Source organism: Notechis scutatus, chromosome 3, assembly GCF_049901735.1.
Source record: "Notechis scutatus isolate UNSWTSFEM ecotype Mainland chromosome 3, rNotScu1.2, whole genome shotgun sequence".
Taxonomy (NCBI): domain Eukaryota; kingdom Metazoa; phylum Chordata; class Lepidosauria; order Squamata; family Elapidae; genus Notechis; species Notechis scutatus.
Window position 1 is genome coordinate 180,426,931 of NC_142011.1, and position 72,089 is coordinate 180,499,019.

General features: G+C 38.3%; 1 protein-coding gene and 1 long non-coding RNA gene across 2 annotated transcripts; one reads left to right on the forward strand and one right to left on the reverse strand.

The window, feature by feature from the left end:
• Positions 1 to 1,577: 1,577 nt before the first annotated feature.
• Positions 1,578 to 3,932, reverse strand: LOC148131514 (uncharacterized). Its single transcript, XR_015748978.1, has 2 exons — positions 3,799 to 3,932; positions 1,578 to 2,803 (listed from the first exon to the last, which is right to left on the reverse strand). It is a non-coding gene; the product is annotated as an uncharacterized LOC148131514 (long non-coding RNA).
• A 561-nt stretch (positions 3,933 to 4,493) lies between these two features.
• LOC113428636 (carbonic anhydrase 2-like) lies at positions 4,494 to 23,295 on the forward strand. Its single transcript, XM_026691190.2, has 7 exons — positions 4,494 to 4,713; positions 7,006 to 7,203; positions 16,339 to 16,457; positions 18,150 to 18,242; positions 19,604 to 19,666; positions 20,085 to 20,240; positions 22,346 to 23,295. Exons 1-7 carry the CDS (start codon positions 4,686 to 4,688, stop codon positions 22,463 to 22,465), a joined length of 777 nt encoding a protein of 258 aa, XP_026546975.1. The 5' UTR covers positions 4,494 to 4,685; the 3' UTR covers positions 22,466 to 23,295.
• Positions 23,296 to 72,089: the final 48,794 nt, after the last annotated feature.

The following is a 72,089-nucleotide window of genomic DNA, read 5'->3' on the forward strand; positions in this document are numbered from 1 at the left end:
TCATCCATTCTTTGCCTCTTGAGTCCCAGCTGATTGGCTGGGTCTTCTTTTGTTGCCCTGCACAGGAGAATGGAGCTGGAAAGCAGGTTAGTGGGGTGGGGAGGAAATGGGGATTTCTCCTTTCCTAGGAGTGGGGAGGGAATGGAGATTTTGCAGCATCCTTCCCCTGCCACACCCACCAAACCACGCCCACAGAACCAGTAGTAAACAAAATTGAATCCCACCACCGAAAACAACCTATCTGTACAGTAGCACTAAAAATGTATAATAAAAGCAAAAGACCCAGTAGGCCAGCACTAGAACCCTAGTGTTGTTGCACTGCTACATCAGTAGAGGGGACTTCCAAACTAATAGTAGCTGCCAGTGACAGAATTAGCCATGCAAAATCAACATCCTTGTGTTGTCTTAAAAATATATGATATGCTTGTGGTGAACTGTAATAGGCATCACAAAAGATTTCCTACAGTTATCTTGGAGTTTTTATTTAAAGAACAAAGGACTGAAGTATTTATTTGCCCATTTTGTACCTTTATGGCAAAACTCTTGATTTCCTGACCATGGAAAAGCTTCAAGGAATTGAGTATTCAAACGAAGTGAGATCAGGCCAGGACTTGTATGTGCGGAAGAGGAGAATGCTAAAAAAGACACTTAGAAGTGGGAGTTCTAAATCAAACTTTTTTAAAAGTCAAGCTCAACTGTTGGTGACATTATAGAGGCATCCATGGAGTTTCCTTGACCATAGTGTAGAAATACTTGCTACAACCTTCTGAATTTTTGTTTCAGCTTCCTGGATTAGTTTATTCCTTGGAAATCTCTTTCCTAAGCATTAATCAGGCTCAAACTGCTTAGCAGCCTAGCTACACCTGAGCTGATTAATAACAAATAAACTTTAAAAGTCACATGACAGTGAAATATGGAACCCTGTTATAACAAGTTTTTTTAAAAAAACCTGAATGGTATGCAATTGAATATAATGCTGCTATATAATAAACTCACTCTTGTGAGCTCATTCATTCTGATTTCAACTCAAAGAAAGCCTCTTTATACACTATCACAATAGACCTTCTCTTTATGTGTGTTTATGAATATTTACTAAACTGTACCTGAAAGATTTTATCAGTCCTGAGAATGTTCACTAGAAAAGACAAAGCTCTTAGATGTGGCATGCATGAAAGTAGGAAAGAAGAACACAAAGCAAAGCCTTGTGGCTATTTATGCTACTTAAACCTGGCAGCATTTAATTTCAGCCCCCAGGAGCGTAGTGAACTTTAATTAGGGTAATAATATTTTCAGTGAATCTACTGAAGAGCTGTAAGGTATAATCTCCCAATGCTATCACCTGCATCAGCTAAAGCTCACATATATTGGTGGAATTTTCTTACGTTCTCCATCAAACTAAGTGTACCTCCTTGGATTGCAATGCAGACTTGAATGACTTCTCTAATTATACTTCAATTTGTGAATTACAGTCAATTGCTTATCAAATGTGACTCTCTGAAACATTTATCCTAATAAAGTTTGAAAGGCTTACTTTTTTATTTTAGTTATAAATCTCCTTAAGAGAACACAAAAAGGAATTTATTTAATATGCAACTTTATTATATGTGTGTCAGGCAGAAATACTGTATTTAACATAATAGTCTCAAATACAATAACACCATAAATACATCTTCTGTACATACATTTCATTGAAAGAACTGGTTTTTAGAGTTGGATTTTAATTGTTTTGTACAGTAGATTATGCTCTATAAAGCTGACTTTGCTAGCAAAACTATTTCATCACTTTTCCTCTCAAAGTATCTAATGCATCATCCTGGAATTTACTAAATAATGAATAATCAAACATTGGTCTGCTTGTTTATGAGACTAATCCACTACATTTACATCAGTGCTCCCACATTTCAACAGCCAATGCTAGAATATTAAATGAAAATCATCATGCAAAGACAATTCAGAAATTTAGCTTCCAATTTAGTGTATGTTGCCAAAGTGATCTAAACTTAAGAACTTGATGAAGCCTTCATGGCAACTGTAGTCTAAATATCTTCCAGATCTGCTATATCCTTGTTTTTTAAAGAAGAAAACTTCTTTAAGGATATTAAGCAAGGTGTTGAGTTGACATACAGTAACAGATCTGATTCTCATAATCATTATGCCCAGAGACTCCAATGATGAAACATCTGGAGCTTCATTATTTGAATATATGGAAGGCTTATACAGGTAGGTTAAAGTCAATTCATATGTTAGTCAACTCTTATACTCATTGCCTCCTGTGTCAACTTTCCAACTGTGCATTAAGGTCATTATTACATTTCCGAATGGCATAATTGAATTGTGAAAGAACTCAGCTAACTAGGTTAATCAGTAATCTTTGAAGCATTTTCTGGAAATCCCCAAGGAACTTCTTTTCCAGTAGTTTTGGTAGATTCATTTGCATTTTTTGCTATTGGGATTAATAAACAAATGATACAATCTTACTTTCAGTAAATATGTATTTTTTTTAAAAAAAAAGTTCCTGTGAAGCAGTTATTTATTTAAACAGCTGACATTAGACTTGTAAATACAGATGATATGATTTATTTAATTTGGTCAAATAAACACTCAGTTGGTTTCAATTTGTAGAAGATTCATCAATCGCAATATATTTCCTTCCATATTTGCAGGACCTGAGGGTTGTTTATCTTTATTGTCTGTTACAATAAGGCACAAAGGTAAAGAGAGGCTCATAGCTCCACGTTCTTTTGTTCTAGTGATTTCTCTTTTAATTCCTCATTCCGTTCTTTTAAAAGTTTAGCCATTTCAGCTGAAACAAAATTTAAAATAACATTTAAAAGAACAATTTAGGGGTCTTAGCTGCCTTTCAAGTATACATGGTTCAAAACAATGTAGTCTAGAGTGAATATCAAAAGGTACATGTGCACTTTTTATTAACACAGCATTGTGTTAATATTGCCTTTCAATTAAAAATATTGAATGAATCTTCCTTATCCATATCTCTGTGTAGTTTGCTCTTAAACTAGAAGCAATTCTTTTACCCTTTTTGCATACAATAATGTATTTATTAGAAACAAAACAACTGAAATTGTGAGTCTACAAGTACAGTATTATACACGGTTAAACTAGTAATACTCCTGAGCTAACAGAAATATCTAGTTTCTATCAAGAATGTATGTGTTGATGTGTGTGGGTGTATATAAATGCTTAAGAGAGATTTTCTACTGTCATACAGTTTTGATGAGCCACATGGACTCATGCATGAAACATGAATAAGACTTCCCGTGGAGTTAAACAAGAATACAGATAGATTTCTAATACGCTGGTGTGAAAAAGTAGAACAGGAAATAATGCTGATAGTTTGTATTACTAATACTTACCTGAAACAGTTCCTAAACTACTTTGCAATACTGGCAGCCATCCAATGCCTCAACCAACAGGTCTGGCTTATCTTTCCATTTTCATTAATGGCTCAACCACACACACACACACATTCCTTGTTAGCTGCCTGAGTTATTTCCTCAAGCAGTCCAAAGTATATCCAGGACACTTAGCTACATTAAGGGGATGGGACATTGATTTTTTTTGTTTGTTTCTACACTGTGGATTAGAATACTGTACAAGTTGCAATGCTCTTCAGCAAATGGGATTCATTCCTGCCTCTAAAACAGAGGAGGCACCTGCAGTTTTCCTATACAAGGATTCACCCGGGGATGCATGTGTGTGTTTCCATACCCCCACTCGCCACCACGACATGACAAGACACTCCATCCGATTCAAAGACCGCGGGAAATTTTTACCAACCTCCGCTCTCTCATTGCGACCTCCCAGGCAACTCCAGGGCGCCGTTTCTAGACCACAAATGAGATCCTCCCTGATCCGCGGGAAGCCTCCGGCGCTCTCGTAACCCCTAGAGCTCCCGCGTTTCCCGTCATGTCCTAAGCCGAAGCGCAAAAGCCGCCACCGCATCGCGACGACATTGCCCGCAAACCCGCCGGGCCGGCTCTGCTTCGCCCGCGCGCGAGCACGTCGTCTCAAGGTCACACCCGCGAGTGATTGATTTTTTTTCCCGCCTCCCGGAGGAAGGAGACTCCAGCGCGTGGGATGGGGAACTGCGCGGTGGGGCTGGCGGCCAGAGCCGGCGCCAAGGCCCTGAAGAGCCGGACTTAAGCAACAGCTTCCCTGCCGCCAACCGACCTCCCCCCCACCCCACCACCACCTCTGCGCGCTCGCCCGCCCGCCCGGCAGAGAGAAGTGAAACTGCTCCATCTTCTCGGCGGGCCGGAGCCAAGAAGCTCCTTTACGCGGCGCCCCTCTCGAGGCGGCAGCGCTTGGCTGTGCCAGGCTCCGGCTTGAAGTGACGCGGTGCAGCGGCAGCGATTCCCACGACAGTGACGGAACAGGAGCCCAGCCACGAAAGCGGCTCCGGGAAGCGCAGAAGACACAGCCACACGTACCGCCGCCTTGCAGCCCGTCCTGCTCTCCCCGCCCCCGCGGCCGGTGGCGCTCGCTTGGGTGCCGCCCCCTTCTCCTCCCCTTCGCTCCCCCTCCCGTCGGCGAGGTCCGCGAGGGTCATGGAGTTGGTCGGGACCTATAAAAACCCCTGAGAAAGAACCCCGGGTCTGTCACCCTCGGGCAAGGGAGAGCAAGGCGGAGCGCGAAGTACCCGGCACAGCTGACCCATCACCACCATGTCCTGGGGCTACGGCAAAGACAACGGTGAGTAGTTCCTCTGCGGAAGGTGAGGGTCATCCTCGGTCCAGGCACGATCTCAGATTGGCAGGTCTCTGGCGGAGGCCCCCTCGATCACCGAGGCGCTCGGGGCTCGTGTTGCTGGGGCTAAGCCAAAGGAGAGCGCTAACCCCGATGTCGCTTGCAGTACCTGACAGGCAGAGCTTGCAGTACCTCCCGGGCAGAGCTCAAAGGAAGCCTGACCTTCAAAGAGACGCGGCTCTGGGCGAAGCGGAGCTTTTTGCCCCGCGCCAGCTAAACTACCTGCTGCTCCATACTGATTGCTGAGAAGTAAAGGTGGGATTATGGAGCGAGTGGTGGGAGATGGAGGAGGGGGGGATGTGCTTGGGTCTTTTTAGCATTTGAGCTGCACTGAGAATGAATATGGGAACTAATAAGATTTCCAAGTAGGAGAGTTCTGAGTAGAAGAAAGTAATCCTACAATGATCCCATCAAAGGTATCAGGTGCAATAGATGAGGCACTTGGGAGGCCATCCTTCTCCAGCCATTTGACCTTCAGATGGACCCAACTACAGTAGGGGCTGTGCCTACTAGGGATGATGGGGAGCTGTGGATACCTGAAAGGCAACAGGTTGGGAAAGGCTGCTATAGAGGCTTCTCACCTGAACTTCCACCTGCTGTATCCTCCTTCCAAGCAGAACTCACAAAGAGTTTTGGAACACACACTATGTTGCAATTGCAGTGACACTTGTAAGGCAAATTAATCTCTCTTCATCCGGTTTCTGCTAGGTAACTGAAATTCCCAGAAGGGGCATTTTGTTGTATCCTCAGGAACTCCATTAGAATCTGGGTTTAACATTCCAAGACATTGCTATTTCCAAGCACAGTGATTGTTTGAGGTGGGAATTTTATTTCCAAACTTGAGAAACAAGTTTGCTTGCCTAGAATTGGGTAAGCAACTGTAATACACTGGGAAATGGAAAGTTGTTGTTTTGTACAACCAAACCATGGAAGGATGTGCCATCCTCTGTTTTGCTTTGCAAAGAAGGGGCGACCTGTGGATTTTGGTTACTATGTGTTAAATTCCTAGAATCTCCTTGAACTTGATGCACCAATTTAAATAAGATAGGTGGGCTTCCAGTTTGCCAATGCTCAAATCATAAGCATCCTTCGCTTTTAATTCCCAACAATACCTTAGTGGAGAAATCTGAGTGATGCTGTTTCATTCATCTCACAAACCCCTCAGGCCCTGTGCCCCAGTTTGCTACACCTGTGCAAGAATAGATTTAAGTTTAACACCCCCCACCTCTTCCCTGCCCCCATTAGGTTTCTTGTCATTTTCCATCTGTTTATGTGATTTTTCTATAATTTCAGCTTCAAATTCTATTTGGCCAAAATAACTTCATTCTTTCAAAAATGTTTAAAACCTTTTTAGAATAGAATAGAATACTTTTATTGGCCAAGTGTGGTTGGACACACAAGGAATTTGTCTTGGTGCAAATACTCTCAGTACACATAAAAGAAAAGATACATTCGTCAAGAATCATAAGGTACAACACTTAATGATAGTTATAGGGTACAATAAGCAATCAAATCATACTAGGAAACAGGTATCTTTATGTTAGGAGAAGAGTCAATAGCAGCAAAATCAAGAGTCTGTAGCATCTTTTGCAGCTAATAAATTTTATTAAAAGGCACACTTCAGCTTCAGCTCACTTCCTCAGATGCATAGAGGGACTAATGTCAGCTCTGTGCGGTAGAGCAAATCAGGTAACTGGCTCCAGAAGAAAGTTAGAACTATACTTTATTGATATTGGATGTAATAGTAAATGTCTGCTCCTCCCCCCCCCCCATTTCCCTGTTATAACCCAGAGAATTCAGGGAGCCAGTCTGAGTCTTTTCTAATATTTTCCCACCTCCCTGGACTTAATGCATGCTTATGCACCTGTTGTTGTCTTAACAGCTTCTAGACTTCTCCAAGGTCATCTCTCTACAGCTAGACTGATGAAGTGTATTGCAGCTTTTGCCTTTTAATTAAAAAAAAATAGTCATAAAAGGTGCTTTAATCTTTTAACTTTTTCTTCCTGATCTTTTATCTTTATTCAGGACCCATATTGTTGGGGACAATATGTTGATTCTGTAAACCACTTAGGGCTGTAAAAGCACTGTGAATCAGTATATAAGTCTAAGTGTTATTGCTATCTTCCTAATTTTCAACTGCCTTAAGACATTAATCCTTTCACCCTCTTTGTTTTCCTTTTGTGCTGCTATTTCATGCTGTGGAGGTTTCATTCTTGTACTTTTCTTTCTCTGTTTTAGGACCTACTTTTTGGCATAAGAACTTCCCTGTTGCCAATGGAGAACGACAGTCACCCATTGCAATCCAACATAAATCTGCCAAGTTTGACCCTGCACTGAAGAGCTTGAACATCACATACGATGCATCTGCAGCAAGGAAGATAGTCAACAATGGGCACTCCTTCAATGTGGTCTTTGATGATTCTGGAGACACATGTGGTTAGTAATTGATCAGTTTTCTTAGGCTTAAAGCTTTGTGGGAGAGATGGAAGCAGCCGCAAAGGGGGAGGGAAGGGCTGAGTAGAGCAGTGGTTGCCAACCAGTGGGCCAGGGACCACTGGTGGGCTGCAAGAAAATTTTGGCAGAGAAATGTCCCCCTCAAAGCAGTCCCCAAAAGCAATTAATCCAGGCTGCACGGGAACACATGGCCCGCGTGGCCCCTACCCTTCAGCCAAGCGCAAACCTTACCTTGAGTAGAGCCATGCGAGCTGGAACTAGAAAGTAAGACCAACAGTGGGGGAGAGAAATCCGCCCCGGGGTAGCTTGCTGACGTTGGTGGGAAAGTCGGTCCCATATTCCAAAGCTGCAGTAGTCACAAGACTGGCCCTTTGCTCATCCCAGAGCAGCAGCTCCTCCAGTCCATGGCAAGCTGGTGCACTCGGGTGGAGGAGCAGCTGTTCTGGGATGACCAAAGGGCCAGTCCTGTGACTACTGCAGCTCTGGAATATGGGACCGACTTTCCCACCAATGTCAGCCAGCCACCATCAGTCAAATAATATGACTGATATTAGTGGTCCACGGGATTTAAAATTATGAGTTTGGTGGTTCCTGAGGTCCAAAAATTTGGCGACCCTTGGACTACAGAGAACTTAATTGATGTATGGCAGAGGGATATTTTTGTTTCCTTTGTTTTAACCAGAGTTGCATATAACCAGAAAATGATAAAGACAATTTTTATGGATGATTTTCCCCCCAATAGCAATAAGCCTTCTAAAACCAGTGAATCATCTTGTGTTAATAGAACAGCAATGGGGGCAGGCTATATATCACTCCAGTGATGATTCAAGTACAGTAATATTAAAAAGTTCAAGAAGTTACCACTAGAGAAGCAGTCTAGAGAGACAACTATTCTTTTCCCCATTTAACACTTTCTGGATATGTTGCGCTATAACTTCTATTAGCCACTGTGAATAGTGATGAAAGGGGCATTGGGAGTTATTAGCCCAGCCTGTAATCTATTGTCCTTGCCACCTGGAGATCAAATACCAGTGTAACATTGCAATCCTATATTGATTCCAAAGATAATCCATCAGAGACTTCTTTCCCAGATACATTTGCACAGTGTTTGCAAACATATCCGAAATATTGGATTTTTATAGTCCAACAAGAGATATATTTTACATATATGGTTATGCCATGCAGTGGGTCTGAAGTCAAAAAGATGGTTTGGGAGAGAAGTATGGCCACATGTACTTCCTTAAAGAAGCTGCCTGTTTTCTTGGTTTCACACTGATAATGTGTGGTCCCAGTAAAATACACATTTGAGCTAAGGAGGCACTGACAATGTACAAGAAAGGGCTTTAGAGAGGTCTTGGATGTGCTATTACTGCCTCTGACTCAAACATCCCTGGGAATTTCTGGGATTATGCAATTATTGTGCAAATCCAGAAAAGGATGCATTGTATTTTTTTTTTAATGTAAATTTTTGTTAATCATATTTCCACCATAACACCACATTTCCACTCCTTACAGCGTTCTGGTATCTGTATTCACTCATATTAACATAGTTTCTAATTATATAGGTTACTATTCTATGCATTGTATTTAAACAGCTGTGGAGAATTATAGCATGCCCCAAAGTATCTTTTCAGCTTCATACCCAAAGCATCCAGAACCAGTTTAGTTTAGTGGCTAAGGTACCAGGATAGAAACCAGGTGACCATAAATTCTGGTCCTACCTTAAACGTCAAAAACAGCTGGGTGACTTTGGGCCTGTGACTCTCTCTCTCAGCCCAATTCTCTTCAGAGTTGTTGTGAGGAAAATAGGAGGAGGAAGGAGCATTAGATATGTTTGCCAACTTGAGTTATTTATTTTTTAAAAGGTAAGATAAAATAACCAAATAAATTACATCTGCTTATACAGCTAGTCTTTGACTTACAAATATTTGTTTAGTGACTGTTCAGAGTTACAAAGTAGCATTGACAAACATTTTTCACACTTACAACCGTTGCAGCATTCCCATGGTCAAAATTTGGATGCTTGGCAACTGGTTCGTATTTATGACAGTTGCAGTGTCCTGGGGTAATGTGATCATCTTATGTGACCTTCTGACAAGCAAAGTCAATGGGGAAGCCAGATTCACTTAAAAATGGAGTTACTAACTTAATGATTCACTTAACAACTTTTGCAAGAAAGGTCAAAAAACGGGGGGAAATTCACTTAACTAATGTCTCATTTAACAATAAATTGTGGTTGTAAGTTGAGGACTACCTGTATTTCATCATACATGTTGACTTTCTTATATTCAGCCTGAGTTCTATGAGTATATATTGTTTTCCAAGTAATCTAGAAATTGTCTGGTAATATCTGTGTGAACAAAAGCCATTTATGAAACTTGGATGTTTTGTACTGTAACATTCCTGTATTTTTTATGTGGGGAAAAAAAAATAAGATAGACAATAAGTATAGCTGGGGGGTTGGATTTAAAAAAAGGGGGATAAAAGGGGAAAATAAAATATTCATTTGATAGTTTCCAGATCAGTGGAACTAACACTAAAACTCAACAGACTGTTTTGGGAGAGTTTTAATCAATGTTGATATATGAAATATGCCATAAGTATAATGTCTTTTTGAATCAACATTAACTGGAAGCTCATTTTATGACAAGGATCATCCATTATTCAGGAATATATATGTCATGATTATCCCAAGATAAGTGATTCTAATTGCCATTAGGTTCCAATCTCTCCATTTAATTTTCTTTGATTTAAAAAAAACCCATGACATTTCCCCCACATTTCCATATGTCTCAGTTAGTCATCCTTTGCTGGAGGATGTTCTGTTCACAATAATTCTAAATTAACTCCCTCTTTTTAGAATTTTGTAAGTTCTCTGTTCTTTATGGTGATTCTGCAATTGCTGACTATGCAAAGCTGAGGAAGGAACAGGAACAGGAGTTGGAATGTTTGCCTTTTAATATCCTGATTTGCCAATGCAATCTTTTCCCCCTTTCAGTATCCATGAATGAGTGTTCTAATCTGAGACAGGATGACGCTAAAAACAAACGGGCTGCTTTGTCTCTTAGCGCTACCTGGTTTGATTTGCTTAAGCAAATGTTCTGTATTTTCTCCCCATGTTGGCAGCTTCATTGAGGGGACACCTTCAAAGGACCTGGAACAGCTTGGATTTGTAAGCTTTCCAAGCAGTATTGAAAATAGCCATGCAGCAGCTACAGTCCAAAGCTTGCTTCTTTTAATATTTAAATGAACTGCTCTGGAAGAAAATAGGTTGTGCAGTGTAGCCAAAGTGTGTGTACAATCCATTTTATTCTTAGCATTCCCTGTAATAAAAAGAAAAATACCCCTAAATACAGGCCTCAGTGCAGAAAGTCTTTTCTGACTGGAATAGGTTTTAAGTTCTCACCCACAATTACCTGCTCCGTCTGTGGTTACTGCAGACAGAAGAAGTCAACTATCTTGCATTCAGACCCTTTAATGAAATTCAGTGTCTGAAATATGACAAGAAAACTACATGCAAAACATAAATAGTAAGGAGGGCCATTTTATGTTTCTTCTTGGATTTTTTGCATCCTTTTTATTATTTCAGCCTCTTGTGGGTTTGCATGCATGAGTAGTCAACAGTATAAAATGTATATATTTACATATTTTATTCTGATTGTAAAATTAGCAATTATTGAGGAAGATACACTTTTTACTTTGGTTGTTTTGGATAGAAAAACAGAGAGGGAGGAAAAGGTAGCAGTGGAAATATAGGTGTAAGTATGATTCTTGAGGAATAGGCAGGAATTTGAGATTTTTGTTCACAGTTCTGCTGGAAAGAGAGGAAGTCAGCTAATCCTTAAAAAACAGAGATGCAAGAATTATAATGTTTTGTATTAGGAAATATACCAGGTAATCTACAGCATGTCTGTGGCATAATTTTATAACTGTTCCTTCCCTTCTAGTTATTTTCCATGTCCTTAAGTCTCCCTCTCTTTGGGTGGAGAAAGGCAATGGGGCCAGGGATAGGCAGAAAACTGCTGAAAATCCAGAAATTCAGTATTCTAAGGAAGACAGAGAGATCTCTGTTGTTATCCTTCCATTTGAGACTCTAGGGTAAACTAGCTGGAGAGGAGTAACAATGTGACAAAAATAGTTTTAAATATTTTTAAAGCTTTCACATATAGTCAATCCTGTCTCATGGCCCACTTTCTCTTTTCTGCAGATTTTTTTTAAAAAAGTATAAATATAGGAAGGAGAAGTATATCAATATTTTTCCAGTCTCCCATATCTTGTGCATAGATCCCACATATATTGGAATTAGACTGTTCTGTTCTCAAAATGACTGGTTTAAAATCCATTTTCTTCTTGAAACATCAAGATGCTACACACAGCATTACAAATTTAAGACTGTAATGCATTACTTAGAATGTTCTCTTGTCTTTCAAGACTGTTCTATTATTTATACTAGAACATATGTTGATAATATTTACATTTTTTATCCTAACTACCAAAGTTTATAATTGTTGTAGGAATCAAGAAACTATTGAAGGATAATATAATGAAATTTAGAAATGTTTATCTGTGCTGTTTTATCACAGATGTTCACCTTGTAATTATTTTACAATTAGCCTGATGATAGGCAGGTCTTGGCACAGGGTCCTTTAAAGTCCTTTTATAACATTTAGCAATCTCTTTATCGTATCAGAAGCATTGCAAATCCTCAAATGGTAAAAATAAAAGATATAGATTATTCATTAATTAAACAGTCACCTTACAGAATGCTGATAATATTCACTGTCTTCCTGGGGTTAATTTTGCCAATATTTTGATTGATCTGCTGTTTTTGCAAAATGTGTGTGCAAGGTAACATTTGAATAATGTTTAAGGCTTCTTCAATTTCTCCCCTCCCCAACTTTGCTGTGGTCTCTTTAAATATATCTGGTAGTTGCTATTTTACCAGGCAGGATAATAAACTGCATCGGAAATTAAAGAGTCCTTTGCAATATGTGTTATATTACAGTGCTTAAGCATGGTATCTACATAATGTTAATATTTTTTATTTATTTCTGTCCTGACTTTATTATTTTTATAAATAACTTATATAGTTTATTAAAATAAATTTATTAAAATATAAATTTCTCTCATTGTTTATTGCCAATAGATCAATTAAATGATTTTTTTAAAATCATCATTACAATCTTTTAGGATTGTTCAAAGTTTTGATGGGCTGATTTGATTAAAAAATTTGTAGAGCATATCCTCAAAATCCAGATTCAGATCCACTGGAACAGAGCCTTATAGTATTGCAACATTGTATGGAATGGATCAGAGCATATAAATCTCTTTCCTTTAGTTGCTTCTCTGGTCCTTTAGTTAGTGAACATGCTATTTTGTGCACTTGCAGAAGCCAGAGCAGGACTGGCTCTGCCTTGAAACTGCAAGGTGGCATTTTTTTTTCCTGATGCTTGGCTTTGACCAAAGTCCCAAGACAAATAACCCCTGCATTGCCCAAGCAACTTAACCAACCTGGTGCCATTCAGTTTATGTTGGATTTAAATTCATAGAATTCTCAACCAACATAGCTAGCCCCTACTTCTACTTTTATTTTCAGGGAAAGAAAATTTAAATTTTATGGAAGTTTGTAGTTGTATGCTATACCATTCTGTAATTCTATACGTACTATACCATACTGCCGTGGTGGCGCAGTGGTTAGAATGCAGTACTGCAGACTACTTTTGCTGACTGCCGGCTGCCGGCAGTTCAACTGTTCGATTCTCACCAATTCAAGGTTGATTCATTCTTCTATCCTTCTGAGGTCGGTAAAATGAGGACCCAGATTGTTGGGGGCAATATGCTGACTCTGTAAACCGCTTAAAGAGGGCTGTAAACCACTGTGAAGCGGTATATAAATCTAAGTGCTATTGCTATTCATCTGAGTAATTTTTAAAATCCAAGCATTGTTAGAATCAGCTTTGTGTCCCAAGTTGTACTTTATTCTTCTATGTTGTTTGATGGCTGGTCTATATTTGTTCCTATGATCACACAGTGTGAATTCTGCTTTCTTGAGGTTATGATAAAACTAGTTTATTTGTACATATGAATAGTAATCCATTGTAGATAGTCAATAAAATTAAGCTTTTCAATTATGCACACGCACATACGTACTGGAAAAGATCAAAAGTTCACGTATGGCTGTTGTTATCACTTTAGTCTTATACAAGTAGGTCATTAAGGTCTAATTAGTATTTAATTATCTAATTGATTTGAACTTGTATTGCTCTAGGTAAATTACTCTCTACATAATTAATACTTTATGAAAAATGTTTTTATAATATATTTTTATTAACAATTCAGTGCATAGCCGAACCATACAAGGATGCAGAAAAAAATAACTTACTAAAGATACCTCTTTTACTTTGGCAGTTGTAAACTTTGATAAAACAGATGTTTTGGAGGGATTACTCATGCAACTCCCTTATAAAACTACTCCCAAAATATCCTACAGAACCACACTTAACAGTTAAACCTCACCCAGGCTGAACTTTCTGATATAGTCAGTGGCTATCAACCAAGGAGAGCCTACTCCATTATAAGACCCTTTTTCAGCATGATTTTGGAAGTTCTCTTCATGCCATAAGTAACATAGGCATAGAGTATCTATAGAGTTTTATGGCTATTAAGACATAATTGTCCAGAAGAAGAAGACCCAACCTTGTTCACTCAAGGGCAAGGCAATCCTTGCCCCAGACAGTTTTCTTCAATTTCTTCATCATAGTTTTTGTTGGGCGAAATAACATAAATTCATTGTTTGAATTGTATTGATTTTTATCCTAAATGTAATAGTAGTAGTAATAATTTCTTTTCCATGTGTAATTGTTTTCAAACATCAAATAGTACAATATTTTAGTTTAGATATATTGCCATATTTTATAAACTACATCCACTGAAATCAATATAACTTACTCATGAGAAAGAATATTTAGGCTTGGGAGAATGATTAAATGTATCAAATAGGACAAGTCTAGTTTCCCACACCATACAACGTAAGTCTGTTTGACAATCTTCTCTCTATTCTTAAACAGCTATTGACTTTCATCTAATTTCTAAGATTTTATATGACAGTTGTGAAACTCCATGGCTACTGGCCCTAATGGCAATATGGCTGCCTCTGAAGCAGAGGTGGTATTCAGCAGGTTCCGACCAGTTCTGGAGAACCAGTAGCGGAAATTTTGAGTAGTTTGGAGAACCGGCAAATCCCACCTCTGACTGGAAATTTTACAGTATCCTTCCCCTGCCATACTGCCAAGCCCCGCCCACAGAACCAGTAGTAAAAAAATTTGAATCTCACCACTGCTCTGAAGGCCACTGATTAAAGGGCTTCCCTGTACAGTTAGTTGGTTCCTGTGTGAATAGACTGCTGGACTAGATGGACCAGGGGTCTGATCCAGCAGTGGTCTGTTTATATACTTGTATAGGAATTATATCACTTTATTACATTAATCAGGCAGCATTGATGGGATGTCCCCTCATTTGATCTTCCTACTAACAAATATGTGAAGCAGGCTGCATTGAAAGGGGGGATCATTAATAATAACTAAAGACACCCAATCAGTGGCCAACTATTCAGTAAACAGTTTAAGTATGTTGTATGAATACTATCATAGCTTACTTATATGACGGATATCCTTTTTTATGCAGGCAATCAAAAACTGTGATTCAGTATGACTTTTTAACACATACTCAAGCAGTCAAATAATAATTTATAAATTTCTACCTGCAAGCAATATCATTCTAGGAGATAGTTCTCTATGAAATTAGCCTAGGTCTCCTATGTCATATGAGGACTTAAGATATGGGTATTTTTGTATCTTTAAATAGAACTTCCCCAAGGTACATTTAGGGTAATTGTTGACAAACAGCCAGTAAGTAATATCTATAAATACCATTTAGGGAAGGTTTTCCCCCCAAATTATCTCTTAAAATTAAACCTTGTGCTGCTATCAGTCTCCTGCTGACTTCTCTTAGATAACCAGCTGCTGTTTATCAGAATAAATTATTAAAAGTACATTTTTCAAACATGTGAACAGTTTTGCCTGACTGGTTCTAGAGGTTCTAAACTAGGAAATTAAGATAATCATCCTGCCATGTAAGTTTTTGCTTGTGCTAATTCAGAACCAAATATTGCCAAATATAGAAAGTATGCTTATGAGAGATAACATTAAAAAAAAAAAAAGCTCATGTCCCAAAATGACAATTTGCCCTGTCGGTAGGCTGTTAGATAATGATTAGAATTCACCCTGATTGAACTCAATAATGGCCTGTGGGTAAGTGAATGACAAAACAGCCTAATCCCTAATAATCCTTACTCGTTTAACTCAGATCAGCCATAATACAGAATTTTTAAACATGAAATATTTGGGGGAAATTTCTACTGCTGTATAATAATTTTTTTGCATGACCACATATATATCCAGGCCATCTGCCCTAGTTTTTGAGAAACTATAGGTGAACTGTGTTCTACAGAAATATCTTGGCTTGTATTTTTGTAGATTTCTGTCTCTTTTCTTATTCCATAATTGAAGAACACAGGTAGCAATTCAAGTTCTATTACTAGTAACCAATTGAGGGAAAATTATGTTTTTGAAAGCACTGAAATGCTCTAGTTATGCACGGCCAGCTGAGAATTAGACTTGTCAAATGTCAATAATGTAATTGCTTTCTTAGCATGCAGATGTTCCTATGAAATTAGCTCATATTAAGATTCAGGATCACAGAATGTGTTTTGCATGTGCAGATTATGATCTCTAAGAGATTTTTATCAGATTTTAAAATGCCTCCTCAACTGATATACCGGAGAAATTCAATTTATCACAGCAAGATCATACTTTATCATTGTGCTATTTTAAAGTCAGTGGGAAATTTGCTATGGGGCAAATTATTGTGTCTTCATAATTTTCATACTTTGTTCTTATCATGTTGTTTAACCTGGCAAAAACATTAGTGAAACTATATCCAAAAAAAATGACTCAATATAAGAAAGCAATCCAGACTTTTTGTTATAAGTCACAAGCTCTCTTTTAGTCAGGGACTAGTTTATGGATGAAGTCTAACAACAGCTATTTTTTATTTCAGTGCTGAACGGTGGCCCAGTTTCAGGAATTTACAAATTAAAGCAGTTCCATATTCATTGGGGATCCTGTGAAGGCCAGGGTTCTGAACACACTGTTGATGGGGTGAAATATGATGCCGAGGTGAGACCTTCATTATTTTCTAAGTGTTTATTTTTGTGTTTTATATGTTTATGTATTTACTATTGAAAAATATACTGAAATATATAAGAATTGGATATTAAATATATAAGTATATTGTATAATTACAGGCCAGTTTATACATTTTCGAGTAGGGGTCTTTCCAAATTTATGTATGATACTTATAGGGGCCATATTTTTGTCCTAAAGCAAAATTAGTAATAGAATAAAGAATTATGTCAATCAAATCCAATAAAATAAAATGCAATTAGTATTGAAAGCTAAAAATATTTTCTGTTTTTGGAATTTTAGAATTGTACAGTTGGAAGGAACATTTTATCAAGTCCAACTTTCTCTGAAGAAATCCAAATTAAAACAACCTGTAAATTGTGAATTTTTAGTAGGATTAAAGTGAAATAAATAAAAAGAAAGGCTTTTCAGAAAGTAACTGAGAAAATCTAGGCCTTCATTAAAATGTGGCCTTCATTAAAATGTGCCCAAATTTTTGCTGCTAAAATTTGGTGGCAAAATGAGCAATCATTAGTAATGCAACATTATTTTGACCGTGTTTATTAAAAATAGATTTATTTTTCAAGAATAAAAACTTGCACTGTCAGAATTCAGCCATTTTCCTGTCAAATTTTGTAGCACAATTTTGGACCATTTGGGAAGTTTTGAACGATTTTTAAAAGCACTTAAAAAAACCAGTTCCCCAAATAATTTGTTCCTTTTCTTATGATGTCACCATCATTTCACCAATGTCACTGGTAACACTTTAGATCAGAGCTGTCAAACTCCCGGCCTGCAGGCCAGATGCATCAAAGGGGAACGTCACATGATGTCACCGTGACAATGTGAATTTGACACCCCTGCTCTAGATGATGCAACAAGTTGTCATTTCTGATCCTCATAAAGTTGTCTATATTTGATCTAGTTAACATAGTTGTTCTACATTCATTTTTACAGTCTAGGATGTACTTATTCTACAGGCCTACCAGACACTACTCAAAAAAATGATACAGAGCTATTACTTTGATGATAAATGCAATGGATACATTACCATTTCTAAGAGAAAATGCCCTGGCTTAGACTCTTTAGGTCAGCCTTCTCCTGTCTGACCTAAGGAGTCTAAGAGTCTCCTGTTTGATACTCCTAGTTAGGTTGAGATCCCAATGTAGAGTAACAGCTAGAAGGCCAACAGGTAGAAAACAGTACTGTATAACACTGAATGCAGTAACTATCAGTTTGAATTGAGTCCAGAAGGAAATTAGCACCCAATGGACATGGTAGAAAACCAGTGAGTAGTAAAGGCTTTCAGAGATCATTCTTACTATTGCATTTTGCACTGTTTTTCATAGCTGTTGACATTTTTTTCCAATCTACCTGATCCTTCTCAAATTTATATAAAGTATAGCTCTTGCTTTCACAGTAATGTCTGAATAAAAGGATTGTCAGTCTGCTTACATATTAGTAATGGTCTGAATGACATGAGAAGACAGTGTGAGAAATATAGCTATATTTGAATATTTTATTGCATGGGAAAAGGAACTAACAAGCCTGTTCTTTCTTTTAACGTCTCTGAAATCAAGAGACTTTCAGACTAAAGATTAATATATAATTTATTGAATTCCTCTGTTTAAAGGAAAGACTATATTAATGGATGTTTTCTGTCTTCTGTATTTTTCTTGATTCCAGCTCCACTTAGTGCATTGGAATACAAAATATGGAACTTTTGATGAAGCTGTGAAGCAACCTGATGGCCTGGCAGTTGTGGGAGTGTTTTTGAAGGTTAATATTTCTTCTAGAAATAATCTATTTCTTTCTAATTTTTGTATTTTCAGAATATTTATCGAGAAAGGTGACTTTGCCCTTTACTCAGAAGTGAATTAATTGCCTACATTCATTCCAGATATTTCAATGATAACATTATTCCCTTTATATTAATTTCTACTGAAAAGTGAAGAGGTCAGTTAATTTTTAAAAAAAGAATCTTAAGTTTGAAAAGGGTCTAAAAGTCAGATGGGCACATTTTCTGGTCTGCTACAGGATTATCAGAAATTGACTTAATTTATATGCAACATGATTCCAAACAAGCTACAGGGTTTGCAGAGAAAATAAGCCTTTATGACATGTGAGTGAACAAACGCATTGCAGAAAAACAGATACTTGCCAATAAAACCTCTTACCTAAAAATCATGAAGACCTAGTCTTAGCCATATTTAACAGATTCTTGCAACATATTGTAATCAAATATGAGGTACAAATGCAAAATTCACATGCACATGTACCTAATGTAACAGTCATATGGATTTGGTGCATCTAACAGATTTTTTATTTTTCCTTTTAAATATATCAGAAGAGTTGAGTTTAAATGGTTCATCTGTGTAAAATAATAAGCAATAAAAATTACATATACAGTATTTGAACTATGCAGAGTTACATTCCATTGTAGTTGGCAAATTTGCTTTTCCAAATGTATTTCAGAAAAGTGGTAATATTTATTTTATTTATTTATTTATTTATTTATTTGTCAATTGCTTACAAGATAATAGGTATAAGTAAAACATAGTTATGAATACATGAAATGGGTACATATAAGAAAAATAAAAGAAACAATAGGACAGGGACTGTAGGCACATTGGTGCGCTTATGCACGCCCCCTACAGACCTCTTAGGAAAAGGTCAATAGTAGTCAGTCTAAGGTTAAAGTTTTTGGTTTGGGGAAGAAACCACAGAATCAGGTAGAGTATTCCAAACATTGACCAATCTGTTGCTGAAGTCGTATTTTCTGCAGTCAAGTTTGGTGCGGTTAACCTTGAGTTTGTATCTATTGTGTGCTCTTGTATTGTTATGATTGAAGCTGAAGTATTCATTTGCAGGTAGGACATTGCAATGTATGGTTTGATATACTATACTTAGATCAGACCGAAGGCGGCGTAGTTCTAGGTTTTCTAGGTCTAGAATTTCGAGTCTGGTGGCATAAGGTATTCTGCAACGAGTAGAGGAGCGGAGAACTCTTATTGTGATAAATAATAGAGGATAAACTGAGTCAATGTTGTTTTGGAAGCTGAGTATTGATTTCATTTTTGAACACATGCACATAGGCACAAGGCATAACTCAAATTTCTCTTTATCCTTTTATTTCACAGGTAGGAAGTCCCTGTCTTGGACTACAGAAAGTTGTTGATGCATTAGATTCCATTAAACACAAAGTAAGTGCTTCTTTTTCTTGGTAACCAGAAATATCTAGCTGTGAATTTTATTATTTTTTGAAAAAACATTAGTGTAGGGGGCAGCAGTTGAAATAAAATTGCTTTCAATCTGTATTTTAAGTGGCAATAGTTGCTTAACTATATCTTGTTGAAAAATGCTATATTTAATCATAGCAGAAATGTTTACTTTCCATTTCTACCTACATGTATTAAAAGGTTTTGTTTACTTGGTATCCCTCAGAGAGGAGGTGAAACAGCGTATACTACTCTTTATCGCTATAGTTGCATTAAACCATATTTTCAAAAAAATATCTTAGCATACATTTTATGATGGAATTGAGTTGAAATCTATACATCTTAAGTTGCCAAGGTTTAGAAACGCTTTACTAGATTGTTTTATCAAACTTCTGTCTTCTAGGAGAAAGAGGCTAACTTTACCAGCTTTGATCCCACTGTTCTTCTTCCTGCCTCTCGTGATTATTGGACTTACCCAGGATCATTGACAACACCACCATTGTTTGAATGTGTCATCTGGATTGTTCTGAAGGAGCCTGTATCTGTGAGCAAAGAACAGGTAAATGCATTTGCTTCAAACATTGCACTCCCCATCTTTTGCCACTAGGAGCTACTAATTTCCCCTCTAATATCTAATTAGAGAGCATGGGCAAATGACTTTTCTGATCGAATTTCACAGTGGTAGACATAGCAACATGAAGCTGCTTTCGCTCCTACCCCATATGGATATGGACATACACACAACACATACACATGCACAGTGTATGGCTATGTAGGCTTTCAATCTTGTGTATTTATGTTAGAAGTGCCTTCAGATGTAGTTGGCTCTGTGATTTTGCATGATGGCATGGATATTAAAGTTTTTTAATTGCGGAAATGTGTCAAGGTTACAAAAAAATGCAGACTTGTTAAGTGCATTTCCCCTGTTTTATGACCTTTTTTGCTACAGTTGTTAAGTGAACCACTGCAGTTGATAAGTTAGTAAACCGGTTGTTAAATGAATCTGGCTTTCCCATTGACCTGGCTTATCAAAAGGTTGCAAAAGGTGCTCACATGCCCGTGGGACGCAGCAATGGTCATAAGTATGAATCAGTTGCCAGGCATCTGAATTTTCATCACATGATTATGAGGATGCTACTAAGGTTGTAACTGTGAAAAATAGTCCTAAGTAACTTTTTTCAGTGCTGTTGTAACTTTAAATGATCACTAAATGAACTGTTATAAGTCAAGGACTACCTGTACTTAATTCTCCTGAAGGGCAGGTGGGGATGCTGATTGAGCAGCAGCTGAAGGTTGTGATCAGAACCTTTGCTCAGCTTTGACTAGTACATCAGTTGTGGACTTTTTTGGGAACAGAACACCCTTATGGCAGTGAAGAGAAGGAGACTACTGCAAAACGGTTTACATGATTCTTCCTTGTAGACTCAGAAACTGCAACTGGTCTTGCTTACTGTTTCTACCAGTCCTTTGGATATTTTGGGAAAAGAGTCATGTTAGTCTATGATGAGGGGAAAACTCAGGAGCCTTTTATTAAAAGGCATAAGCTTTCATATGAAGAAGCATTCTAGTTTGCTAGTATAAGCTGTTTTCATTCAGTTGGGGCAGTCCGGAGACACAATACCTCTAGTCAGTTAAATGATATGAAGGTTGTGTTGACCAGCATAGTTCACTTCATTGTGTGTGTGTCAACCATGTCACGTGTGAGTGCTTTGATATTGATGAATGTGCAGAATAACATCTATGTACACATCTATGCTCTGGCAAATTAAAATTAGACATAAATTGTCCTCTTCCCTTTATCATTTATTGGTCTGTATAATTCAGGCACATGCACATGAAAGAGCTGTTATGTTATATGTAAAGAACATAGGAATCCAGGATATTTTTAATTACATTTTTCTATAATTTAAACCCACATATCTGTCTTATATCAGATTGAACCTCTGAGGCCCAACCCATTAATTTACGCTCCAGATTTCCTCAATCTAGAACAGGAATGTCAAACTTGATTTCATTGAGGGCTGCATCAGGGTTGTGTTTGACCTCATGGTCTAGGGTGGGCATGGCCATTGTGGGTTGGCCAGCTTGACCTCACTTGAGTCGGGGACATCTGTGGTGGCCTGTGTGCTGTGCCAGTGAAAAGGGCTCCTGAGCTCCATTTTGTCCCCAAGCTAGAAGGGCAGCAGGCCTCCTGCCACCCTCTGTCAGTGAAAATGGAGCTCAAGGGTGCCGTGTTCCCCCCAAGCTCCATTTTTACTGGCAGAGGGCAGCAGGAGGCCATCACAGCCAAAAATGGAACCTGGGAGGGCCACATGCAGTCCTCTTGAGCTCTGTTTTCACTGGCAGAGGGCCAGTCCTTTGTTGTTTCTAGGGCGGGCCCATGGTCCAGATCTAAGTACCCCGTGGCCCGGATCCAGCCTCCAGACCTTGAGTTTGACACCCCTGATCTAGAACATTCATGACATGTTGCATTTCAACTTCTTCACTAGCCCAAAACAATTGAAGCCAATGCCAGACTGGGAAGGTAGGATGGGAGACTATTTGCTATTTTTTATTTGTGCCAACATACACACAGGAAAAATTGTGTTCCTAATAAGTGTTACGACACAACCTTAAGAATTCTGCTTGAGGTAGACGAATACTAATATCTTTTCTTTCCTCCAGATTGCCAAAATCCGCTGCCTTTGCTTCAATAAGGAAAATGAACCTCAATGCAGCATGGTTGACAACTGGCGCCCTTGTCAGCCTCTGAAGAGCAGAGAAGTTAGAGCCTCATTCCAATAAGTTACTGCTATTAGTTCTGCCTGCTGAGCACAAATCGAAATGCGATACATGATGCACTTGCCTCATTCCTCCCCCTCTCTTTTCGCATTGTTCTTTTTTTCTTCTCATCTTTGTTTATAGTGAAAAGGAAAAGGCCATCAGTAAAAAGGAAAAGCATAGTTGTAGCAGTGTGGGTGTGTATTTGCAGGATCTGATACTTGATAAGAATTGCTGTGATGTTCATATTGGCACTGCAACATGACATCATCTTTTGCAGATTGCTAAGGGGGTGGATAATAAGCCACAAAAATGAAGCCATTTCTTACAGAACATAACTGTATAGAATAAAATCTTACATGCACTAAATAACTTGAATCATTAATGGAAGCACATGAATGCACTCTGAAGTAGAAATTCTTCATCTGATTTAGGATATTTTGACTCAGCCTAGTCACTGAAATGCAGCTATTAGGACTGAAGAATAAATGTCTTAGCTTTTAAATAGTATATATTGTTTTGCATTTTAATCATGAATCTGGACCATAACTTAATGTTAGTATGATTTTATTTTTCTAATCACAAATGTTAATGAATCTAAATGAAATGCTATTATGTGTAAAGAAAAGAATGAAGGCAATATTTAAAAATAATGTCATAATTTAAATAAAAACATGGTATTTTAGCTATATTCTTAAATCAATAAATTTATTTTTGGTTCCTAAACTGCAGTACAGATAAAAATTACAATTGGACATATGTAACTCAGTATACTTTACTGCAGTATAAAAATATTTGTCAGTATCGAGCTTGAATATCCAAATAAAAGTCCAGGATCATTTCTGTTCTGAAAAGCTTACTGTTTATTGAATACATAGCATGGTAATGGTGAAGTAAAACTAACTGAATTTCTCAGGCAGCAGTTCACAGTATTAAACAATGAAGTTCCTAGCCCAGTCCGCAGGCTTCCATGTAGACCGTGTAAACAAGTTCTCTGTTGATACGTCCTTGAAAAGTTTCCAGACTCTCACAAGTTTCAGTGGAACTGTAGAAGTTTTGCTTCTCCAACTAACTCATTCATAATCAACACCTCTCCCCTTACTCTAATGGCAAGTTGAAATGAAGAGACATGTAGCTGCCAGTATTCACCCTTTACAATATTTAATTTTCTTAATTTTATAAATGTACACTATCCATATAATACATTAAAACAAAATATTGCTTTTGAATTCTATAGCTCCTTGAATATTTATTATTCATTCATTTATTAAAACCTTATACTGCTCAAGTCCCAGTAGCATCTAAGAGATACAGCACTGTTCCTTTTTCCTTCTCTGAATGAGGAGGAAGAGCTCTGAACTTGAAGAGAAAATTCAGCATTAGATCTACCTTCCAAATGAACTTGATATTCCCAAAGTGGGGGTGTAAGGAAGCAATTCTAATTTGTAGCAGGAAGCCATTGATTAAGCAGAATGGAATGCATAACTAGGTCACACCAGCTTAGTTATCCGTGAATTACACAGCGATGTTGCAAAGCCTGCTTTACTATTGGAAAAACATCAATAGTTTGTGGATCATAAATACCACACATTCCCTAGGAAGACCGGCATTTCCATGTGATTTTACAAGCAAATGTAGATAAGGTGAACAGTCGGCACCTTCCTAAGCATAAGAATGTACTACAAATACAATGATGATGTCCATTTTTCTCTACAAATGCATGGAGATCTAATATACACCCTAAGTGGATTCCCCCACCACAAAGAGATTTTCCCAAATATTTTAAGAGGGAACGTAAATAAGGCCAGCTCAAAAACTCAGGGCCCTCCTAAGCATAACGATGGGCTACAAATTTGTTAGTGATATCTATTTTACTGTCATGGAGATCTAATCATAACCCTAAGTAGATTTGCCCCGAAATGAGATTTTCCCATGTATTTTACCAAGAAATGTAGCTAACCCTTAGCTAATGTGATTAGTCTGCACCCTCCTAAATAAATCCATTGGCAATGTCTATTATACCTGGAAGAGAGAAATGTAATGAACAAACATGGAGTCCATGGCCATTTCTGGCAGTGGACATTGACATATTGTGAAAAATCTTTCTGATTCAGGAAATATTGTGTTATTAAAATACGAACATAACTCTAATTATTTTCTTGCTATTAAAGGGTGGTTCTTGATTGTCACATTTGGTTCATAAAAGAATGTTTCTTTGGCCACTTCGCTGCTTAGTTTCCTGGAGTGGTCACAGCAGTCTCCTGATTATTTTGCAACAATGTAGGAAAGCACTCTAATGGAGCTCCACTGCATGGCACCTTTTGAGAGTTAAAATGGCTTTGAAGTACAAAACAAACAGATGGCAAGCTCCTTTTGGGAATGATTGAGACTTTAGCATTTGTCATGTGGTGCATAAATGGGAAGCGAATTACTAAATTTACTAGATTCCAAATAAATTTGTTAATTAAAGGATTATTGAAATCAGTTAGGAGATAATTAAATATCTGTCTTTTTTGTATTCTCCACCCATAAAAGAACCATCATAATTTCCTGTTTTAAGGATGCTATGATTTAAAATTAACTATTTAAAAGTCAGTAGGATTTAAGAATAGAATAGAATAAAATTCTTTATTGGCCAAGTGTGATTGGACACACAAGGAATTTGTCTTGGTGCAAATGCTCTCAGTGTACATAAAAGAAAATATACATTCATCAAGAGTCAAGAATCGTAAGGCACAACACAATAATAGTCATAGGGTACTATAAGCAATCAAATCATACTAGGAATCATCATTTAATCATGAATAACAAATCCCATGGATCTTAATTTGAAAAAAAAAAAAGAGATCTGGATGAATTAGTGGTTGGTTTCACTATTAATGTACCCTTTGGTTCCTATGTACGGTGTGATTAGAAAGAAGAGGCAATTTTTATTTTTTGCAATGAACAGAAGCATGGATGCATTTTATTTCGATGAATTTCAAAATGGTATGACAAAAGGACTTTTTTCCTTTTTTTACAGTCCTAAAGTTACTATTCTGTGACCCCAGTAACACAACTGACTGAGAATATGACACTCAGGCTGTTTTCAAGGCTTGCTGTTTCTGTATTGACAATGTAGAAAGTGACATGAAAACCTGTGAAAAGATGGGTGACAACAAATACACCTAAATTCCAAAGTGAGAATCAGCAACTGATTTGGTTAAAATTAGAATTGAAAATGAAAATATGCAAGGCATTGTGACACTTTTTAAAGGCTTCCAATTAATAACAATCCTACGAGGCAGAATAAATCAACAACTGGAATGTCTTTCTGGCTGAGCACAAATCTGAACTTGTGTATCTCCAATCTAGCGATTCCATTGCCCATTCTTAAAACAGGAATGAACAGCCTGAGACTCAAAGGCTGCATAGACCCTGCCCAGTGGTGGGATTCAAATTTTTTATTACCAGTTCTGTGGGTGTGGATTGGTGGGTGTGGTATGGATTGGTGGGTGTGGCTTAGTGGGCGTGGCAGGGGAAGGATACTGTAAAATCTCCATTCCTAACCCACCCCACTAACCTGCTTTCCAGCTCCGTTCTCCTGTGTAGGGCAACAAAAGAAGATGCAGCCGATCAGCTGAGACTCAGGAAGCAGAGAATAGAAGGGGGAGGGGCCAGTCAGAGGTGGCATTTGCTGGTTCTCCAAACTACTCAAAATTTCAACTACCGGTTCTCCAGAACTGGTCAGAACCTGCTGAAGACCACCTCTGCCCTGCCCCCTTGAAGACTTTTTGGCTGTAAGTGCTAACATGAGGTGTTTTCCAGATGTTTTGATGATTGCAATATAAGCCCCCAAACAAGTTTAATTAAAATAGCGAAGGAAATTCAAGAAGAAACAGAAAAACCTAGCCAAACATTTCCTGCCCATTTTGCATCAAATCTTCTACTTTCCCCCTCCCCTTCACAAAAAAGTGTTAAGTGTAGTTCCTAAGCAGAAAAAGATTGGCCACCAGATTTAGATGCTTATTTCTCACTTGAGACTGTGATGTAAACAGTCAGGCAAAATAACTCCCTTGACAGCGTCATCCCAAGGCCCTGCTAATAGGAAGTGGAGGACATCTTTCCATTTCTTCCTCACAGGGACTACCCTGAACTGCACCCAAATTTTGTTTTTAATTTGCATGTTGTTGCAAAGAATAGTAACAAATATTTTTAAAATTTGGCCCAACTTTTATCTTGCAAAATTATTTTTCTGCATAATAGCTGAGGTGGCAATTTTATTTTTTGCAACTCAAGATTTTCTAACACAATTTTAAAGGCCTGGAGACTAAAACATATGAAGAATGGTTGGAGGATTTGGGTTTGGTTAGTCTACAGAAAAAAAAGGACTTGGGGTGGGGACATGATAGCAGTATTCCTAGTATTTGAGAGGCTGCCACAAAGAAGAGGGGGTCAAGTTATTTTCCAGAGCACCACAAGAAACAATGGATGGAAACTAATCAAGGAGAGAAACAACCTGGAATTGAGGAGAAATGTCTTAACAGTGAGGACAATTAACCAGTGGAACAACTTGCCTTCAGACATTGTGGTTGCTTCATCACTTGAGATTTTTAAGAAGAGACTGGACAGTCATTTATCTGAAATGGTATAGGGTCTCCTGCTTGAGCAGGGGGCTGGACTAGAAGACCTCCAAGGTCCCTTCCAGTTCTATTCTGATTCTGATTCTGGAAGTTAAAATGTTACAGGAAAAAATAACTCAAGTAAATTCTGATGCAACCCACCTGATCTAAAGGAACACCATATAGAAGAATTGCAGTGATTCTTGCTGTGTGTTGGAATAACAGACAACCCCCCAATATGAATCTCTTCTTGAAAAAATAAATTTAAAATAATAGCAAATGTGTAAGGGAAGTATTGATAAGGTTTTTTTTTATTATAACATCAATATTATTGCATAAGAACAAGTAAGAATATATAAAGGCTCCTGAATTTGAAAAATATAATGTGTCTGTATGTGCGTCTTTGTGTGTGTGTGTGTGTGTGTGTGCATGTGTGTGTTGTAGCTATTCCATCAAATTATTCTTTGTGTGATAGATTTATGCCCATAGCAAGCTCCCTTAACTCAACAATGCCAATACCCACTAAAGAAAACTTGTAGGACCAGCAGATATTCCTTAATAAACTTTGATATATACTCATGACAACTAAAGAATCAAAATAAAGTAGTTGAGGAAGCACAAGTGACAGCTTGGAAGGAAATGCTTTGCTGTAAAAAATTAATCTTGATAGAACATTAGAAGTGAAGGGTGGGCCAATTGGAAATGCATTTCGGAAGTAAATGAATATTTAGACACCAGGTCAAGATGGCAATTGGCCAGAAATTTGAAAACAATGCTGAAAATAAACAAAACGGATTTTTCAGTGTGAGCTGCTCTTTCTGAACTGGCAATAAAACCAAGGAGGACAGATGTCGGCATGGAAATGCTGATGGTAGCAAAATATTTAATTTGTTGCTTTAAGCACCCACTATTCCCACTATGGGGATACTTGCCGGCACTTCATGTTGCCATTTATTTTTTATTAAGTTCTCTGGAGAATTGGAGGACTCTTGGACAGCAACAGAGCAAACGATTTGCCAGTTGGCAATTTTTGTCATATCTCGAAGGAAATGCAGAATTAAAAGGAAAAAAAAAATCTATACTGCCTGATATTTCAAATCTGATACTGCCTGATATGCAGTGCAGTGGTGGGATTCAAAAATGTTTACTACCGGTTCTGTGGGCATGGTAGGGCAAGGATACTGTAAAATCTCCATTCCCACTCCATTCCAGGGAAAGAATAGTGTAAAATCTCCATTTCCTCCCCACTCCTGGGGGAAGGATACTGCAAAATCCCATTCCCTCCCCCGCCAATTAACCCACTTTCCAGCTCCGTTCTCCTTGCAGGGCAACAAAAGAAGACCCAGTCAGTCAGCTGGGACTCAGGAGGCAGAGAATAGATGGGGGCGGGACAGTCACAGGTGGTATTTGCCGGCACTCCAAACTCCTCAAAATTTTCACTACCGGTTCTCCAGAACTGGTTAGAACTTGCTGAATACCATCTCTGCTGACATGCCAGATTACAACCCAAAGCAGCTAACAACTTGACAACTTGGCAGTACCATTTTCCCCAGTGGTATCTATCCATCCCACATGCTCTAAAGAGGCACAATCTGGGCCCCCTTCTGGAAACAGTGTCACTTTGTGGGTCCAGGAGATATGCCTTCTTTGTGTTGGCACCTGCTTTTGGTTGGCTCCTGGTCATTAGAAAGGGGTCAAGACCTTACTCTTTCCTTGGGCATTTGGATCAGGATGAGTACAATTTCACCAGCTAGTGAAACAACTTGGGTTTCTGTTGGCCAATTATTTGTTCTTGCTTTTCCTTATTGGTTGCCACCCAGAACTGCATTGAGTTGGGTGCCCAAATCAATGTTTTAAATAAGCCACCAATTTTAAAAAAGAAAACAAGAGTAATAAGGCAGCAGCAAAAACTGAAGCCATGTATAAAATACAAAATGAAGCAGAAAAATAAATGAGATCTCAGAAAAGCTACCTCCTCCTTTGTAATTAAAATGAAAATATTTAAAATGTGTTTTTAGAGCAATACATTACATACTACAGTTGAGAAAAGAGCCAGCTCTTTGTATCTGTATACTCTTTTAGATAGCAAGGAAATTGGGATCTGTGAAATTGATTGAAATAGGTAGAAATAGAGTAGAACATGCAGCACTCTGCTTTTTAAGGCTTTTCAATTGTTCCCAGGAGCAAACAAACAATGATAATTGGGGGAAAACTACTCTGAAGAGATTTGCTCAATTCTGCCAGTTCCTGAGACACTTCTAAGTTAGCACTCTGGATGACAATACTAAAACTTCCAGATGCTTTTCAAGGACGGTGTCATGCATAGAATTCATTTTTCAAAGGCCTCTATTACATGACTTGTCCCCCAAACCTTTGAGTTAACTTCAGAGGGTTTGTCATGTTTGGGGAGCTGGGTCAGAACAAGTGAGTTGGCCATGGTGAATTGGCAGTGGTGGGTTGACTGCAGCAAGTTGGCCATAGCAAGTTTTCCCATTTTGCCTCAGTTCAACTCTGACCTATAAATACTTTCTTCTTTGGTTAAATTACTAACTATTGCATTAAAACAAAAGGGATTGCCAGTCAAAAACACAATTTGTTCTTGAAAGAACCAGTTCAAGGTGCTTAATAGAACCATTTAGCAATGTAGTCAGGAACAAGAAGGCTTTATCTTGTCTTTTTTTATGGAGATTTCCAGATGCATATCATGTAACCCATACATAGCCCAGATATCAGAGGTGATATTCAGCAAGTTCTCACCACTTCTGGAGAACTGGTAACGGAAATTATGAATAGTTTGGAGAACCGGCAAATATCACCTCTGACTGGAGATTTTACAGTATCCTTCCCCTGCCAGGCCCACCAAGCCATGCTCACAGAACCGGTAGTAAAAAAAAAATTGAATCCCACCACTGCTGGATATGTCTTTGATATTTTCTGCACATTTCTTTATCTACTGGGATGACCTTGATGCAGATAATGATAAGCAAAACTATCAATGACACTGGTAAATGCTATCCTAATCTGTAACATAACTGCTATAGAACAAGAAAAAAAAATGCCAGTTAAATCAGCCAAAGGAGCTATCTTTTACTCTGACTTTCCCTTAAAATGTGCCTAGGTAGCTTTTATTGAGAAAACTCATATGTAAAGCATAGATTATATGGCAAGTGGCAAAGCTGGCACTATGAGCTATTCCTAGTAGGTCTTACTCATGCATAAGGCAGAAGAAAAGGATTAGAGGACAGGAACTATTATATTTGTCCTGAATCATTCAAATTAAACTGCTTTACTAAGCTTCAGTGATGGATCCATTGTTGCTACTAGTTAAAATATTAATTTCCAGTCATTTTCCATATAGGAAACAAGAGGTGATGAGGCATGCTACCTCTTATCTGCTGTGCACAATAAATTCAGCTTTAGTTGGTTTCTTTTCTTCTGTATCAGGTTGCTTTGGCAATCAGGATTGTTAGCTAGTCTCTGCCACTGCATTGCTCTGGAACCAATGAAGTTCTGTGCAGTGTTTCAGAAGGATAGATGTTGATGGTTGCTCTGTATGACATTGACTGACCACAAATGCCTTCTCCACTCCAAGAACAGCTCTCATAAAACCAATAATTAACATGGTGCTTTATTGTGTTATGCATACACTATCTTATTCTCATTCACATACAGTTTTGTTCTCATCCACTCACTCTTTTAATTACAAAGCGAATTTTGGGAACGTGTCTCACGCTATTAAATACCCTTTCTCAGAAGTAATGTTTCTTTAGACATGAATCTCTTTCCCAGATGAATTACTGTTTCCAATGGTAAGCCACAAATTATCTAAAGTAGAAGATAATGTGTGGTTATTAGATTACATACTAAGATGCTGATTAGAATTCAGGGCAGGAATACGTTTGTTTGGTGTTGGTTGGCTCTTTCTCAAGTGCCCTACATACATAGGAAACAAAGAAAAGGCCTCCAATTTTTGTAAACAAGTAGCAGGTTCATTCAAAGCTGCCACTCTTTATTTTGTCACTGATTCAGCAGTACAAATGTAGCTTTTAAATGAGAGTCTGACCTTGACTATGTACCAAAATGTGTAAGAGTGTCAAGGAAGAGATGGTGGAACAGTTAACAAGCAGTGCTGTTCAAGGACAACGCTTCATGTAGGAAAGGGTCAAAAAGAGAAAGCAAGATATATGAATGAATGAAAAAAGAGCAGATCAGATGCAGGGCAGAAGCCCTCATGAAAAATAAAGCAACTGATTATCCATTCTGTGGATAATTATTACTTTAAAAGTGCAATTTAAACTTGAATCCTAGGAACCATCATTGGAGCCAAAATGAAAATAAATGAACCATAGGACTTCCGGTTTGTCGGCTTCGCGAGCGGCAGGGATTTGCGGCTGCGCGATCCCTGCCGCGCTAGCCGTTTTGGGGCTCCGACCCAGACGGGTCGGGAGCTGCCCTGCAGGGGCAGCTGAAGGTAGGGGATCCGGAGAAGGGTTTGGGGTTTTGCAGACCCCCTCCCGGCTGGCAAAACCCCTTTTCCCAGGACGTGCAGCGGCGGAACCGTAATGGCCGCCACAAAGAAGCTGGCAGCCGGGTAAGAATGCGCAGGAGGAAGTGGAGAAAGTGCTTGAAAGGAGAAAGTTTTTCTTGGCTCCTAGGACTCTAAGACATATTTAACAAAATTCCTGAAAAGTATGACTTTCTGAATGATACCTTCGAGAAGAGGAAAAAGCGGCAGTTTAATGGTGCTGAAAGGATAGCTTACCCTCTTTTTCTACGGAATAAAAAGTGAATATTAAGAAATCTATTTTTTTTAGGTGAAAACTGGCTTTAAGCGATGAGTGGGAAAAGAGAGGACTAAAAAAATATATTTGTATATGCTAAGACTTTGTTGGAGGAGATGCCTTAAGGATTGAAAGACTAAAATATATTGCAATAAGATTTTAAGAAACAGATTTGGACTTTCTTTTTCTCTGATTGATACTACCCTAGGAGGAGAGAGTGGGAACTCTGTCTTGGTTTGGACTGACTGATAACTTTGGGATTGTCTTATTTTTCCTTTGGAATATTCTGACTGTTGTAAGAGAAAAGAAAAGATTTATAATGGCTCCTTCTATTGAGGAACTGAGAAAAGATTATGAGCAAGCAAAAAAAATGGTAAAGCTGGTTTGAAAGAAGCCTTCCTTTTTTTAGAAATGGCGCTTATTAACTATCAACAAACATTGCAGCAGATGAAGACAGCAGAAGAAGAAGAAGGAGAGGAAACCATCTTTAATAAATCTCAGAACTCGACCAAGAGGGAAGGAAGAGGGAAGAGAAGAGAAATAAAGGACTTAAGATTTAAAAACATTGAAGAAAGGGAAAAACAAGGTGCAAAATCAATATAAGGATGGTAAACAAAAGGGAAGAGGAATACGACAGAGAAGGGAAGCCAGTAAGGCAGAGGCTAGAAGAAGGGGGGTAGAAAGGTTTGTTGGGAGAAGAAAGAAAGGGAAAAGGTGGAGAAAAGCTACAAAGTTTTGAAATTAAATGGGAAAAAAGGAATTTTTTTAGGGATAAAGGATAAGTATAATTTCTTCAAAGAGATTTTGCAAGGTACATAAGATGATATGGTAGTATTGTATTAGAAATAGAAAACTTAAATGGCTTAAGAGTTGATAAGAGATTAAAATGTTGAAATGTTAATAATGATTGGTTTTAAAATATAATATGAGGGGAGATTTAGAATATTGAGCTTTAATTAAAGAGTTTAATAAGATTATGGGATTGATGTTATTATAAAATTTTCATTATAGTATTTGTTTTTAATATTTAGATCTATTGTTTAACTATGTATTTAATTATTTTGGATGTATTATTCAGTTAGAATGTACCAAGCAAAATCGGATTGGGTATTCTAAAGATTAATTTGATTAATTTAGTCGGAGATAGAAAGGCATCATACTCTGATTAGTGATTTCAGGAGAAATTTCTTTTTTTTTTATAAGGAATGAGACAAAGGTACAATAAAGAATGGACAAAAGATACAAATATAATGACTCAAATTAAGATGATTAATTAAGATAGAATTAAAAAGAGTGAAATATGGGGAGAAGTTAATATAGAAGCTTTAGAATGGTAAATAAAATAAGTAATGAAATGTAAGATGAGTATGAATACAGTTGAAGTCCATGAAGAAAGAAATACCTGGGTCCAAGTTACTTTCCAAAAAGATCTTTTTTATGTTTTGTGTGTTGTGTATATATGTTTTTTTTGGGGGGGGAGAATTAATGAAACCTTGCAGAAATATAGAATGAGAATAATGGTAACTAAGTCAGAAAGAAATAGATGAAATAATAATAATAAAATAGAATAAGAGTAAAGAGAAAGAAAGAGAAAATGGTTAAGAGGTTTTTGTATGTTTATATGGAAATGGTTTAAAACAGAATTATAGTTTATCTGACTTGTTAAATTTATAATGGAAAAAGGTTTAAATATGTAATGGATAATGACGACTTGTGTGTTTTGAAAAAAATTAATAAAACTTGTTTAAAAAAAAAAAGAAAATAAATGAACCATAATTTTTTTTTCTTACTAGCATTTTTCCACAAATGCAGGGTTTGCTTTTTTCAACACTTAGTTGATCCATTGGTTGCAACAGGAATTGACTAACCAGCTTGTCATCTGAGCCTGATGTCATGGGCTGATACAGAGTGATTGGTTCAAAGTCACCCACCTATCTTTCATGCCTAGGAAGGGACTAGAACTAACAGCCTCTTGGTTTCTAGCATAGTGGCTTAACCACTAGACCAAACTGGCACCATTTGAGGAAGAATAAAATATAATAACAGGTAGTCCTCAACTTGCAACAGTTCACTTAGTGAACATTCGAAGTTACAACGGCAATGAAAAAAGTAGCTTATGCCCATTTTTCATACTTATGACCATTACAGCATCACATGATTTACATTTGGATGCTTGACAACTGACTCACATTTATGATGATTGCAGTGTCCCAAGGTCATGTGATTCCTTTTTATGACCTTCTGACAAGCAAAGTCAATAGGGAAAACAGATTCCCTTAACAACTGTGTTACTAATTTAAAATTGCAGTGATTCACTTAACAAAGAAAAGTTGTAAAATGGGGCAAAACTGATTTAACAAATTTCTCACTTAGCAACATAAATTTGGGGCTTCATTGTGGTTACAAATTTAGAATTACCTGTATTAATCTAATTTGAAGGGGGAAATAATTATTTTAATTGACCACAATCTCCCAAAAGTTTTTAAATATCCCTTATTAGGGGCAAGACTAATAGAAATGAGTTTGTTATAATGCTGCAGTCTGTGAGCAGTATGTACTTCATCAGGCAAAGAATTTATGCTCATTTATCTCATAGTTGGTTCAAATGCTGAACATTAGAGTTTTGTTTAGAATAGGCATCTATAGGACTATGGATGTTTTATATTCTAAAGAATATTCTAAGTGTTAGAGCAGATCAATCTATTATCTAGAGAAACTGGGATTTATTTCCTTGGTGCCATTCCATAGATTCATTACTCTGACTGCTGTAACATCAAATGTAGAGGGCAGTTGCCTGAAGCTTCTTGCCTGAAGATCTCTAAAAAACATCCTTTAAAAAATTCTAACCCTAAATCATATTTATTTTTATTTTATTTATTTGATTTGTCAATCGCTTACAAGATAACAGATACAAGTATAAACATGAGTAAGAATACAGGAAATAGGTACGAATAAATGGGAACAATAGGACAGGGATGGTAGGCACGATGGTGCACTTATGCACGCCCCTTACAGACCTCTTGGAGGTCTAGGAATGGGGTGAGGTCAATAGTGGTTAGTTTGAGGTTAAAGGAATGGGGGTTAGAGGATGTGACAACAGAGTCAGGTAGTGCCTTCCAGGCATTGACCACTCTGTTGCTGAAGTCGAACTTCCTGCAATCAAGTTTGGAGCGGTTTACATTGAGTTTGTATCTGTTGTGTGCTCTTGTATTGTTGTGGTTGAAGCTGAAGTCGTCATTGACTGGTAGGACATTGTAGCAGACAATTTTGTGTACTACGCTTAAGTCCAACCGTAGGCGGCGTAGTTCAAGATTGTCCAAGCTCAAAATTTCAAGTCTGGTGATGTAGGGTATTCTGTTGTGAGCAATGAAGGATGTTGGAATGAGTGAAGCTCTCCCTTTCCCTCTCCTTGCATAAACAATCTGCACATAATATTCAGTGGGTCAATGTGTTCTGAACACTTCTGCTGCCCTTCATGCAAATGTGCAGTGATAATGATGTCACAGAAAATATACATAGCATCTCCAGAAATCAGATTCAATCAACATCATTTGTTCAACAAAACATTCCACAAATAACATCTAAGCTAGAATCTGCTGCATTTCTCTCACGCTATATTCTGATAATGTAACATGATGGACGCAACGTTATTAAACTTCAATATCTCTCCAAACAAATATACCCTTCTCATCCTCATCCTTCTTAAAGAAAATGGTTCATTTATGTTGAAGTTAAATATTATCTCCTTATTAGATTTTACTTTTTGTGTTTTGTTTCTAGATTTTATTTTGAACAAAACATAGAGGAATTTTTTCAGATTTTTGTGATGTTCATGTTTCAAACAACAGATATTAGTTCAGTGCTTTACTGAATATTATGCCTAGAGATACAGAAAATCATAGGGATAAAATGTAGAGACACAATTATACTAAGACAATAATACACAGTATAGGCCTTACTAAATTGTTGTAAACCTTATTTTAAAAACCTTTGAGCACATAAAACAACTGTTGTTGTGGTTCGCCAACAGCCTGTGCAGACAGCAGCGGAATCAGACAGTGGGGAAGAAAGGGGATCAGTCCGGGAGTCTGGAGAGGACTCAGACAAGGGTCCTGCGTCTGATGCAGAGATGGGGCCAGGACCATCTGGGAGTGGGGTGCTGCCTCAGGAGCCTTCAGAGTCTGGCAGCAGTGAGGCAGAGGACCCAGGGGAGCCTGTTCCCAGTGTGCCTGTGCACAGAGCTGCTAGAAGGCGAGAGCAGCTGAAACAAACGGGGTGACTTGGGAGTAAGGCTGGGAGGTGATTGCCCCTCCCATAAGGTAGAAAGGACAGGCAAAGATGATGAATCCTTTGCAGGAAGCAAAGTCGTTCGTTCAGTTCAGATTCATTCTTAAAGCTCTTTGTACTTTGGTTGGGTTTTTTTCTAGTTCATTTGACACTTCTGTTATTGGCAGCATTTCACAGGAAAGAAAGGTGGGTGCTAATCTCAAGGGACTGTTTGAGATTCATTACTGGCTAGGAATGAAGATAATTCCCAGCATTGCAATAAAACAAGACTTGTTTTTAAAATAAATGTGTGCGTAATTACCGTCTCGGAAGCCTTGGTCAGAACAACTGTGCTCATATGTCTATTATACATTGTACAATCCCCACTGGAGACATAGATTTACATATTTGACTTCTCTATAGGATTCTCATTTGGCTGTTTTTCCACTGGGAACTCCGCTGTACTCCACAGTGGTTATATAGAAATAATCAGTACATTTTTAGTGGGATATTTGTGGGGATCTAAAAGAAACAAGATGAAATAATTCAGCTGCTTTGGTCTCACTGGACCATATGCTAATGTAAACAAACATATTGTTATAAGACTTTCCATTTTATGTTTTCAGTGTGTGTGTTTTTTTATTTCTGAGCAAGTTTTCATATTGTTTCATTCAGAATTTTTTTCAGGAAATCCAAACAATCTTTTATTTGTGGAGTGCTTGGTGATCTCTGAGCTTGTTTGCTTACTTGTAGACATTTCATTACCCAATTATGTAGCAACATCATTAATGGCAGCACCAATTCAGCCCTGGGGTATAGATATTCTCTTCTACTAAAATCTTTCATTTCTGTCCATTCTGTACAACGTCACTCTTCCTTCTACCCTATTTCATGTTAAAAAGTCAGCTATAAAAGAAAAAAATATCTAGAAGCATTCTCTGTGAACCCATGCATGACTGGTCACTGTTACTGATTTTTTACACGTAGTGGTTTCCTTTATAATGCAAAATAGATTATTCATTCTTACTTGTAGTTATAGCAACCTTACTTTTAACACAGTGGAAGTTTGTTCTGAAATTAATGGGCCTACTTTAGAAAATTATCTTCAGAAATTGCACCTATTTTACACAAGCACCAAATAGCATGATTCTTTGTGTTCTTTAAAAATGAACAGGGTGCAAACTTTATTATTTGAACTTAGTTATTATCAACTTTTCAATCACTACTTGGTTGAACACCTGGGTAAATCTTTCCAGAAAGTTTGATAGTGAACAGGTATGTAAAATTGATAAATCTATTTATCTAAGCAAAGAATGAAAATCACATTTTCAAAAAGGGTTATCATTTTCTATGTCCTCAATATGCCAAAAGCCTGTAAATGACGTTTGAATGGAGATATCTATTCCTGTTTTCTACTGGTGCACTGTTGCTCATTGGGATAGAGAAGTAGTAACAGTTTTCTATATTTTGTGTGGGACGTGATCTGTTACCTTGTTAACAATAACATCATTACTAAAAAAAGGATTTGCTATACTGTATATTACAATATCTGACGTTATTCCAAATATTCTTAACTAGAAACAGGTGATTGGTCTTTACCAGGGGTGTCAAACTCACGTCATCATGGTGTCATCATGAGATGTATCAAGAGTTATTTTTCTCCCTCGCTAAACCAGGTATGGGCATGGCCAGCGCGTGACGCATCCAGCCCATGGATGGGAGTTTGACAGCCCTGGGCTATACTATTATAGGGCACCTAACCTGGAAGGAAGCTACACTAAATGCAATATTCAACTTTATTAAACCTTCAGAATACTAATACACAAGTCATTCTATTCAAGTTTATTCTATTCAAGATCAGCAGATTTATGTGCTAACTCAGAGAACAGAAAGAATGTTAATGCTTTATTATGCCTCTTCCCGTAGGGCTCTTGAAGATGCTACAGGCAGGATCATAGTGTGTTTGTATTTACTTCAATGCTTTTGAATATATGTACAAGCAGAACAAAAGCTGTTAGAGGACACAAACACATTCAATATTCAGAGCAGCCTTTTTTACAATCAGTTTCAAGAACTTATTATTATATAAGCATGCTATTTAGAGACAAGGAATCTGTTTCATTGGATTTATTCTAAATGAAGCATATTTGAATAGAATGGGTTTTTTTCTATCACAAATGCTGCTTTTTGGCAATAATATACCCACATTTTTTTGTAATTGCCATGATTATTTACATTGGTTTTGAATACGTTCTAAATTGTATGTTCCACTTGTTTATATTTCAACTCAAACTGAAAACAGTTTTCAATTTTCTCCTAAGTTGGTATTATTTTATTATAGTTGATAAACTTTTATATTTGATTTGTTTAATAAACTGTAATGTCCAAGGTGTGTCTCATTGTCTGATATATTCCCCCATTGGCGTTCCCAAAATACTAAGGTATGTTTAATCAATAATTTTGAAAAGCAACTTTAAAACAACTTTACCAGATGTTTCCACTTTCCATTTACATTTCAAAACTATAGAAAACTGGAATAGTTGGTCTGAAATAATACATGGTATGTATGCATGCATGCATGTATGTATGTATCTATGTATGAAGATTTTGTTTAATTTCAAATGCTGTAAGGGTTTTACAAAAGTTCATGTACTTCTAATTTGCCTTAATCGTTTAGATCGATTTTGGGTAGAGATGCATCTAAATACATATTTAGCAGTTTTATTTCCCCAGTCCTTCTCAGATTTGCTCTTGAGGAATAAATACTTGATGCATTTCCCTAATGTTTTTCCAAGCTTTCCTTGACTATGGCTTTTGCCAGGTAGAAGTTCAACAGATCTGCAATTTCTGCTTGATGCTATGTGACTTTTGTACATACTAGCAAAGCAACCTAAAACTTTATCGTAGAGACTCACCTTTGATTTCAAAAGTCCTGTACTTGATCTTTTCCTTGTTAGAACTGCAAACAGGCAGTCCCAATTAGAAAAGCAAACAAAAAGGCTTATCTGGATACAGTGGTTATTTATCTTATCCAGATATATTGGTTACCTATGTATCTAGGCTCCCATAATAATCACCTGATATATCACGTAGGCAGCACCCTTTCACTTTTTAATAGGTGTCCTCCATTCAAAGACAGCTCTAAGAAATGTGAATTTCAGTTGATCATTAACCTTTTTTTTGTTTAGGATGAAAATATTTGTTAAATGTAAACAAACTCCACCTGTGCATTACCTTTCTGTTCTCATAATAATTTATGATGATTGCTTCCATAGTTAGGAAAATTTTACAGCTTTCTCTCACTTAATCTTATGCAGAACTGAAGCATGGGAAAAATCACCCTACTACAGTCGATATAGGAATCACCCAACAGAAAAGTGAAAGTAATGAAGTGTGGAAATGGCCAAGCAAGAAGAGGATAAGCATCAGTATCATCTAAAACACAAACACATCACTACAGAATTCAAGGTCAATCCAGTTTGAGAGAGAGCTAGTTGAGATAAGGCTTTGGACTAGAGGCTGTGAGTTCTAATCACATTTTAGCCATGAGATTACCTGGATGATCTTGAGACAGTCATTCTCTCAGTTCTGTAAAAGAGGCACTAGCCAATCTCTTTTGCAAAACCTTGCCAAGTAAAGTACAGGGTCTTGTCCAGGCAATGAAAAATTGACTTGAAGGCAGAAATAAATAAATAAGCAAGCTAGTAGTTCAATGCGTAAAGCATTTATACAGATAAAATATTAGAATTTATGCCCAGCTCAGAAAGCATTTTTGAGCTAAAATTGGAGCAATTAGATGTCTCTAGGGACTTGCAGGCTGCAGACCACATAGAATAGAGAGACAGTGTGGTTTTTGTCTATAATGTACAATTACAGTAGAAGGTATACAATATTTTCAGCAATAGATTGGGCATCGAAAATGACTTACCTGGCTATTGAGTCATCATTCTCACAGTTCAATGTTAGACACAGTGCTTTGGTTTTTGAAATACATTATCCAACTAGCTAATTCTTTTCTACTGCTAAGATTGGCATTCTGGAAGGTCTTCAAAACTAGGTTTTGTTATCAGGCCTGGGGATCCCATGGAAATATGGAGCCTGTTATATTGTGTGTGGGCTCAGAATGCACTGTCATGTTTTTGGCTATTATTGTTTTAACTGTATTTTAATGGTTTTGCTTTAATTGCTTGGATGGGGGACGAGCGGTCTGCCACCTCCAAGTGGTGTCCCTGGATGCGCGCGAAGCCGTTAAATGCTGACCGTAACTGAGAGCAGACCCTCCGACGACAGGCCCACGCGACAGGCCGGCTGGAGTACTCAAATGCCTCATCAACATGGTGGAAACGTCCACTACTGAACACATGCCCAATGCTACCGCGTTCGGGGAACCGACGGGCGCAGGAGACCATTGGCCTGCGTCAAAAATCAACGAAATGGTCCACGCGGAAAGCACGGCGCACTTGCACCGTGTGAGAAAGCTATGACGGCGCGTCCGGGTCTGACGCGCACGGAGACTACCCGATCCGTGCGAAAAATCGCAAGCGGGGAACAGAGGATTGCCAGACGCTCAAGGTGGCCACCTGGGCGTGGATTCGCTGACTGGACGCTCGACCGAGATCGTCAGGGCCATGCGGGACAGGAAGCTGGACATCTGCTGCCTCCAGGAAACTCACTGGAAGGGCAACAAGGCTACGACTATAGACGGCTATAAGATCATATACACCAGCTGTAAGGAAAACCGCGGCGGTGTAGCTGTGGTTGTCAGTCCCAGCTGGCAAAGCTCCGTTGCAGAAGTTAAGCGCCTCACAGAATGACTGATGATAATCGTCGTAGCGACCGAGAGGCAGCGCCTACACATCTTGTCCGCCTACGCCCCTCAGACCGGATGTCACGAGGAGGAGAAGGATACCTTCTGGGAACTGCTCGACATCCAACTCAGGCAGATCCCATATGAAGACGACATCATCATCTCTGGCGACCTGAATGGTCATGTAGGGCGGGACAAAAGCGGACACCAGTGCCACGGTGGGCACGGCACAGGCGATATGAATGAGAATGGCCAGAGGATCCTGGACTTTGCCGACTCCCATGATATGACCATCACGAACACCTGCTTCATTAGGCGAGAACCCCAACTCCTCACCTACCATAGCAGAAATGGGAACCACCACACACAGATCGACTACATCATCGTACGACGAAGAGCCGCTAAAAACATGCTCAACGCCAAGGTGTACCCGTACGAATCGAGCAGTCAGCACAGGCCGCTGATGGCGAAGATCAGGATCAGCAAGCCCAAGACCAAGATTGAAAAAAGAATGCAGACCAGCCACGAATCAAGTGGTGGAACCAGAAGAAGATGGCGGGCCCCCTCATCAAACCGGAGCAGTTCCTGCAGATGGTCGACGGGCCACAGGAAGCGTGGTCCATGCTGAAGAGCACTGTTCACACTGCCGGCTGCCAACAGCTTGGTTGTACCAAGCCAGGACGGAGACGCATCGAACGAGATACATGGCTCTGGACACGGAAGTACAAGATGCCGTGCACCTGAAGAAATGGCTCTACAAGGCCTTTCTTCAGGACAAGACCAGCGAGAAGCTCAAGTACAAGGCGGCCAAAAAGGCAGCCAAGAAAGCAGTAGCGACAGCCAGAAGCTCCCACTACGACGACATCTACGAGAAGCTGAACACGCGAGAAGGCGAGAATGAGATCTACCGCCTAGCCAAAAGCAGACACAGGAAGACCCTGGACATTGACCAGTTTCATGGGATCAACGCGAAAGGGGAAATTTGATCGTCAACCCCAGAGACGCTGCCGAGGTGGCGGCAATACTTCGAGAAGATCTCCACCGAGGAGTTCCCACACCCACGAACCCGCGAGGTGACTCCCGTCGAAGGCCCAGTCTCAGGCATTCACGCCAGCGAGGTCACCGACGCCATCAAGGCCATGAAAACGGTAAGGCAACAGGACCAGACGACATCCCTGCCGACTTCTGGAAAAAGGCACTACCGGCTCGGCATTGTGGCTGTGCGAGCTGTTCAACAACATCGTCTCCACGGGAATAGTGCCACACGACTGGTACCGCAGCACCACTGTTCCCGATCTGGAAGGGAAAGGGCAGCCCAGCGGACTGCTCCAACTACAGACCGGTCAGGTTACTGTCACACACTATGAAGATCTTCGAACGCGTCCTCGATAAGCGCATTCGGGACATCGTCGACATCAGCGTCAACCAGGCCGGATTCATCAAGAACTGTGGCACCACCGATGCCATCTTCGGTGTGCGGATGCTGATGGAGGCTCACAGAGAGAAGAAAATCCCGCTCCACACCGCCTTCTTGGACTTGGAAAAGGCCTTGACCGAGTCCCGCACGATCTCATCTGGTATGCACTGCGAGATCATGGCGTGCCCGAGCTACTCGTGCACAATGGGTCCAACTCCTATACAGATGTCACAAAAGCCGTGTAAAAGCGGCAGCTGGGATATCAGAGGAGTTCAATATCACCGTCGGCGTACACCAGGGCTCTGCTCTCTCACCACTGCTGTTCATTCTGGTGATGGACACAATTACATGACCTGCACACGCCCGCCCCATGGACGCTGCTCTACGCCGATGATGTGTTCCTGGCCAACCTGCGCAAGGCTGAACTCGAGCACCTAGTCCAACAGTGGCACGACCGCCTCGAGCAGTTCGGGCTCGATTGAACCTAAAGAAGTCCGAATACCTGACCACTGACAACGAAACGACAGGCTCCATCACGTGAACGGGCAGGAGCTACCGCGCGCCTCCACCTTCAAGTACCTGGGAACTACTCTTGGGGAAGAAGGCCTACTACAAACTGAGGTGGCAGCCAGGATCAACGCAGCGTGGGGCAAATGGAAGTCCGTCACGGGCGTCCTCTGTGACAAGAAGATGCCGATGCGCCTGAAGGCGAAAATCTATAACTCTGTGGTGCGCCCCGTGGCCATATACGGCGCAGAGTGCTGGCCGGCGACCAAAGAAGTCGAAAGCAGACTCAGACAATGGAGATGCGAATGCTCCGATGGTCGGTAGGCCTCACCCTACTCGATCGCGTCAGGAATGAAGAAGTGCACAGACGGTTCAACGTCGTGCCCATCCCCACGGTCATGAGGCAGTCCCGGCTACGATGGTTCGGCCATGTGAGTCGCGCCAAGGAAGAATCCATCATCAAATCTGCGATGAAGGTGATTGTCGGAGGAGCGAGACCGCGTGGTAGACCTAAGCAACGCTGAATGGACACGATCAAGGCCGATCTAGAGATCGCGAAGGCAGACCCGACATACGTGGCAGACAGAGAGGCGTGGAAGCAGTACTCAAGGACATTAGCGGACCTCGCCAGAGCGCGAGACAAACGCTGAAGAAAAAGAAGAAGAAGAAGAAGAAGAAGCTTTAATTGCTTGGATGGTTTGTGTTTTTAATTGTATGCACTGCCTAGAGTCACAAGATGTCTGTCTGTCTATCATCTATCACTAACATTAGATATATATCTTGCTGTTCCTTCAGGAGTGCATAGCAGTGAACATATACCTCCCTTGTCCTTTTTGGCATCATAAAATAGCAACACTGAGAGGTAGGTTGGATTAAAAGAGAATGGCAGGCCCAAAGTCACCCAAGAAGTGTCTTTGCGTAGGGATGGACTAAACTTGCCTCCCCCTGTTATTAGTCCAACATTATCACTACTATAAACATTGACTTATAAAATACAACTTCATTATATCTATGTAATATAATGATAATACAAATTGAAGAAATACAAGTAATAATTGTGTAAAATATTGTATATTTTATCTAAATAGTGCTAACACAATCATCTTTTGGTTTTATGGTTTGCTTATTGTTTAGATACAGATCCCTAATCCTAGAAAAAGGAGTGGGGTGGAGACAAAGTCACCTAGTACATTTCTATGTCTATGAGAGTAGACTTTAACCTGGGTCCTATGTGCCAGCCTAACTGCCAACCCCCCCATATAGCTGGCAAACCAAGAAGTGAAATCCATATGCCTTTCAGAAAGTCATCTTTAATGTTAATCAAGGCTAAAAACCTAATTTTGAAAACTGCACAAGTATAGCCCTAGGTGCAAATTAAGGTAGAATCCCTTTAAAGCATTCCTTTCCACACACCCCCCACCCACCCATATCTGGGGTCTCTCTTCTCCCCAAAGCCAAAAAACTCATCGCTTCTTCTCACAATCCCTTAAACCAACTCCTTAATCATTATATTATGCTGGTGCATTTTGCTCTTAATTATGTTATGTAGATAACAAAATTTCAGCAGACCTCACTTGCCATGCCCAGAAATTTTCTGCAAATGGCTTCTATACTGATGAGTGGGGAGACATTAAGGAGATAAGTAGGAGACAATCTCTGCTGGTCATTGAATTATATATGAATGTAAAATATACTGGGGAGTAGTCCAATAAAATATTGGAATATTGCCCCTGTCCAATTATCACAAAGCCAAACAGTACTAGCTCTTCAGTACATTAAAATACAATCCTGCACATGCCAATTAGAAATAAATCTCATTGTTTTCCATGCAATTTATTCCCAATGCATATAGAACTGAAATTTAAGAATGCTAGGATTTCAAACATTATCATGCTACAGAGGTAGTGTACTTTCAGCAAAAGAGTGACTGTTAGCCTAATATTCCAAATCTGTAAGGAGGAGGACAAGAAGCTATCCAGGTAAGTTTGGAGTACTTGTTTTGGCCATATTACTTGTGAGATTGTGGCTTAAAAGAACCACCAGGATTCAAAGTTGATCCAAGGAAAAAGGCTTTATTGGATACACATCTGCAGATATGGGTTCTCCCCTAGGCAGCTGGGAAGAACCCAGAGCAAAATTTGCATTCTATTTTATACCCTAACCTACCGCCCCATCCTATGATGGCTTGGTTTACAATCTACCTATTAAATTTCAGTATACAATTCATCACCTAATATGGGACATCAGGAAGTTAGATGCTTCCTAACACGTACACATTTTCCCAGATTTTCCCAGAGCACAACGTGTGATTGTTCAACGTTTCAACTCTCCCTTTTGCAGTAGAAAAGTATCGACTTGCAGTTTGAGATTTGAGTCACAGCTATACAATACACAATGGATTTATTCATGTTTTCCTCTTACATACTGATAACAATTGATTTGTTTCAATTGCATATTGTTTTTCTGAATAGCATAAATTAATTTGATAAATTACACTGATAATTAAATTAGATTTAGACACTCTCTAACTTTAGTTCGAAAAATCTGGAAGGTTATTATTTATTTAGCATATGATGAGAACATGACAGAAGAGAAGTAACACACAATTCACACATAATTATATACAAAACTTCTATAGGGTATGGCGGTAGCCTTATAACTGGATGTCCAATTCAGCTATCCAGGTGATTGCCTCTGGAATTGGTTTGGGCGGATCTTCTAAGGAACCAGACATGTTCATAGCATTCCTTAAGCTACATGTACTCCGTGGGCAGTGCAAAAGTGTCCCAAGATCATTCCCACAAACGATTATAGCTAGTATAACAGTTTGGAAGAACCACCTCAGAGAACACCAAATATGAGGTGAAAGAAAGTGTGCTAAACGATGCCATTTTAGGAAAAAATGAAATTAAGTGGATTAGAATAAACTACTTTATGTCAGACAACTATGCAATGCATTATTTAGTTCACAAGGTCCTAAGGAAAAAGAATAGTAGATATACTCAAAAATATATTTCTAAATATGCAGTATAATCTAATAAATGATATAATAGTATCACTGCATGATCGGAAAACCAAAGTTAGAGAAATAGAGGAATTTAGGAAGATTTGTATGAATAAAGGCAATAATACGAGAGATAGATTAATTAGAATTTGTAAGCAGAAATCTTTGCACATTGGTGATACTTCCTTCAAACAAAATATAGTAAATGGAAACACCTGAACGTCACAGAATTGAACATTGGAATTAAATCAGCTTTTCCCTAGGAGAGAGATATGAGATATAGTCAGTCAGGATGCTTCTATCTAGATGAAGATAGAAGAACAGATTATAAATGATTGAAATAAAATATGTGAATTAATATAAAAACATAAAGAGAGTCCGCAGCAAGATTTTTGAGGAAATGGTGGTCAGAATATAAAATCATCATATGGAACAGATTCAGTACACTTTAGTTATGCAAAATAAAATATTAAAGGTACAAAAAGAGATAAGAGACATTGAAAGAATCTAACTGAAAAAAAACATCCAAAAGTTTCAAAGAAGATCAAGTAGCTTTTAGAACTTTCCATACCGATAGACAGGAAAGACAAGATGAAAACTTTGAGCAACATGGAAGCACAATGATGAATGCCAACTTTCAGCATCAAGTAATACAGGACACAGACATTACCTTAGCCAAGAATGTCAACAAAAGGAGAAAAATAACAAGAAAATTGAGATGATTTTAAGAAGATGAAATAAATCACAGGAAAATTGAGCACTATGGTATGATTACTTAAGAACAATCAAAGAGAAGATACAATAGAGGCAAATGAAAATAAAAGACTAGGAAAAGTATACAAAAATCCTTTACAAATGGATTATAGAATGATAAAAAAATATTTGAAAAAAAGGAATGTACAACTACAAGGAATAGGGATAGATATATGCCAATAAAAATTAGAAGAGTTAAAAGAAATGTTTCCAATAAGGAAGACTGTAATAGACAGGCATTGATAAAGAGAAAAAAGATTCCATGGAATCATGGATTTAGAAGTTATATCCTAGAATACAAGAAGAATTGATCAATCAGTCTTAAATTAAATAATGACTTGATTGTTTCTCTGAGGTTAATAGTAAGCAGAAATTTATTATACTTTAGGCAATTGATATGACTACATGATCATCCAAGACCAAACTTATGTTTGCCAAAGTTGAGAGAAATAGAAAAAGAAAATAATGGAAAAGGTAGATAAATGGAATCAGAGGTATCACTAGAAATTACAATATGGATTGTCACTGGTGAGAAGCTGAGATAGAGGACATTTCTCCATAGAGTCCATGTTGCATCAGTGGAACCTAAATTTTATTTATGCTTTTGGTCAAGCAAGTAGTAGCTCTGGTTTCTGCTTTTCATTATCTTCCTCCTAAACTTTCATTGTAATTTTCACCTGAACTAGGAACTAACTCTGAAGTGAGGAACACTAGTTTCTGAACAAAGCAGAACAGGATATAAAGTTTAATTAATCAGAAAGCAGTTTCACCATGTTCAGTGGGACTCCCTTCAAAATACAGGTATAATCTGACATGTAGGCATAATCAGAAGACTGTCTTTTATAGTATTCCCAAATGAATACTATATTTGGAACAAATCCTGTAAATTTTAGAGATAAAACATTACATGTAAAATCTCTAGTGAGAACTTTTAACAATGTTGATTTCCTTTTTTCGGGGCCATACAATTTTATTTTTGATTAAAATTGTATTGTATTCTTGTTGAGACTTAAATAAAAGTCTATATCTGACTCTTCCTAATTTAGACAACAGTATCTTCAAAGGAAAAGCATTTAGGAGATATCCTTTGAAACAGCAGTTATCTTCAAGTAATTTCACTCATGAAAAAACGACATGTGGTCAATTCACTTTGGTCTGTGGAAGTACTAATCTGGGCTCAAGGATTCATAGGCTGGAAACAGAGGAAAATCAATATTACAGCAACATATGCTATTTATGTAACTGGAACTGTCAGAAAGTGTCACATTGGTTTGGAACAGTCATTATGACTAATCAAAAAAATAATTCAAAGAAAATAATCATATTGGATTTTGTTATTTTTCATCAACATTATATATATTAGAGATACCACTGGTGAAGATATGGGTTGATAACAAGGCCATCAATTTGCATTCAAATATTAGTTTAGGTTCTAATTGCATTCTGATTTGGAATGCAGGGTTGTAAAGTATCTTGGTTGCTAGAAATATAACACTTTGTCATACTTTGAACTAGTGTCATCATATTTAATTTACACCAAATATAGATGACACAGAAAGCACTAAGTGTCAGGTAGACCTGAGCCACTTATCACACACAACTGATTCTGGGTGGGGACAAACAACCCCACAAAAACAGCTGTTAATGGCCAAGAAATCCATTGACCTCATTCAACCATCAAATAGCAGAGCTTATCCACTCCCAACTCAAATGCCTGGAAGAGTAGCCATGCCTGCAATGCTGTGTGAAAGGCTAACAGAGTTGGAGCTTGTCCGTAGAGCAGCTGCTGCCACTGAGAAAGCACGACTTCAGGATCCAACAAGATGCCACTGTTAGTGGAGGAAACCTCCATTCATTTAGTGAAGCATATCTTTTCTACAAGAACTGATGAGTTGGACGGAAGCAAAGGAGAGAGGCAGTCCCACAAGTAACCTAGCCTATGCTATGAAGGGTTTTATAGGTAATAATCAGCATTTTGAATTGTATTTAGAAGCCTACTGGCATCCATCGCAGTTTTCAAGGCTACAATGTTAAATGGGCATTACAAAATGCCCATGACACTGCATTCTGGACCAAGTGTTCTTCAAGGGCAGCCCAATGTACAATATGATTCATTAATCCAAGTAGGAGGAGGCTAAGACACCATGAGCAAAGCTTCCTAGTTTGGAAATGAGGCAGTTGGTGTATAAGACAAACTGATCTGAATCAGTCTGAACCCACATTACTTATCTGATATTAACACAGTTGAGAAAGTCCAGAAATATTTCACAAGAAGAGTTCTACACTCCTCTACTCGTTGCAGAATACCTATGACACCAGAGTTGAAATTCTAGACCTAGAAAACCTAGAACTACACCATCTTCAGTCTGATCTAAGTATAGTATATAACAGGGGTGGGCAAACTTTTTGGCTCGGGGCCGCATTCACTTTTAAAATTTGACAGACGGGCCGGGTCAGCACAAGATTTTTGGGAATCGCCCCCCTTCCCCTTCTTCTCCTCCTTCCTCCCCTCGGAGCCCCCTGAGTCAGGAGTTGCTACTGCCGGCAACACGGCTCCACGCGGCTCCAGTCCCACGTTGCCTCGGGAAGGAAAGGCAAAAAGGAAGAGCCGCGGCGGTGCTTTGCAACGGCAGCAGCGACACCGGAGGTTCAGGCTCAGCGGCTCCTGGTTTTGCCTTTCCCTTCCCAAGGCAACGTGGGACTGGAGCCACGCTGGAGCTGCGCCGGTGGTAGCAACTCCTGACAGCCCAGCTGGACACCTGAGCAGAGCCCGGCAGAACTGCCTGTTGCTGCTGCGGGCGCTGCTGCGTGGCGCTGCTGCGGGCGTCTGGCTGCCCAAGTAAAGAACCGCACCAGCTCAGGGCAACTGTGAGGAGCAAGAGGGAGAGGCAGAGAAGGAGGCAGAGAAGGAGGAGAGCATCTGGCCAGTTGGGGAGGCTTCTTGTGCTGCCAGTTGGGGGCTTCTTCTCCGGCTCCACTCTGCTTCTCAACATCCGGCGCTGCCCTGTTCTGTGCGCCGGCTGCTCGGACTTGCTGGGCCTGACACAGAACAGGGTGGCGCCGGATGTTGGAGAAGCAGAGCGGAGCCGGAGATCGTGCCGCCTCTTCGCAGCACAAGAACAACAGGGTGGTGCCGGACCATTGGAGAAGCGGAGCAAAGCCGGAGATTAGTAGCTGCCTCTTTCGGCTCAGAAAGCTTCCCCAACCAGCCGGCTGGTCTCCTCCTTCTCTGCCTGTTTGTTCTGTATGGCCGAGGAGGAGGAGACCAGCTGAGAAGCACGCTGCCAGGCGGGGCCACGCAGCGCAGGGCAACACGCCACCGCCCAGCCCTGGCGAGGAAAGCAGTGGGCGTTCCTGGGCGGTGGCCTTGGCCCCGCTACCAGGAAGCGGCTGCCCAGCTCCGTGTTGGGTGCAATTTTGGCGAACATACATTGCAATGTCCTACCTGTCAATGAATACTTCAGTTTCAACCATAACAATACAAGAGCACACAATAGATACAAACTCAAGGTAAACTGCACCAAACTTGATTGCAGGAAATACGACTTCAGCAACAGAGTGGCCAATGTCTGGAATACTCTACCTGACTCTGTAGTTTCTTCCCCAAACCCCAAAAACTTTAACCTTAGACTGTCTACTATTGACCTCACCCCCTTTTTAAGAGGTCTGTAGGGGGTGTGCATAAGCACACCAATGTGCCTACCGTCTCTGTCCTATTGTTTCTTTTCTTTTTCTTATATGTATCCATTTCATGTATTCATAATTATGTTTATTCTTATACCTATTATCCTGTAAGCAATTGACAAATCAAATCAAATCAAATAAATACATAAAATGATGCAACCCCCTCCTCTGTGGGCAAGGCTGCCATCTGCTCTTCAAGCAGGAGCCCAGAGTCCAGGAAGCCCCACTTCCCAGCCTGTGTACCAACTCTGGTTGTGGCAGTCCACTCTCATGGAGAATTAAAGATGGAAAGTCCTTGGAACCTGGAGACCATAAAACCCACAGTAACTCCATCTTGCTAGAGTTGAGCTGAAGCCCGTGCTCTCCCACCCAGGCCTTCACATCCTCTGGCTGGAAGGATGGAAATCTATATTTCCGTCTGAAGACAAGTATCCTAAGTGCTGCCTAGAGATGGAGAAACACATAATTCAACATTTCTGAAGGCAGAAATTCAGAAAACGTAATTTTGAAAATATAATTTTGACTCAACACTTTTTTTCTTCTCTCTCTCCCCTCCTCACTTTTCTTTCCCCTTCTCCTGTGTCCTACTGTTTGCTTTTGTATTTTTTTTATTTTATTCTATATCTAATAAGATGTTTTAAAATGAAAAAATAATTGAAAATATAACTTTAAGCACAATCTAAAATTGTATAAACAATATTGGCAAATATGACACTTTTTAAATTCCTTCAAGACCACGTTGTGGAGTAGGGATTTGTTACAGTTCTGTTTATAAGAACAATCTAATTTTTGCTTTTCCTTTCCATTAGTACCAGATGTATCACAATTAGTCATTTTCAGTCTTCTAACTTCCAACAGCTCTTTGCAAAGCAAATAAAAAATAAATAGGAAATGAGATGAATATTATGGAAATGTTAAGACACTTCCCCCCTCCCTCCTGATATATTTGTATTTGAGCAAAATAATCTCAAGGCAAATAGGTTGGCAGGGATATATGCTCTAAAAAGAAGGGGGAAAATGCATAGATTATATAAAACCTCCTGGTTGACAGCCACTATTTGACTTTGATATATTGTATTCCCTACTGAATGTGTGTGAAAAAATGGACATCCGTTTTTTTTAAAGCTGGAGATATAGTAAATTTGAGGGTTCACTGATCCATATGATACAGTTATATGATCATTTAGTATCCTTTGAAACAGTGGTGGGATTCAAATGTTTTTACTACTGGTTCTGTGGGTGTGACTTGGTGGGCGTGGTAGGGGAAGGATACTGTAAAAACTCCAGTCAGAGGTGGGATTTGCTGGTTCTCCAAATTACTCAAAATTTCCACTACTGGTTCTCCAGAACTGGTCAAAACCTACTGAATACCACCTCTGCTTTGAAGGTTGTGTATTAATACATATAAGCAGTTTCATGGATAAATGTTAAATGTTGAAGATGTTTCTGTAACGTTGTTTAAAATACCATAGCTTTTGAATCTGAACTGTTTTTCAGAAATTGTGATTGTACTGAATACAGGGGATGAGAAAAAGAATTATATTAAGAGATTTGAAAAGTGATATTATGCCAATGTCAAGGAATATTTGTCAGAAATGTGTGATCTATCTGTTTTGGGAATGCTACATTTTCTACTAACCAAAGGATGCACCAATAAATATTACTATGGCAGAGATTCTGTGATCTCCTGCATTGGTTGTATTACAGTAGTGAATTCATTGGTGAACCGTTGAGAAATTAAAAAATATAAGATAGATTTTTTTCCCTTCTTAATTTGTGTTTTTAGTTTGTACTTTATTTTAGATTAAAGATGTTGTATACACACACAAACACCACATCAATCATATGTACATTCTTTGGTATCCAAAGGATGGTTAAAATAAATAAATAAATAAATAAATAAATAAATAAATAAATAAATAAATAAATAAATAAATAAATAAATAAATAAATAAATAAATAAATAAATAAATAAATATCAAATTTGATTTAAGTCCCAATACATACAATGTCAGAGAGATTGCCCCTCAACCAGCTGCAATGAACATAAACAGTAGAGTTCTGCCAGATGATTTACTTCTGTTGGGCAGATTTTATAGTCCTTGTTGCCTCCTTTTTACACACACACACACCCTCTGGAATTTCTTAAAAGTAAGTCAGGAAAGAGTTGCACAGTTTACGATTCAGCAACAGAAGGTTACATAAGGGATGAACCACTAAGTTGCGGTTAATGCAAAAGGGCGAAATCATTGCCTAATGGGGTCACTTTGAAGAGCTTGTTAGTTTGTGGTTCATGCTTAGCAAACAAGAAAAGCAAGTAAGAACTTCCTCTTTTTAAGCAGCCTATCTCCCCCCCTCCCTGGTTAATTTAAAATATGTGTCAACCATTGTAAGTACACAGATGTGATACCATCAGGAAATATCAGCTAGACAAGGAAATGAAAAAAAAATCGTGCTGGAAGAAGACAGTGTCAAATAGTGCCTACATTTCCCCCACAAAAATTATACAGACATTGCTCATAGGATCATTGGGAGTTGAGCTTGACCTGAATGACTTTTTACTTATGTCACAGGGATGGTAAACTTTCCTAACTTTGGGGAAGTGGGAAGTGTGTTGGTACAAAGCAGGCAAGGCAATTTAGCATCTAGACTTGAAACATTTTTTTAAAAAAATCTTCTTGCTGTTGTTTTTTTCCCCTGGGCTTTTGGGATAAATGCGGCTTAGAGTGTGGTGGTGGTTGGTTTTGACTTGTTAATTTTGCACTGTTCACCCTATTTTGGAGACATAGGTTACAATTTTGCAAAATTTCCTGCATCAGTAGGATCAGAGGTGGCATTCAGCAGGTTCTGAACAGTTCTGGAGAACTGGTAGTGGAAATTTTGAGTAGTTCGGAGAACCAGCAAATACCACTTCTGACTGGCTCCACCCCCATCTATTCTCTGCCTCCCGAATCCCAGCTGATCGGCTGGGTCTTCTTTTGATGCCCTCCACAGGAGAATGGAGCTGGAAAGCAGGTTAGTGGGGTGGGTTAGGAATGGAGATTTTACAGTATCCTTCCCCTGCCACGCCCACTAAGCCACACCCACCAAGCCACACCACACCCACCAATCCACGCCCATAGAACTGGTAATAAAAATTTTTGAATCCCACCACTGGGGAGGATGTTAATTCAGAGCAATTATTGTTGGAGGAGTGTGTGAGGACTGTTTGTGGCCCTGGATTTTCAGATTCCAATACCTGCAACCTAGTCCTGTTGATATACTGCCTGCATTCAGTTTATTGGGCTGGCATTTCTGTAGGTGTATTGGAGTTATGACACATTTGGAAAGGCCAGAATGCAATGAGAAAGAAATAGTACTTCAATATAAGTACACTTCTGTGTCTGAAGTTTGCAAGGACAGTTGCCACAGCATGTTTTCGTGTGAAATCTGTCCTTAATCGATCTTGCCTTTAGCTGGGTGATTTCAAAACTAACACATAGCTAATTCTTTGGTTGGTTGACTTGTCTGCCTATGTTAACTGCCCCGAGCCATTTGTCAATTTGTAAAGAATTAATAAAAGAGTTAACAACAGAGAGCAAATAATCTCATTGTCAGGGATACAACCCAGGAAGAATCCACCTAACTCCTGAGTGTTTCATTTTTCATCAACTTTAATTTTTTTTGTACGTTTTCTTAAAGAATAGGCACACATGTTAATGAATAAAAATTATATTGTGAGGGAAAATAGTAACTTTCTGATAGGTGTAGAAAAAGTCATTTCATATTTCAGGCCCTCAAAATAGGCTCCTTATCAGCTTAACCAACTGGATGCTTCTCCTAGTTTGCAGCAAATGATAAGACAGAGAGAAGAAACTGTTGGTGCTCCAACTTAGTTTCTGGACTATATGTAACTCAGGGTGTTTTAAGGTCTTCCATCTCCAAACACTTTGTGCCCAGGCATGAGAAAAAGGCCAAATAATGACTCCATATGATTTTACCTTTCTTGCTTTTCTGTTTTAGTTTGCTTATCATATCATGCACCATTTTTCCAGGCTAAACCTAAAATAGTTGAACCAGCTTGATCAGGCCTTACTTTGACACATTCAAATTATTCTCTTTTTTAAAAAAAAATTATGCATATTTACCTTCCAATGCCAAAGAGAAAGCAGAGTAGAAATCTCAACACGAGGTTGTGAAATAATATTGTGCAAGATCATTATAACATTTATTTTACCAGAACATCTATTTAACAGACTCCATATATTTTATAGGAAGATAGAAGTTAGAAAATGATTGCTGATAAATCAAATAGAGGGTTAAATAAATAAATGGAAGACAGTCTACAATTTATGAGGAAAAACATAGAGTATGAAGCTGCAAAAGGAACGATTCCTTTCAAATAGTATTTAACCAAATTATTTGGTCTACTTAAATATTCATATTGACTTGAGTGTTGGACTGAATCCAGACACCTTTGAGGAAAGATGAAAGGTAATTCAGACATTGGACAGCTTGCAAAATCTCACACTTTGAGCTCATCTACATCAAACTGCTTGTCATCGCATGACAACATTCTATTAAATGTTTGCTTGGGACACATCCTTATAACAGACTCCCCATCTTGTGGTCAACCCATTACTAAGGCAGGATGCAGCAGCAAGCTGAAGCTGTTCTACACTAAAAATATTATTTCCCATCTCATGAAGAAGAAGACCATGCAGACATTCTGGAGAAGATATCTCAGAGGTTGACAATATTCTAGAATCTGAGTGATTCACTGCAAGATTTCCTCTTCAATTTGATTTCTAATTTCTTTGCACCATTATCTCACTGGCTTCTAAATTTTTATTGTTCAGACATGGGAATATAGACCTTGTGAAAGTGTATATTCCTTTTGGTACACAAAAATAAAATGTCCTCAAATCTTGTGTGGGAATTCCCCTCTTCCAATATGTATAAGTCCTGATTTCCAATGAGGAAGTGAACCAGAACTTTGGAGCAGTTGTGGCCCTGTAGGGATTATTGGGTAGGAGTCTAAATGAGGTGATGGAGGAGTTGAATGACTACAGGGTGTGTTGCTGAAAGTGGAAAACCATGATTAGCTAGTCAGTGGCTGCCAAAACACAGTCATGAAAGTGGGTATGAGAAGAGGTGAAGTCATAGCGTGACTTGGCAAGATGCATCATTGTAGCAGTACTAAAGGTCTATTAACTCTGCAAACCCTTCTCCCACTACCTCATTCCAGCAGACCACAGATGGAAGGACGAGGAACACTCTTGGTCCCCCCAATCCCAACCCAGCCATAAGCTAGCAGTTTGTCTTCCTACCAGTAGATGAAGCTAAAGGAGAAGAAAGACAGGAAACCCTGTTCTGAAAATACCACTGTGGACAGGTAGCAATATTGACTGGCCCCATTACAAGGGATGAACAAGACAGATTGTGAGGCACGGTATTTCATGTCAGTATATATTTTTCCCAACTCAAGAGTTGCATAGTTGCAGCTTTCCTTCTGTTCTGTACATAGACAAAATTGAGTGTGTGGTGGCATGTTGATTGATTTATGTGTTGACAGTCTTTGTTGCTTGTATGATATTCCAGAGTTTAAGGGGAGTGCTGTTTGTTTTTTGTTTCCCATACTTATTCCAGAATTTATTTAGACAACTAAGGGGAAGAGACTGAACACAAAAGAGATTATTTTCCTGCTTTAAATTTAGTTTGGTTTTTCTGTATTTTCTCCCAAGTGTATGCTTTCTTGTGCCTATTTTTTTCTTAACTCACAATTTCACTGTCTCACTTGTAACACAGTTCTTATGGGCCTTGTACGCAGTTCTTCAGTTTGTTCTGTTTTCTCCTTCATTCTTATCATTTCCACAAACATTTTTAATCTTTTTTTTGCTGCTACTTGTTTGTAGCAGTCCTGTCTCATGATGTGGGAGTGAGTCTTCACTATATCAATAGGTCTAAGCATGTTTTATCATTAGATTATGAAGTACATCACACCCTATTTTTATACTATAATATATTGCATGCAATAGTGTTGATATACTTTTGAGGCTTAAAAAAGAACCCCTGCTTAAGCAGCATTTAAATGAATTTTTTTTGGCAAAAGAAACTTACTTTACCTTCTTAGCCCAGAAAAGCAAATGGGTCAGTGGGTGAGATTCTCTTGACAATTAAAATGTGTGTGTGTGTGTGTGTGTGTGTGTGTGTGTATTTATTTAAAGCTGGATTAGGATATTTTCTGCATTATCTTGGCCTATCCTCTCAAAAGGCTTGCTGCTGAGTTACTGTCTTATTCTTTTTTTTATCTTTGCTGTCTTTTTCTTAGAAGAGATGAAGTAGCAGTTCAAAACATGACTGTGATAAAACTGGTGAAACTCTCATACTAAAATTTTGCAGAACAATCTTGAACAAAAATCTAACATATCTTAATTGGAAGTAATTGCAGCCAATAGTCTATTATACCAAATTTTATTGCCACTGATTCTCAAATTTTAAATGTTGAATGGAATGCCACCTTTGCATCTCAAATTCAAATGCGGTCTTATTTATATCTAAAACCCATCTCCAGAAAAGAAGGACCCATGTGCTGTAAATTGTTAATACCAGACCAGGATTAAAATGTGAAAAAGGCAGTTAATATAAGAAGAGGATTAAAGGGGGATAGTACTGTTCATTTAAGCATTTTGAAATCTTGAACTCTAGAGAAATGGACATTAGGATGGATGAGTAGGTAATTCATTCTTGTTCTTAAACTTACAGTCTAGGAAATCTTAAAAAAGGGAAAGCAAAGATAAAATTGGGGTTGATGAGAGTGGTAAGAAGTTGTAGTGGTATGTGGGAGTGACCTTGGGAGTAAGAGGGAAGAGCCACAGCCAGGAGAATGGTTGAATGAGAGGTGGCTTAGCTAACAGAAAGAACGTAGGTGTGACAAACATCTCAGAAGGGACTCTCCCTAGTTTCTTGGACTGTAAGGCAAAGGGGAGAAATGTACTTTCTGATTTACAAGATTCTGATAATGTAACCGTACAACCAAGCAGATGTAGTTCATCTGGGAGTGCTTCCTGTTTGGACTACTCACCAGGTCGACAGAAGTCATGCACAACTAATCTTAGAAACTTTGTATTCCTGTCATATTTTCTTCAGAGGAATAGGAAATGGAATGGTAATCAGTGATAGATTACAAAAATGTATGAAGCATTAGCCTAAAACAAGGCCATATATAATCAGTTTTAGAAGAAAGGTGACACTTTGCAATTGTCAGCTGCAGTCTATGCCTTTAATCCTGTGAAATCCATCCTGGCCATAATCTTCAATGAATGCATAACAGACATCCTATGTTGCTGGCTTGGTAAAACCCAAGAGTTAGCAACTATAAGTATCAAATTTCACAGTTAAGATGGAACTAGTGGATTAATATGCCCCAAAGCCTCTTAAAACAAGTATTAATTAGGAACACTGTAATATAAGATACTATCATTTTGTTAAGATGCTTTATGGTCAAGCAGTTGCTAGGCAACAAAAGCTGTTCTAAAGCCAGTACTTGAAGTACAGACTGTACACTAAGATGCATGCCTTGCAAATGCCAGCTAGCTAGCAAAAAAGCACTATCTAGTCTCAGCAATTTGTTGCACAACTGGTATAATGTATAAATAATATATATTTACCATAACAGGTGGCACAGACACACACACACACACTCTACATAATCTGTGCAATGACAAGGTCTCTTGTGGAGAAATAAAGAGTTTCCCAAATACAACTTGTGTGAAGGAACTGAAAAAGATATATCTTTTCCCTCTGAAACCTTCTAGATCTATAATTGTTGTAACTCCCATAATTGTGAAGGCATGGCATACAGCTGGCCAGGAATTCTGGAATTACAGTCCCAATATATTTGCAATGCACATCTTGGAGAAGAGTGTTATAAGGGATTAATACCAAAGGTATTTTGCTTAGAAAACCACCAGTGACTTAAGTTAAAACTGGAAATGGGTTTAAGTGGAATTTCCAAACTTCATAAGTATTCCTGAGCGCCTATAGGTATAGGTGATATAATTTCATAATGCAATCTTGTAGTTTGTGTGATGGTGTGAGATACGCAATATCACCTGGGTTTGTTCTGGACATTTATGTGAACTTTGAAAACTGATGGAAAATGAAACTTTGTCTCTAAGCTTATTTGTTGAGATTCTAGTAATGGACAATGATATTTTGAGATCCAGTCAATATTTTGTGCAATAAAATAATAACAGCAATAGCAATCGCACTTAGACTTATATACCACTTCACAGTACTTTACACAGTACTAAGTGGTTTACAGTGTCAGCTTATTTTCCCCAACAATCTGGGTCCTCATTTTACCAACCTCAGAAGGATGGAAGGCTAAGTCAACCTTGAGCCGGTGAGACTGGAAGTCAGCAGTCAGCAGAAGTAGCTAGCAGTACTGCATTCTAACCACTGCACCACCATGTCTCTTTTATGTCAATCCTGAAGCTGACCTGATCAGAGCCATATTGGAGCTCCAGTGTTGCCACACTGGAGCTGAGGGATAGGGAGGGTTTGTGTAGCCAAAATAAAATACTTTCTCTTGAGAACCAAGGACATTCTCACACCTGGACCATGGAAGGAGGGAGGTCTCCAGATCACTAGACAGTGTCTTGATTGGACCATGTGACTGATTGTTTGGGGTTTGAGGGAAAACTTTCTCTTTTAACTAGGTGAAAACCCTGAGAACATTTATAGCCAGTTTTCACCAGATATGTGCCAATATGATTTTTCCAATAAAGCTATCCTTTGAGGAATGTATCAGCCTCAGAGTTTTGCTTGCTATGAATCTTTTACTTGGAACCCTGACATTACATATTGCATAAATATTGTATTGTAATATGATTTAATGACCTCAAGATACTTTTACCTGCTCATAACTTTGTTCAAAAGATTGTTCCAGGTTCTAATAGAAAAAAGTTCTATGTAGATATGAAAGGGAAAATTAGCAGCAAAACTAACCAGAAAGTTAAAACGGAAACGTCCAAACACCATCTTATTTGGTCTAGAGGACATCAATGATAATGATGACATCACAACTGTCTGAAACATCATCAGTGATTATCAAGCATCAACCATCTCCCCTGGTGAAATACTTGACATTTCCCGCATTGGCCGAGAGCTCAAAAACAGAGATGGCTCTGTGGCCCCATGCTTCTGCAGGGTCATTTGCAAAAATGAATCAAGCAAACGTAAATTCATTTACACTATAAATTCACTCGCCAAAACCAACATCAACCATAAGAACCTCCGTTGTCGCCCTGACCTAACCATACAGCAACGTGCCCACTCCCATGTACTCCGCACTGAACTCAAAAAACGTCTAGATAATGGAAGAAGGACCTGTATAATGACTACCATGCTGATTGTATCAAAAGTAAGTCACACAACCTGCAAATCAGCTTTAACCTTCAACCACAACCCTACCTCAACCAATCCACCATCACCCAAGACTTGGCACGCACGCCCCTAACTACCTCAATTCCAACTACTGCTGGCCTTAAATGCAAGCTACTCAAAGGCAAGAAGCCTTGCGAATAAAATACCTGAATTTCTCCTCTTACTAAATATGACTAAATTCGACATCATAATTGTCTGTGAAACATGGCTCAACGCATCTCTCCCTGACTCCATTACCACAGTAAGAGACTATCATGTTTACCGATCAGATCGTGAAATTCGTAGAGGAGGTGGTGTTGCTATTTTCTATAAAAAGTCCTTACATCTAAAAAACATCCAAGTTACCCAGGAGCTTGCTCTTCCTGAGACCATCATCTGTGAACTGTCCTTAAATATCACATTTTGATTCTTACTATGTTACAAAGCACCTGATTATGACATCGAACATGTAAACAAGCTAAATACACTACTAACATGGGTAGCATCCTGCCCACACGCTTTTATCTTTCTTGGTGACTTCAATCTACCTCATATTGACTTGACCCTAAATGAATGTACAACTGAACCCATACATGCAACCTTCTACAATGCTGTTACAAATCTGGGACTGGGACAACTAGTAACCAACAACACTAGACTAAACAACTGCCTCGATCTCATCTTCTGCAATAGTTTGAATTTAATTTATGGAATACAAACTAAAGAACCCTTTTCCAGCAGTGACCACAATATGATTGACTTTTGCCTCAACATACGCCCACACAAAAATCATCACAATGACGTCATCCCCAATTATAACTTCAAAAAAGGCAACTATGATCTTCTAGACAATGATCTCTCATCCCTTGATTGGCAATCTCTATTCACTGGATGCAATACTGTTGAAGACCATTACAACATATTTTTACTTGAAGTCAAAAGAGTCATCAAACTATATGTACCAACAACAACTCCCAAAAGCAAAAAAACAAAAACAAAAAAAAACAGATTACCCATAACAATAAGGAAACTTCAATCCAAAAAGAGATCACTCTGGCAGAAAAGCAAATCTGGTCACGTTGCCAATTTCAAAAGCCGATACAAAAATTTATGCCACCAGATAAAGACTGAATGCACCAATTACCACATTAAACAAGAGGAAAACCTTCTATGCATCAATTCCACCCGCGCTTTTTACAATTTTGTAAACAACAAACTAAAAGACTCAAGGTCCATTCCACCCCTGATGGTAAAGACTGCAACGATGACACCATTAAAACCAACATCTTTAACACATTCTTTGGCTCAGTATTTGTAAACAGCAATGGATCATGCCCAGTATTTCCTAGCTGAACCACAGACAACTACAATTATCTAATACATATTGATTTTACAGAAGACAAGGTTGAAAAAGCACTACGCAATCTAAAACCATCTCTATCTATTGGACCGGATGGAATATGTGCCTACTTCTTAAAAAAGCTATCCACTGCCATAGCCGAACCTCTAAGCATAATCTTTGAAAAATCTTTCAGGACCAGCTCCATGGTCACAAGCCATGGTCACAAGCCACCTATGGTCACAAGCCATGGTCATCCCCATCTTCAAAAAGGGAGACTCCAGCCTAGTTGAAAATTACAGACCAATCTCTTTATTCTGCGTCACCTGTAAAGTCATGGAATCAATTATTAACCAATCCATTATCCTCCACTTAGAGACAAACAACCTACTCTCCAATAAACAATTTGGTTTCAGGAAAAAACTATCCTGTAATCTGCAACTCTTACACTGCAAAAGCATATGGACTACACAACTCAATCAGGGCAAAGCAATAGACGCAATCTACATAGACTTCTGTAAAGCCTTTGATTCAGTGGTACACGACAAACTACTCCTAAAACTAAAATCTTATGGTATCTCTGGACAACTGCATAACTGGATAGAAGCATTCCTGTCAAACAGACAACAAATGGTCAAAATTGGGAGTGTCCTATAAAATTCTGTACCTGTCAATAGTGGTGTCCCCCAAGGCAGTGTTCTAGGACCAACTCTGTTCATACTCTAAATAAATGACCTCTGTGATCATATTAAGAGCAACTGCGTTCTTTTCGCTGATGATGTAAAGCTGTTCAATACCACAGACAATACTGCTACCCTTCAAAAAGATCTTGACTATGTATCAGAATGGTCAAACAAATGGCAACTTCAAATCTCAACAAATAAATGCTCTGTCTTACATATTGGCAAAAAAAATCAGAAAATAAAATACAAGCTGAATAGTCAAGATCTTGTTGATGATCCAAGCTCTGTAAAGGACCTTGCAATACTCATCTCTAATGATCTAAGTGCTACAGCCCACTGTAACTACATAGCCAAAAAGGGATTAAGAATTGTTAACCTAATCCTACGTAGCTTTTTCTCTGGTAATATCACACTACTAACTAGAGCACACAAAACATTTGCTAGACCAATACTCGAATACAGCTCATCAGTCTGGAACCCACATTGCGTATCTGATATTAGCACAGTTGAGAAAGTCCAGAAATATTTCACAAGAAGAGTTCTCCACTCCTCTACTCGTTGTAGAATACCTTATGCCACCAGACTTGAAATTCTAGACCTAGAAAACCTTGAATTACGCCGTCTTCGGTCTGATCTAAGTATAGTATATAAAATCATACATTGCAATGTCCTACCTATCAATTAATACTTCAGCTTCAACCATAACAACACAAGAGCACACAATAGATACAAACTCAAGGTTAACCACACCAAACTTGATTGCAGGAAATACGACTTCAGCAACAGATGGTCAATGTTTGGAATACTTACCTGACTCTGTAGTTTCTTCCCCAAACCCCAAAAACTTTAACATTAGACTGTCTACTATTGACCTCCCCCTTTTCCTAAGAGGTCTGTAGGGGGCGTGCATAAGTGCACCAATGTGCCTACAGTCCCTGTCCTATTGTTTCTTTTATTTTTCTTATATGTACCCATTTCATGTATTCATAACTATGTATATACTTATACCTATTATCTTGTAAGTGATTGACAAATCAAAATAAATAAAATAAAATAAATAAAGTCATTGGAGGGTACATTTGCACACACAGTTATAGCTGATCTTATGGCATTTCCATTAAATTGCCATTAATGGTAATGCATGACATAAATGATATTAATATCTTGGCATATACAATGAACATGTTTCTGACTCATGTAACAGTGCTCTGTGTCATGCTGAAACCATTGTGCTTGGACTGCATCATGCATACCCAAAACAGAGCTAATTTAGTCTTTTGTTCAAACAGCTCAGCTGAGAACTATATGAACTATACAGATACATAAACCCATTCTAAGTAATGAAAGGCCTGGCTGAACTAGCTGAATCTTACTGACTCCAAAGCTCAGAAGAAAAATGAGTGAGATTAATTAAAGTTTCCTACAAGTTCAGCTCCTGCTATCCCTGTTTTTTGTGGGATCCATAACCTGCCACTGCCTTCTTCTGTTTGTTGTTTTTATTTGCTTTTTGTTTTACTTCACAGTCTGGCTTATGTACTTAGAATTTTTTGATAAACTCCCAGTCAACTACTAATCACTTCTGATCTTTTCTATCTTTAGATTTTTGAGAATAGCCAATAGGATTCAATATGTTAGAACTTACTATCAGCCTTATGAGGTAGTCCAGACAGGAAGCATGCCTAGATGAACTAATTCTACTTTATTGTAAGTTACATTAACAGAATCTTGCAAGTCTGAAAATACATTTCTTCCCCATTGCCATTACAGCCCAAGAAAATAGAAAGGGTCCCTTCGGAGGCATTTATCACGCCCCCATTCCTTATGTGAACTAAGCTGCTTCTTATCCTACCATTCTCTTGGCTGAGGCTCTTCCTCTGTCTCTCAGGGTCCTTTGCATTTACTATTTGGTCTATTTAGGATTATCCTCAATCTAATTTTGTATTGGAATTGCTGCTCTTACCTACCTTGCTTCCATGCTGCCTGTGAGTCAATCTTGATCCCTTGATCCTTTCATAAGTGGTTTAGAGCAGTGGTCGTCAACAGGTGGGCCAGGGACCACTGGTGGTCCACAAGAAAATTTTGGGGGCCCACAGAGAAATGTCACCCCCAAAGCACCCCACCAAAGCAATTAATCCAGGCTGTGCAGGAACATAAGGCTGCGCCACACACATGGACGGCAGGAACACAAGGCTTGCGTCACTTGCATTGCAAACAACATGAGATAGTGAGGGGAGGGGGGAAAGGTTGGAGGGGGGGAACTTACCCCACCTGCCCTGGCCACTGGGCTACTTCTTTGCACTTCTTTCTTCTGCTTTTGGCTGCATGCAAGGAAAGCAGAAAAAGTCTTTCTTTCTCTCCCCCAAACTCCGCCAGAAATGAGTCTTTGGGACCCTACAAGGCATCCTGCTCCAAGAGGCTGTGCCGGCAAAGACTCATTTCTGGTGGAATTTGGGACAGAGAAAGAAAGACTTCTGCTGCTTCTGCTGCTTTCCTTGCATGAAGCCAAAACTCTCTCTCTCTCTCTCTCTCCCTCTGAGAACGGAGCTGGAGATGGTATCCTGCGATCCCAAATAAAGAACGATCGGCAAGTGGGGAATTTTTGTGCAGACTTTTTGGGGGATTTTCCCAGGGTCTCTAGTCCACGGGATTTAAAATTATGAGTTTGGGGGTCCCTGAGGTCCAAAAGGTTGGCGACCCTTGGCTTAGAGTAGTGCAGTGACCTAGAGGTGGAGCTGTTGCCTCACAATCAGGAAGCTGCGAGTTCGATCCTTGGTAGAGGCAGATGTTTCTCTCTCTGGGCATGACAAGAATATATCTGCTGAATATAACTCCGTATTGGTGACAGGAAGGGCATCCGGCCAGTAAACACTGAGCTCCATTCAGTTGCCCAGACTCCACCCCACAAGGGATTATGGGGTCATTAAAAGGAGATAATGACTTTCATAAGTGGTTTACCATTGTCTTCTTCCTAGGGCTAAGAGAAAATGATTGGCCAAGATCACTGAGCTGGACTTCATGCGTAAGAAGGCTGGAACTCAGATGTCCCATTTTCAGTCCTTAACCATTAGATCAAACTGGCTGTCTAGCCGGCCTGATGTCATACAGTTTGGTTCATTCTTTGCCTTTAAATCTTTCGGTTCTGCTAGCAAATTTCAGTGTAAGACCTTAGAGACAGCTGGTAGCTACAGAGTGTATTTTCAGATGGTAGAAGAGAATTTCAATGACAGAAATGACTCATGTCTTATCTTAATAGTTTTCAGGCAAAATTAGAATTATAAGGACATCCTCAATGTCCAGATCAAACCATAATATTCCAGAGTTTTTTTTAAAAAAACATTACCTACACATGTGCTTCTAGAAAAAAATCTGAGCTACAGAAATTTATAAATGACATAAAATGAAGGTAATTTATGGGTCCTCCTGCTGGAACACTGTCTCTGCAGACTAGGTAGTCTATTATATGAAAGGATTGTTCTTATTTTTAATTAAAATATAAAAAAGAACAACAGATCTTTGAGGTTTAACATTCTGCATCAATTTGTCCCCGGTTTATATAAAAAAGGATAATCGCAACACTAAGCTAAGGAAAGACTTTGTAAAGGTCTGCATCTTTTTGCTAGGTTTCTTGGGTAAGAAGGCATTTGTGTACACACACAAATGAAAAGATGACTCACCTCTAGAGGTCAAATTAAATTAATCACTGTATCAAACAAATCCTTCTAATAAGCAGCAAATGAACAAGAAGGAACAAGAAAGAATGTTACTACATTCAAAACTGCAATGCAGTGCAGAAAATTTAATTCTTCCCCAAGCTGTGATTCAGTGAAAATGAATCCTAAGAGGTATATTCTGATTATATTAATGAAAATTTCCATATATTGTCTGTCTGTCTGTCTGTCTGTCTGTCTGTCTTCAGTATCAGTATCAGGGAAAATTTTCTCTGGACTTGCAGTATAAAGTATCAATGCTTGCCACAGTTCCATCTAACATTAAATTTATCATTTAATTTGGTCTTTGGACCTCATGGTTTTTTTTTTGTGATAGCTGATCTATTGTTTGACCAAGTTCTGTTCATTTACTTTTGATCCCCCTTGTGAAGAGAAGAGAGAGAAGGGTGGGAGGAATTATGTATTTATGATCAGAGTCAAAAATATCCATCTTTGCTATTATAAAAATGTTAGCAACCTCTGTTCTGAAACTTTCATTAGTATCTGAGTTTCATTCTTATAGATATGTGAAACAATTATGAAATTATATACGTGGAATTCTATGGGGCACTAATTTTATCTATACTGTAAAAAAATTATTTCATTGTTTAATAAATAAATAAATCAAAATACAGTACTTTCAGATAGCTGCTCTAAACATCTGATAAAAAGTTAAATTCACTTGTCTCAGTTCCTTTCCATGTGGACTTTAAATATCAGTGTTTGAGTCATCTCAGAAGGACTTCAATATTTTTTAATATTTTTTAGCTACAGACAATAGGAATTTTGCAAGCAAAAAACCCAGATGATCATATCTTTTTAAAACCAACTCAGATGATTATAAAATACTCAAAGGAAATGGCAAGAGGACTGATTACTTTGTAATATGAACAGACAAACCAAATATGGAAAATGTAAGTCAAAACTGAATGTGTAGAGACTTCCTTTAACGGTGATTAGAATATCAGGAGATTTTGCTCACAGAATTCTCTAACTTTGGTTGATCACATGAAATACGCAATATGTAACTGTTTTATTGTGTGCTCAGATTTATGTTAAGATTTTGAAGATAAGAAAAAAAGGAAATAGATGGTCTCATTGTTCTATAACAACTCAGAGTTCAAAAGAAACCAACGTATTATATTATCTCAAAAATTCCAACTGCTCAAAATGATCAGGTAATGATCATAATAACATCAATAAAAGTTTTTGTATTCCAAATGTTGAACATTACCTCTTGCCTATTGCCCCATGCTTAGATTGGTATAATCATACAACAAAACAAGTATCTTGAATATTCAGCAAACTGTTTTGCTTATTATCTCTGCCACAGTTACACAAACCCAGCAAATGATACATTAAAAAAATGCATCAACTATGTCAGAAACACAATGCTAGGTAATTGTGTGGTTCCATGGGACTGCCAGTTAATTTATAAGGAAGAAAAATGCACAGGCATATCACTAATCTTATCACTGCTTTTTTTTTTAGTATCTCCTCAAACGTGGCCTTTAACTGATAATACACACCTATACAAATGGATGGAAATGTGAAAAATTGATGGAAAATATGGAAATCTCCTCCCCAATCCATTTGTATGCAAAATACATGAGCTGCTAAATATGGAGCCACATCCTTTGATAAGGTGCATTAAAAACAGCAACAAAAAGAGAAATAGACCAATATTTTTAGTTGCAATTAAAATATCTATCAAAAGTAATGAAAGAAAAGAATGACCCACTTTTAAAACCCTTGGGTTGAAATGGCTGAGGAAATGTGCACTTCATTCTCTCTAGCTGTTGAACATTGAAATATATCCCTTTGTGGTGTGAACCTATGACCACCTTCAACTCAGTTGTGCATCATGCCAATCCATCTTCCCCTTTGAGACATTAAATGTAAAAGTGAAATCAAAAGGTTTGCAGAGATGATTTCAGACCAATCTTTTCAAAGACTGTGTTTCATAATTGCGAGTGTGTAGGAGTGTATTATTAAAATCTTCATTTCTCTCTTTCATTGGATAGGTAATTGTATTCTTTTTCAAAAAGAACCATCCATTAGTCTGGCTCAGAATAATTAGCTGAGCCCTGCTCTTCATCATAATTGTATGTTTTGCAAGATCTTGTCTCTTAAATGGAAACTCCTTAACTGGTCAAACAAAATGATCTAGTAAAAATAAACTCTACAATCATTTCACTGACTTGCTGTAATATTATACTGTAGCAACATTGAAAAACAGGGTAAGGTGTTTTCTCCAATGGAATTAATAGAAATCTGTAGTGCAAGAGAGCAATAGCAATAGCAATAGCGCTTATATGCCACTTCATAGTGCTTTACAGCCCTCTCTAAGCGGTTTACAGAGTCAGCATATTACCCCCTCATTTTACCCACCTTGGAAGGATGGAAGGCTGAGTCAACCTTGTGCCTGGTGAGATTCGATCTGCCAAATTGCAGGCAGCCAGCAGTCATCAGAAATAGCCTGCATTACTACACTCTAACTACTGCGCCACCAAGGCTATTCTATCTCTTTTGCCCTCAACAAGTTACTGATGGATGGATGATGGTTCATTTCAAAACTTGTGCCATGTCTTTAATGTAAGAGTCTGTGTGCTAAACTGACCCTCTTTAATTACATCCTTCAATACTTAAATATAAACAATAGATGATTGTGTCATACATTTGAAACCAGAAGAGACAGGTTTATAATGCATACTAGCTGCTAGAGTTTCCAGTGCCCCACATTTCACCTTTATTTTAGCCCTACAAAAAATAAAACTGTTTCTTGGTCAAATAGAAGGAAGAATTGTTCTAGATGACTGTAAGTATCAAATCACACCTTCCATTTTTATTAAAAAGTAGAAACTTTTCAAATACACCTTTCTCTATTTTGTGAACAGGAATGAAAAGAAGTGAGGTGCAGTGCAACACAACACCTACAATATTGTTATGGATAATTTTCTGATTATAGTATTCTTTATCATGGAATAATGAATTACTATTATTATTAATTAATAATTTAAAGCTAATATTTACTGCCATTTACTGATTCGCATATCTACCCAGAAGTAAGCAGTATTAATTTCTACAGAATGACTCTTGGGGAAGTAAGTACAGAATTTCAGCCTAAATTGTTGTCAACAAGTCAGGGGCTTGACTTTATTCCTAGCATTAATACTACATCATAATGGATTGGGTTTTCTAACATCATGTATGAGCCAACCCATGCATGATAAGTGTGCAATCTGTTACTGATTTATTCAGTAAATTATAGGTAAACATTTTTCTGGCTTTGTTTTATGTGTGAATGCAATCCCTTCTTCTCACCTTAATCTTATTTCATAATAGGGAAGAAATTCTGAAGGGCAGAAATCTAACCATCATAAATATTTAATTACAATTATTGCAATGTAGTCTTTTTTCCTTTCATTTTTAATAGTAGTTGAGACTATGTCTCTGATATTTTTTATTATATAGAAAAGAAAAGACCAGGAAATATTACACATTTTAAAGACAGTATCTACACCTAGGAAAACATTACAGAATGTATGCACTTGTTTTTTTACCACATTGCTAATTTTTGCAACATTTCATTACTGCATTGCTACTTCTTCTCTATCACCATTTTATTTTCTATCATCATTAAGACCACATCTATTATAATTCAAAGAAATGAGGAGGGTAATAGACCCCATGCCAAAATGCAGATGAAAAGCATTTTACATATGGAATGATGCTAGACACATGATGTCTCGCTTGTTCTTTCATTGGTTTAGAAGATTATTTTACTCTGAGTATAATGTAAGAGAATAGATGAAGGAGAGGGGGTTGTTAATAGACCAATAGGATGAACATGGCTTAAAATAATGAAATAACATTTTCAAAAATCTTAATATTTTTTTATTCAGTTCCACATGAAAATGAATCGAGATCTCTGCAGAAGATGCAGGATTTCTCTGGCCTCATTAAATAAAGAAATTAATCACATCTTTATTTTAACACTGGACATATTGAAGGATATTTTTGAACAATTGATTCAGAAATTAATTTCAAGAGCATCTGTCTTTATAGATAGACTATGTGCAAAAGATATTATGAAAGAGGAACAAATTATATCTGACAAGACTGAGAGTGATCTGAAAATAGATTATAACAGGCCACAAGAATGATACAGAAAAATTTACTTCATTGGACATATAAAAGAAGCTAGCTGATGTCCTAATTATTAAAAGAGAACTGCAAATCACAAATCAAGTGAGCAACCTGGATCATTTTTTATATTGGATTTAAAAAAGAGGCTTGTTAAAGCTTAAAAGAATTTGATGAGAAGGACCAAAAAAAAGTAAAGAAACCAAGCTGAAGAGACTAAAAATTAAGTTTCTTAAAAGTAAAAGAAAGGAATATGAGATTGGTTGATTTGATCAAGATTAAAATAGATATATTGTTGACTCTGGTAACCTTTAATAGACTTTTGCCAATCAATACTGATAAGACTTTAAAGAGTTGTTTATAAAAAAAGAGATGATATATGGGAAGAAGAGATAGTTTTATTTTAAGAGAAAATAGTACAATTCTAAAATCTTTTCTTTTTATTATAACTTTATTTTTCTATTTTTTATTCTTTTATTTTCTTATATAATTTTTATAATTTTATCTTCTTAAGTGAATTTTATTAAAATTATTATTAAAAAGAGAATTTCATCAAATTGCTTGCCTTCGATAACTATAAGTAGCATGATTATAGGTTGTATTTTTTTTTCAAAAACTCTTCCTATGTGGAGTTATTGCTAGAGAAAGCAATTTCATTCACTATAGCAGTGCCCCTGCCAACCTTTTGGGAACCAGGGACCAGTTCCATGGAAAGAGATTTTTCCGTGGATTGAAGGGGGCGTGGTTTCGCATGCTGCCTGCATCCCTTGGTTGAGGCTTCATTTGCTTACGTGGCCTGGTTGCTGGCATGCTGTGCCCCAATGCCAATCCACAGGTGGGGTTTAGGGACCTCTGCATTATAGGAAGTAGATGAAGGCAAATATAATGCAATTTTCTTTAGACATATTTTATTAGTGCTTACAGACATTCACCCTAGTTTGTCTACAAAACAGAATTGGAAACTGTTATGGTTACATCCTAAATGCTCCATGAGTTCTAAACCCTATGTCTTGAGATATAGAAATTACTAGAAATTTAATGAGATCAATAGTGTTTTCTCTTATTTTCTTTCCTGCAGCTTTTTGGGCTTTGTGACTTCTCATTTTCTTCTAGTTGTCCTGAACAACAAGTGGAAATTTGCCTGGTTCTTACTCATAACTGTGACACACCTCCAACTTGAGAGCCTGGTAATTTATTATCTTATTAATAAATAATTAGAGTATTTGTAAGAATTTAACTTTATCCAGACCTATTAGCCTATTTGTGTATTAACCTGCTAGAAGGAACACCTTCTCAAACACCTTGGTAAGATCTAGAGGAATCTACCAGAGACACTCCATGGGATGACCACAAAGGTTTCTTATATGGACTAATTGTCAGGTTGTAACTTTGACATTAATCTCAGATACCTTGCAAGTGAACCCATTATTCAAACCAAGGAAGGGATATTTAGCTTAAGCTGTGGTTAGTGTCTGAGCCAGGGTCTAGAGGTAAGCAAAGTTTGTCATATTAAAAAACACATGCAGAAGTAGTCAACTTGTATGATAATGAAGTAGAATTAAATAATTAATGGAGTATTATGGGTTTGCTTTGTACACATTGTGACTGTTGTGTAACTTTGTAACCAGTTAGTGATTACTTTTGTTTCCTGTATTAATTTGTATAAAAATGACCTTTTCTCATGCCCAGAAGCATCTTCTTCTGTTTCTACACAGAACTAAAAAAGTTTTTTTTTTTATTTCCTTGATCCTGTGTGGACATTGGCTTCTTCATACAGGGCTCCTGTGCCTAACCTGTCTTCAGGACAACAGTCCCCTTTTCTTTATCCAGTGGTTTATCATCTTGATGCTGGCAAAAGAGATTCCTGAGTTCTTCTAGAGGAAAATTCCCACAGAGGCCTGTGGGAGAAGGATGAAGACTGAGAGAGAGGAATAGCATTGTGTCAACAGAATAGGTATAACTCCTCTCCTGATGTGAGAAACTGACCTCAGACCCAGAAGGAAAGATCTGAAAGAAGCAAAACTTGGGGAAAGAGGAAGGAAGAGAAGAGAGAGAAGACATAGTAAAAGCAATAAACATGTAACAGATAAGCTATAAAGTAATAAAGGAGTTAAGTGTTAAAAGAGATGATATATTCAAGAAAACATGTGAATGGGAAAAATGAAGAGTTACTGTACGTAGAAGTGCAGAAAAATGTTATTGAGCACAGAGAAAATTCCAAAATTAAAAATCAAACCCTGACTAAAAAGAATTAAAATAGAAAAAGGAGCAAAACCTTAGAAATATATAAAGGGAAAATGTTTAAAAGCAATGTAGATAAGAAACCATACCTAAATATTTAAGTATCCTGTATATTTTGTATATAATTTTACAACAAATCACTTTCTGTAAGAAATAAGTATATTATTTTCAAGTTTTTTGATGTCTAGTCACAGAATTTCATGTCACACATATCAGAAGGCTGGGAAAGAAATGAGAGAGAGAGAGAGACTGGCAGTACCCCGAGCCATAAAATGATCTGGATTAGCCTGTCCAATGTGACTCA

Coding starts and splice junctions, on each gene's coding strand:
- LOC113428636 (XM_026691190.2), top strand. CDS start 4,686: ATGTCCTGGGGCTACGGCAAAGACAACG. Junction 4,714..7,005: donor GGGCTACGGCAAAGACAACG/GTGAGTAGTTCC, acceptor TCTCTGTTTTAG/GACCTACTTTTTGGCATAAG. Junction 19,667..20,084: donor TAGATTCCATTAAACACAAA/GTAAGTGCTTCT, acceptor TCTGTCTTCTAG/GAGAAAGAGGCTAACTTTAC.